This window comes from Elephas maximus, chromosome 7 (genome assembly GCF_024166365.1).
Source record: "Elephas maximus indicus isolate mEleMax1 chromosome 7, mEleMax1 primary haplotype, whole genome shotgun sequence".
NCBI lineage: Eukaryota > Metazoa > Chordata > Mammalia > Proboscidea > Elephantidae > Elephas > Elephas maximus.
The window spans coordinates 111358126-111430214 of NC_064825.1; the positions used below are offsets into that span (position 1 = coordinate 111358126).

General features: G+C 38.0%; 2 protein-coding genes and 1 pseudogene across 2 annotated transcripts; 2 read left to right on the plus strand and 1 right to left on the minus strand.

Moving 5' to 3' along the window:
• Nucleotides 1–20977: 20977 nt before the first annotated feature.
• LOC126080364 (olfactory receptor 10AG1-like) lies at nt 20978–21927 on the plus strand (annotated as a pseudogene).
• A 10976-nt stretch (nt 21928–32903) lies between these two features.
• LOC126080365 (olfactory receptor 5D13-like) lies at nt 32904–40052 on the minus strand. The gene is given in 5 exon segments (XM_049891605.1): nt 32904–32941; nt 32944–33781; nt 34639–34734; nt 39010–39035; nt 39902–40052. Coding segments are annotated over 5 exon segments (1149 nt in total).
• Nucleotides 40053–69865: 29813 nt separating this feature from the next.
• Nucleotides 69866–70309, plus strand: LOC126079633 (olfactory receptor 4P4-like). The gene has a single exon (XM_049890753.1). The coding sequence runs from the start codon at nt 69866–69868 to the stop codon at nt 70307–70309; it is 444 nt and encodes a 147-aa protein (XP_049746710.1).
• Nucleotides 70310–72089: the final 1780 nt, after the last annotated feature.

Here is a 72089-nt window from a genome sequence, read left to right on the forward strand (position 1 = left end):
AGACTGATTCTTGACCTAGGTAGAATAAAATTGCTGACTTCAATTTGTTCTCCATTTATCACGATGTGGTTTATTTGTCCAGTTATGAGAATTTTAGTTTTCTTCATGTGCAGATGTGATAAAGGGTTAACCTAACCACAGCAGGCAATAACTACAAAAGGCCAATTTGTTTGTCAGAATCTGCAGGACTTCAAACAATAAGAAACTACATCAAGAGGGTAGGCCAGAGTGCTCTAACCTGTTCAATAGACTATGGACATGCATACCAAAACTAAATAACAATTTACCCCAGGAAGCAAGTTAAAGATCTACCCAATATCACACATAGCCCTTGTAACAGAAAACAACCATCACATGACAGACTCAGGACCCCTGAACCAAAAGACCAAACTGTGAGAAAAGAAAAACAAGAAAAATTCACCCAATCTTGATGTTAGTTCCTTGTCTTTAAGAAATCATAGTCTATAAGTAATTTATTCATAGGTAATTTTCCAATAATTATAAAGACCATGGTGAAAGATGTTTACTCCTAATTAATCAGCCCGTCAGAATTGTGCAAAAAGCACTTACAGATTGTGCTTCTTTGGGTTTTGATCTGTTTATAGTCTGAATGCTTGCAGCCATCCCATTTTCATTTTCTGATTTGTTACAATAAACATTTCTTTGTTGCAGAAGGCTTTCATGAAAGTTGTTTCACTACAACAGATTGGCACAGTGAGAGCAGGGTCTTCAGGAGCAAATTCCTCACAGGATCTCCAGGAGACCTGGACTGCTTATTGGCATTCTGCTTCTTGTACTCCATGTCGTCTTCAGAGATCCTCCTACTGAAATAAGTGCTGTTGCAGTATGAAATTTATCGCCTTTCTGCATAATAGGAAATATCATTGTGACATATTTCTCTTAAAAAACAGGTTTGCTATCTTTTGTTTGAAGCTTCTTTTTGAGATTTTTGAGAGTCCCATCTGGAGGTCTTTTAGTAAAACTGCAGTTCTTGATTTTATGATTGTGTTTCTGTTTCTCCTTTTCTGTCTCCTGTTCTTTTTTGCATTAGCTACGAAAGAAAACAGGAAATAATAATAAGAAGAATGAAAAAAGACCTCCATCTGGAACCCCTTCTCCCTACATGGTTCAAAAGTCTGATGCCGCTGCTGGTCAATATTTAGAAAAATGGTACAATCTCACCAAGGATTGTGAGACTGAGCAGTGAATGCTATGAGAAAATTTTGATCTGGCTAATATTATATTTAAGATGAAAACCAGAAAGTCGAGATTCTCATGTAAAGCAAGACCAGTGGGAAATTTTTTATACTTGGTATTTTGAGATATCTCAATGTCATCATCACATACTTGACTCCCTACAAGAAGTAGTGTCTAAACAAGCCAAACAAATTCAAACATTGTAAAAAAGGGTTGGAAGGCAGTACAAAATTAGACTCAGTCAAATCATTACCTTCTAATCTCTATCCAGACTTAGAGAATTTGGCTTTATCTGAAATGCCATTTGCTAGGTCAGAAGATATTGAGCTTACCAGGCCCTTCATAATTAAACAAAGGGCCAAAAGCAGGAACTCTGAGATCTCCTTCCACCTATTGTCTAAAGCAGAACTTTGGGCCTTTGTAAACGAGTTTCCTGATCTAAGGGAAAATCCCAATAAGTTTATTCATGAGTTTAGGACATTAGTTGAAATATATGAGCCTGGTACCACTGATATCTGTAATTTAATACACATGTTGTCAGATCCTGGTGATAACGTATTGTTGAACAGAAGCAGTGAAATGGATAGATCCTGAAAACAATTTAAGTGTCCCTATTTTTTTTTATTGGGGCTTCAAGTAAAACTGTTAGAAAAGAAACCAAGAAATTAATAGGTGAACTTATAAACTATTTCTTCAAATTTTTCTCTTCAAAAATCAATAAGGCAAAATTTCAAGTTTGGAGCCAAGAAAAAGATGAATCTATCTATATATTTATAGACATAGGTTAATTAAAATGTTTATAGAATGTTCAGGGTTAAAAAACTACTGATTAAGAGGCTAAGGTCATCTTTAACTTGTTATTTATAGGAGGACTGATTAGTGAATTAGCCCAAATGGTAAGAAGACATCAGTTAAATTGGAAAAGTATTGATACTTCTGAATTAGCCACTTCAGCCTATAAATTAAACCAAACTATGTATCTTACATGGAAACTAGATTCTTTAGGAGAGAGAGGGAATTATATAAAGGAAATGGCTCACATGGTTATAGAGGTTGGAAAGTTCCAAGTCCATGGTCAGGCTGGATGGTTCTCCTGACTCATGTAGCTGCAGGGGCTGGTGAACCCAAGACAAGCAGGGCAGATAATAGGAATCTGGGTCACAGGCTGTGGAAGCCAAAATGTTCAAGACCTACAGAGAATCTGGTGGGACACTGACTCACAGAGTGTGGAAGTTAACAAATACCAGTATGTAAGCTGCTATCTCAAGTCCCATAAACTGGTGGTCAGAAGAAGAGGAGACAGGTGCAGAATCCAGAGCTAGCAAAGGCCCACGAGTCTCCAGAAAGCCCACCTATGTTGAATGCAGGCCACAGCCCCAAAGATACTCCCTTTTAACTGATTGCCTACTCACACCAGATCCCATCATGGAGGTGATCACATTATTATACAGTTGCCAGACTATGTCATAACTGCCAAACCACTGAGAATCATGTCCTAGCTAAGTTGACACACAATCTTAACTATCACAGTCTACCCCTTGTTAATCTGGCACCTGTACACATCTCCTTAAACCATACATAATCTCTTATTAAAGACAATTATAAGGTCATATTTGGGCGTAACATGGTACAAATAACACTCATACAACCAAAAATGCAACTAGCCTTGTTTGCATCTTATATTTTATAAGTGAAGAAAACAAAAATATTAGATGCACACTTCCAAGGAAGAAATACTCATAATAGTTACAGTTCTTGTTTCTGCAACTGGTCATGTAGTCGTAACTGAAATTTAAAACTACCTCCCCTTCTGTATTCCCTTTGCCCTCAGCATGCACCTCAGCTGGCCATGGTTCTTTGCCTGGAGGCGTAACCCAAATCTTCATTCTTGGAGGGTCCGGGCCATTAATAATCCTGTTGGAATTCAGTTGTAGTTTTCAATTGACTTTAATCACAGGGCATGGTAGTACTAAGAGACTCCCTAAGGTATCTCTTGCATTCCAGACACACTCTTCTTTACCTCCATTATGTAGTATCAATCCAATTTCCATGTTATGATGGATAACACCATCCAATATGATAACTCCCTTCTTTGCCTGTTGATCCAGAGGCATAAGGATCCCAAAGTGGCCAGGTGGCATTCTTCAGTTCCAGGTCTACGCAATCAGTGATGTATCTCCAGGTGGGAACATTCCTACTTTTGAATCTAAGACCTCTAGACCCACAGAGCATAGGGTCATGGGGACAGGAAGCAAAAATTTTACAAGTGACACACTAGTGGTAATAGTGAGTTGTGCCATCTCCATTTCTACCACCTGATTCCTGGATCCATAATTTCTGGTTATGTGAGAAACTGCACCATATATTAGATGCTGGTTTAGAGCATATCTGCCTCCTGGAGGACATTGCCCCAAGGCATTACCACATAGCTGGTGCCATAATTGTGTCTTTAGAAGGCCATTCCATTGTTCCATCAAGGCAGCTGCTTCAGGATGATGGGGAACATGTTAAGACTAGTGTATTCCATGAGCACAGACCCACTGCTGCTCTTCATTTGCTGTGAAGTGAGTCCATCGATCTGAGGCAATGCTGTGTAGGGTACTGTCTTAGTTATCTGGTGCTGCTATAATAGAAATACCACAAGTGGATGGCTTTAACAAACAAAAATTTATTCTCTCATAGTCTAGGGGAAACCCTCCTGGCGTAGTGGTTAAGTGCTATGGCTGCTAACAAAAGGGTTGACAGTTTGAATCCTCCAGGTGCTCCTTGGAAACTCTATGGGGCAGTTCTATTCTGTTCTATAGGGTCTCTATGAGTCGTAATCGACTCGACAGCACTTTTTTTTTTTTTTTCCGTAGTCTAGGAGGCTAGAAGTCCAAATTCAGGGTACCAGCTCCAGGGCAAGACTTTCTCTCTCTGTTGGTTCCGGAGAAAGGTCGTTGTCATCAATCTTCCCCTGGCCTAGAAACTTTTCAGAGCACAGACTCCAGGTCCAAAGGACACCCACTTCTGTCTCTTCTTGCTTGGTGGTAATGAGGTTCTTCTGTCTCTCTGCTTGCTTCTCTCTTTTACATCTCAAAAGACAGTGACTCAAGACACAACCTAATCTTGTAGATTGTGTCCTGACTTATTAACATAACTGCCCCTAAGCTTACTTATTAGCATAATAGATGTAGGATTTACAACACACAGGAAAATCACATCAGATGAAAAAAATGGTGGATAATCACACAATTCTGGAAATCACAGCCCAGCCAAGTTGACACATATTTTTAGGGAACACAATTCAATCCATAACAGGTACCATGATGGTAGATAAAGTGTTCTGTAAGTCCATGGATGGTACTTTTGGCAGAAGCATTGCATGCAAGGAAGGCAAATCTGTTGCCCCTTTCCATGATGGAAGCAGTCCAATGTAATAAACCTACCATCAGGTTGCTAGCTGATCACCTCAGGGAGTGACGCCCTATCGGGGACACAGTGTTGGTCTCTGTTGCTGGAAGACTGGGCACTCAGCAGTTGTTGTAGCCAAGTTGGCCTTGGTGAGTGGAAGCTCATGTTGCTGAGCCCATGCATAACCTCCAACCTCCCACCATGGTCACTTTGTTGATGGGCCATTGGGCAATAACAGGAGTAGCTGGGGAAAGAGGATGCCTGGTTTTCACAGAAGGCATCATCCTATTTACTTGATTGTTAAAATTCTCCTCTGCTGAGGTCATCCTCTGATGAGCATTCACATGAGACACAAATACTTTCACTTTTTGGGCCATTCAGAGAGGTCTATCCACATACTTCTTTCCTATACCTCCTTGTCTCCAATTTTCCAATCAAGTTCATTTTAAGTCCCTGATCATCCAGCCAAATCATTCACCACAGCTCATGAGTCAGTAAACAATTGCACATCTGGCCATTTCTCCTTTCAGGCAAAGTTAGCAACCAGTGCACAGCTCAGAGTCCTGCCCATTGGAAGGATTTCCCTTTCATTATTGTCCTTCAGGGAGGTCCCAGAAAGAGACTAGTTCTACCACTTCGAGTGGTGCCTGCATATTACACAGAACCATCTGGAAACCAGGCACCAGTTTTCACTTCCTCAGTCAAAAGATCATAAGGACTGTCCATGACGACATAGGTGCAGAATGGGAGACGGAAGGTAATGTGACGGCAGTTGACACCACAGGCTTTTGGGCAACTTCCTCACGGATCTTTCTTGTGTCTTCAGGTCCTGCTCAGGCCGGATCTTGTATATACCACTTCCATTTAATGATGGAGTATTTCTGTGCACATCTAACTTTATGGCTCTGTGAGTCAGACAATGCTCAGTTCATGGGAAGCTCTGGCCACATGGTGACTTGCTGGACTATGTTTAAGTATTCAGTCTCTAGTAAGGCCTAGCAGCAAATCAAAAGATGTTTCTCAAAAGGAATGCAGTTATCTGCAGAAAATGTCAGGGCTTTGCTCAAAAATCTTAAGGATATGTGCTATGATTCACAAATAGGGACCTGCCAAAGACTCCAAACAGCATCTCTATCTGCCACTGACACTTCAAGCACCATTGGATCAGCTGGATCATACAGCCTAACTGTCAGAGCCACTTATACCACAGCTGCAACCTGTTCCTGAGCCATCTTTTGGTCTGGGCAGCACTCAAAACTAACAGCTTTTCAAGTCACTTGATAAATAAACTGGAGAAGCACACCCAAATGAGGAATACATTGCCTCCAAAATTCAAAGAGGCCTACAAGGTATGATGTCACATTTTTAGTTGTGGGGAGGGAGAGGCAGATACAATAACTTATTTGCTTTAGAAGGAATACCTCGACATGCACCTCACCACTGAACCCCAAGATATTTCACTGAGGTGGAAGGTACCTGAATTTTTGTCACGTTAATTTTCTAACCTCTAGCATGCAAGTGTTTTAGCAGCAAGTCTAGAGTCATTGACACTTCTCCCTTACTAGGTCCAAGCAGCATAATGTCATCAGTGTAATGGACCAGTGTCTTAGTCATCTAGTGATGCCCTAACAGAAATACCATGAGTGGATGTCTTTAACAGAGAAAAATTTATTTTCTCACAGTCTGGTAGGCTAGATGTCCAAATTCAGGGCATCAGCTCTAGGGGAAGACTTTCTCTCTCTGTATGCTCTGGAAGAAGGTCTTTCACATCAATCTTCCCATGAACTAGTAGCTCCTCTGCATGGGAACCCTGGGTCTAAAGGACACACTCTGCTCCCAGTGTTTCTTTCTTGTTGTATGGGGTCCCCAGGTCTCTCTCCTCACTTCTCTTTTATATCTCAAAAGGGATTGGCTCAAGACACTACATAATTTTGTAGACCTCTTCAGTATAACTGCCACTCATCTGACTTATTAGATCATAGTGATAGGATTTACAACACATAGGGAAATCATATCAGAAGATAAAACTGTACACAATCATACAATCATATGAGGAAATCATGACCTACCCAAGTTGACAGATATTTTGGGGGAACACAGTTCAATCCATGACTTTCCACCCTTTGCCCCCCCAAAATTCATTTCCTTGCCACACATAAAACATATTCAACTCATCATATCATAACAAAGGCCTTAAATCAAGACCAAGTCCAAAATCCAAAAATTCCTCTTCATTTGTGAAATCCAGAATGTAAGTTATCTGCTTCCAAAGTACAATGGCAGAAAAAGCACAAGCTAGACATTTCTATTACAAATAGAAGAAATTGGAGAGAAAGAAGGCATAACAAGCACCAAGCAAGTTAGCAGAACACATTACATTAGCCCTCAAGGCTTGAAAATAATCCTTTGTTCTCTGAGGCAATTGACACAATAACCCTGCCCTCCAGACCCTAGGTACTGGCCACACTCTGGAATATGAGTGGAGACCCACTGGTTGTGGGCTTCAGCAATGCTTTCCAGGCCCGTTAGGATGGCAACTCTGCTCCCTTGGCTTTAAGTGTAACACCCTCTTAGTCCATCTGAGTGGCACCTCCACCCTTGGAAACACCAGAGGCCATGCCACCCTTTGAAACCCTTGAGGTCATGGCCATAGCTTTTGAGACTGAGGCAACTTGGCTTCTTGTGTTCCTGTCTCTGTAGCTCCTGTTTCCTGGATTCTTGGCCTCTTGGCTCCTCAGGCCTCACGCCTGCACCTGCTGTAATGGGGCAAGTGTTCCAAAGCTCTGTAGCTCCAAGAGTAAGCGCCTGGAGGCACCCTACTGCACCAAGAAGTCTCCTGTACACAGGCATTCAGCTCTCTCACTCCTTGAGTTGGCTCCAATGCTGTCTGGCACTGGTCTCCTTGCTCTGATGCTGCTGGTTCTCTGTGGCTGGCACTTCTCTGTGGCTGCAGGTTCTCTGCTGTTGCCAGTTCTCTGCTGCTGCTGGCCCTCTATTGCTGCTGCTCCTCTACGCATTCACTGTTTCAAAGCCTCTTCCACATTTAGGAATCTGTTAGAGCAGCACCCCACTCTCAGTACCAAGTTCTGTCTTAGTCATCTAGTGCTGCTGTCACAGAAATACTACAAGTGGATGGCTTTAACAAAGAGAAATTTATTTTCTCACAGTCTGGTAGGCTAGAAATCCAAATTCAGGGCATCAGCTCCAGGGGAAGGCTTTCTCTCTCTGTATGCTCTGGAGGAAGGTCTTTTTGCATCAGCCTTTCCCTGGACTGGGAGATTCTCTGTGCAGGAACCCCAGGTATAAAGGACACGCTCTGGTCCCTATGCTTCTTTCTTGCTGGTATGAGGTCTCCAAATATCTCTGCTCACTTCTGCCTTTTATATCTCAAAAGAGATTGGCTTAAGACACTACCTAATCTTTTAGGCCTCATCAATATAACTGCCACTAGTCCATCTTATTACATCATAGTGATAGGATTTACAACACATAGGGGAATCACACCAGAAGGGAAAATGGTAGACAATCATACAATCACACAAGGGAAGCATGATCTAGCCAAGATAATGGAGATTTTGGGGGAACACAATTCAATCCATGACAACCAGTGTGATATCTTGTGGAAGGGAAAGGCAATCAAGGTACCTGTGGACTAAATTATAACATAGGACTTGAGAGTTGATATATCACTGAGATAGGACACTGAAGGTATATTGCTGGCTTTGCCAGCTGAAGACACACTGCCTTTGGTAGTCCTTCAAAAACGGTATGAAGAAAAAGGCATTAGCCAGATCAATATCTGCATACCAGGTACCAGATGTATTAATTTGCTCAAGCAATGAAGCCACATCTGGAACTGCAGCTCCAAGTGAAGTCACCACCTGGTGAAGTTTTCAGTAATCCATTTTCATTCTCCAAGATCCATCTGGTTTTTGTTGTTGTTGTTTTGTTTTTTGCACAGTCCAAATAAGTGAGTTGGTTGGGGATGTGGTGGGAATCACCACCCTTTCATCTTTTAGGTCCTTGATGGTGGCAGTAATCTCTGCAATCCCTCCAGGAATGTGGTATCGTTTTTGGCTCACTATTTTACTAGGTAGGGGAGTTCTAATGGCTTCTACTTGGCTTTTTCTAATAATGCTCCTTATTCCACTAGTCAGGAATCCAATGTGAGTATTCTGCCAGTAGCTGAGTATATCTCTTTCAATTATGCATTCTAGAACTGGAGAAAGCAATACATGATGGATTCGTGGACCCACTGAACCTACTGTGAGACGGACATGAGCTAAGATTCCATTAATAACCTGACTTCCATATGCCCCTACTCTGACTGGTAAGCCACAGTGACATTTTGGGCCTCTTGGAATTAGTGTCAGTTCAGAACCAATATCCAGTAATTACAAAAAATTTGATTATTTCCTTTTCCCCAGTGAACAGTCTCTCTTGTGAAAGGTTGTAGATTCCTTTGGGGAGGCTGGTAGAAAGATTAACAGTGTAAATTTTACCAGTGTAATGGGGTACTTCCTCAAGGGAACGAGGCCTAGCCTTCCTTCATTCAAGGAGTTGTGGGTCCATTAACTCGCTCAAGAACGGGAATTGATTGATGTGCTGTGACTCTCAATTTTGAGGATTCAGGTTAGACTGCTGTTCACTTGACCTAAAATTCTTCTGCTTGTACAGGTCAAGTAAATGTCTATTCCACTCCTAGGGACATCATGACAAGTAGACAGCGCCACAAGTCCATACAAATCAGACTATTCTGATTACTGCTTTGACCCTGCTGTTCATTGCAGTAACTACATCTGCCTTGTCTTTGTTCATTCAATGCCACCACTTGGCTCCTACCACCACAGGGTCCATTCAGCCCCATTGTAGTTAGGTGTCTTAATTCAGTTAGGGCAGTTCCCACTGTGAAATCTGATTTACATAAAACAGCAATTACTTCAGGTTTCAAGGATGCTGGGTGTTATGCTTTGAACTGTGTCTCCCAACAATGTGTGTCAACTTGGCTAGGCTGTGATTCCCAGGGTAATGAATTGAACAGTGTCCCCTAAAAATATGTGTCAACTTGGTTAGGCCATGATTCCCAGTATTGTGTGATTTTCTTCCATTTTGTGCTTGTAATTTTATGTTAAATAAGATTAGGGTGGGATCATAACATCCTTACCCAGGTCATGTCCCTGATCCAATGTAAAGGGAGTTTCCCTGGGATGTGGTCTCCACTACCTTTTATCTCTCAAGGGATAAAAAGGAAATGGAAGCAAAGGGGGGGTGGGGAAGGGCCTCATACCACCAAGAAAGCAATGCAGGGAGCAGAGCTCATCCTTTGCACCTGGGATTCCTGCACAGAGAAGCTTCTAGTCCAGGGAAAGATTGATGACAAGGACCTTCCTCCAGAGCCAACAGAGACAAAAAGCCTTTCCCTGGAGCTGAAACCCTGAATTTGGACTTCTAGCTTACTGGACTATGGGAAAATTAATTTCTCTTTGTATTTCTGTTATAGCAACATTAGATGATTAAAAACAAACAACAACAACAAAAAAAACATTTGCTTTTGAGTCGATTCTAACTTGTAGTGACTCTATAGGACAGAGTAGAACTGCCACATAGAGTTTCCAATAAGCACCATATAGATTCAAACTGCCAACCTTTTGATTAGCAGCCATAGCACTTAACCACTATGCAACCAGGTTTTCCAAAACCAAACCCATTGCCTTTAAGTCGATTCTGACATAAAATGACCCTATAGGACAGAGTAGAACTGCCCCACAGGGTTTCCAAGGAGTGGCTGATGGACTTGAACTGCCGGCCTTGTGGTTAGAGCCCAATGCTTAACCACTGCGCCACAAGGGCTAAGACAGACCATATTGTGTTATTCTCCACCATTTTGTCATTTGATATGATTTTCAAATGTGTTGTGAATCCTACCTCTATGAAGTTAATGAGACAGGATTAGAGGCAGTTATGTTAATGAGGCAGGACTCAATCTACAAAACTAAGGTGTGCCTTCAGTCAATCTCTTTTGAGATATTAAAGACAGAAGTGAGCAGGAAGACAGGGGAGTCTCATACCACCAAGATACAAGAGCCAGGAGAACAGCACATCCTCTGGACCCGGGGTTCCTCTGCAGAGATGCTCCTTGACCAGTGAAGATTTATGACAAGGAACTTCCCCCAGAGCTGACACAAAGAGAAAGCTTTTCCCCTGGAGCTGCTGCCCTGAATTCGGACTTCTAGAGTACTAGACCGTGAAAGAATAAATTTATGTTTGTTAAAGCCATCCACTTGTGGTATTTCTGTTATAGCCACAGTAGATAACTAAGACACAATTTGGTACCAGGAGTGGGTTGTTGTCTAACAGATAACTGAAACATACAAGCTGTTTTGAAACTGTAAATGGTTAGAGGCTGGAAACTTTTTTAAGTGCTTAATACTGAAAGCCTAGATTGCTTTGAATGGAATACTGGTGGAATTATGGACATCAAAGAAAATTCTAGCCAGGTCTCAGAAGGAAATGAGGGGAACTATTACACTGGAGATGGTACAGAAGGTGAGAAGCAGCAGAGGTATGGTAGCTGCCGAGAGACAGAGGCTGCCAAGAGTCAGTAGCTGCTCCGAGACGGTGACAGCACCAGGAAACCAATGTGATACAGCACTAGTGTCGACCCACATATGGAGAGAAATGAGTGCCTTTGGCAGGAAGCTTCCTGGCAGAGTGGGGTGTCTCTGAGCACTTACAGGTGGAGGTAGGCTTGCTGACCAAGGATCAAGAGAGCTAAGTGCCTTCCAGTTGAAGTTTACAGGAGGGGTGGAGCACCTCCAGGAACTTATCAGTGTACCTAAACAGCTTTGGAGCACTTGCCCCAGCAGGGCGGATGTGGAGAGTGAGGCTGGAAGGACCAAGAGGCCAAGGAATCAGGAAGCAGAAGATGAAAAGACAAGAACACAGGAAGCACAGCTGCCTCAGTCTCTGCCACGACCTCTGGGGTCTCAAAGGGTGGAGTTGCCTCTCAGATGGGCTAGGAGAATGGGGCCGCCCAAATTTGAGGGAGCAGAGTTACTGTTTCACTGGCCCTAGAAGAAGAAACTGAAGCCTAGGGCTGAGGGGCCTCCACCCAAAACCTGAAAAGCGTGGCCAGTATCTAGGGTGTGGACAGCAAGAGCATTGTCTAAATGGTCTCAGAGAACAGAGGATTATTTTCACGTCTTGAGGGCTAATATAATGTGTTCTGTTGACCTGCTTGGTGCCTATTGTCTCTTATTTTGCTCCAATTTCTTCTATTTGTAATATAAATGTCTAGCTTGTCCTGTTCCACCATTGTACTTTGGAAGCAGAAAACTTGTATTCTAGATTTCACAGATGAAGAGGAATTTTTGGATTTTGGATTTGTAGTCGATTTAAGACATTTGCTGTTATATGATGGGTGAATGTGTTTTTTACTTGGCAAATACATCAGTTTTGGGGGGACTAAAGGGTAGAACCCCCACAGGTCTGTCAGTTTGTTGTACTGTGGGGCTTGTGTGTTGCTGCAATGCCAGAAGTTATACCACTGAAATTCAAATACCAGCAGGGTCCCCCGTGGTGGACACGTTTTGGCTGAGCTTCTAGACTAAGAATGAGAAGAAGGACCTGGTGATCTACTTCTGAAAAGAATTAACCAGTGAAAACCTTATGAATACCAGCAAAACATTGGTATAGTACCAGAAGATGAGCCAGCCCCTCGGGGGGAAGACACTCAAAAGAGGACTGGGGAAGAGCTGTCTCCTGAAAGTTGAGTTGGCCTTAATGACGTGGATGTTTATTCAATTCAAGACCTTCAATTGCTGATGTGGCAAGACTCAAATGAGAAGAAGCAGCTGCAAACATCCATTAGTCATCTGGATGTGGAATGTATGAAGTATGAATCTAGGAAAATTGGGAATCATCAAAAATGAAATGGAACACATAAACATCGATATCCTAGGCATTAATGAGCTGAAATGGACTGCCCATTTTGAATAGGACAATCATATGGTCTACTATGCCAGGAATGACATTGCATTCATTGTTACAAAGAACATTTCCAGACCTATCCTGAAGTACAATATTGTCAGTGATGGGATAATATATACACCTCTACAAGGAAGACCAGTTAATACTACTATTTTTCAAATTTATGCACCAACCACTAATCCCAAAGATGAAGAAATCGAAGATTTTTTCCAACTTCTGCAGTCTGAAATTGATGTAATTTGTAATCAACTGGGGTCACAATAGATGCTCCAGGATAGAATGGTCTTTGGTTATTAGTGTTCAACTCGTCAAATCTATTCTTGAGATTGTCTCTAAATTCAGATAGGATATACTCAAGGTCATACTTTGGCTTGTGTGGATTGTTCCAATTTTCTTCAGCTTCTACTTGAACTTGCATATGAGCAATTGATGGTCTGTTCCAAAGTTGACCCCTGGCCTCGTTCTGACTGATGATATTGAGCTTTTCCACAGATGTAGTCTATTTGATTCCTATGCATTCAATTTGGTGAGATCCAAGTGTATAGTCGCTGCTTATGTTGTTGCAAAAACGTACTTGCAATAAAGAAGTTGTTTTTCTTGTACAATTCTGTCATGTGATCTCTGGCATTTTTTCTATCATCAAGGCCATATTTTCCAACTACTGATGACATTTCTTTGTTTTCAACTTTCATATTCCAATCACCAGTAATTATCAATGCATCTTGATGGCATGTTTGATCTATTTCAGACTGCAGAAGGTGGCAAAAGTCTTAAGTTCCTCATCTTTGGCCTTAGTGGTTGGAGTGTAAATTTGAATAATGGTCTGATAAACTTGTCTCCCTTGTAGGCATACGGATGCTATCCTATCACTGACAGCATTGTACTTCAGGATAGATCTTGAGATGTTCTTTTTGATGATGAACGCAAAACCATTCCTCTTCAATTTGTCATTCCCGACATAGTAGACCATACAATTGTCTGATTCAAAGCAGCTAATACCAGTCAATTTCAGCCCACAAATGCACAATATAACCCTGTGCAAATTGTGAGACTTTAGAATTTCCTTTTAGCTTAGTGACTTTGGGATGTGCCCCTACCGTAGTTCAGGTCTGCCTGTCATTTCACCCTATTGCTGTGCTCTGCCACACTTGATTCCCATGGAAGGTCTTTCTCACCACCCACTCTTCACTCACCTTCCACGTTTTAAAGGTCATAGTTCCAGATACCTCTCAATTAACTTCTCTAATCAACCTCTGATATTGTAATATTATAGGATTTCTCTTTCTGGGAGATATATAGAAAAATATGCAGATAGATAGATAGATATAGACTTTATACAATCTTTAGTTTGGTGGTGAAATACATATATATTCCACCATAGATAGATACTTTATACAACCTGTAGATTAATCATGAAAATATATATACATTCCACTACTAACCTTGAAGTTGGAAGTAATTAAACACTTAGAAATCACTATTTACTAAGTTATAGGAAGTAACATATTTTCACAAGGGGAAATATGGTTTCAAACCAATATTCTTAAACTACCTGTCTCAGGCTCTGTTCTATAGAGAAGCAAAGCCAGAGAAGCATATATACTATATATATAATGTCCTTGAGATAAATTTCTCTATATATAATATATAGGAAATTTTTTACACAATTGTAGAAGCTAGCAAACCCCAAGTCCCTGGGACAGGAGTCAGGGGCTGATGAACCCAAGAACCACAGATCAGAGGGCAGGCTGATTGCTCACTGCTAGGAAGGCTGATGAATCCAAAATCAGCAGGTAAGTCGGCAGGCTGCTGACCCAAGTCAAAAGAACTGGAGGTTAGATTCTGATGAACTGAATGCTGGATCCGAGGCAGTACAAATCCAGGGAGCTTTGGCAGAATGTCCACAGATATTGGATGCAGGCCACACCTCCAAGGAAACTCCCGTTTAACTGATTGGTGACTCACAGCAGATCCCATCATGGAGGTGATCACATTATATCAGATCTGGTCATGAAAGAGATTACAACATTATACAACCGCCAAACTACATCATAACTGCCAAACCACTGAGAATCATGGCCCAGCCAAGCTGACTGACTTATGATCTTAAAGATCATACTACCTAAATGTCACTCATATTTGAAGACTTGAAAGGGAAGAGTTTTATAACAATAGACTGACTATTGTCCTGCAATCTTGCCTCTCATCTCAGCTGGAAGTACATCAGAAGCTTATTTTCTCCTAAGTGAAGTTAATATGATTCACACCTTAAAAGTGGGTTCACAGAAGGAATGAAGTTGGGGGAAGATAGTAGAATGCTGCAGGGAAAGAAAAAAGTCTCCCTGTTGAATTAATCTTGGGGAAAAAAAATACTTTTAAACTAGATTTAATATATCCAACAACCATTTCTCAGTTTGCCAGGAAGTCTTGAAGAAATAAATTATATATTATATGGTATTATATATATATATACATAGGTAAAAATACTCTTTGCTGTCAGGACATTTATTACAACACTTACAGAGGCTACGCTCTGAATTTTGATCAAGGCTTCCGTTTCAGAGGAGAAAATAGGCAAAATAACTTGAGGAAAATGTGACAGGAGCTCAGTTTAACAGGAACAGAGGGCCCATGAGAAGCAGTCATGAGATATGGTGAGAATTGGATTTGTGTCAATTTTGGATGGCCTCCAATGAATTGCTCAGTTAAGGGCACTCCAGGACCCTATTCAAGTCTATGAAATAAAACTTTCTGTACACTCTATTCCATTGAGAGGCTGCAGAGGAAGAGTATTCTGGTTAGAGTGAGAGCTATCTGAGAAAAATAAATACACTAAATCAGAGAGTGCCAAAGAGATTTGTTTAATTAGAAATTTAACTGTGTCAGGTAGAAGAGGTCCCAGAGGGCAGAGATAACTATTTTGTATTTAAAGAGCGTTGCAGGTTCAAACTGAAAGGACTGTTTTAAAGGGGGATTGAATACCACTGACAAAACAAGTTGTTTCAGCCAAAGTAATTTAAATACTTAAATACATAAACCCTCTTCAGTGAGGAAGGAACAAGATTATCACAAACAGACCAAAACTCAAACCCACTGCCACCAAGTTTGATTCCTACCCATATCAACCCTACAGGACAGGGGAGAATTGCCCCATAGGGTTTCCAAGGTTGTAACTCTTTACAGAAGCCAACTGCTACAACTTTCATCCATGAGCAGCAGGTGGGTTCTAACTCCAGATTTTTTGAATAGGAACTGAGAACTGTAACCACTGCACCACCAGGGCTGCTATAATCCCAAATAATAAAGGTAAATATGAACTTTTTATTAATACTCAACTTCAGTTTACAATATTATTAAAACTAATAATATAAACTAACAAATGTGCCATTTTGTTAAAGCAACTCCTTTATATTTCTGACTCTATAAAATATAATTGAACATAAACAATTATTTTAAATGGTGGTATTAAATTACTTTGAAACACTGAAAATTTGAAAAACTGCTATTTTTGATAGAATACTAGATAATATAATAGGAAAACTTCATTTCTTGCAAAGACTTTGTAGCAAAATACAATTATATTTATGTATTTTAGTTCTGTTGATATTTTAAAAAGCTATTTAAAGTAAAACAATTCATGGAATAAATTTATAATCATTGAAGAATCCAAGAAAATTTTATTTTAAAGAAAATGATATTTTTAAGTTAAAGAATTTACAAAATAATAAAGTTTTAAGATCATATTGCTTTTCAAATTAATTTCAGAGTTTAAGTTTCTTATTGATATCAAAAATACAAACATAGCTGAGATTTAGGTAGACTGGGGACATAGACAGTGACTAATATCTAACTGAGTCAGGATATTGTTAACCAAATCCAAATCCATTGCCTTTTTTTTTTTTTTTTTGAGTGGATTCCAACTCCTCAGGACTCTACAGGATAGAGTAGAACTGCCTCGCAGGGATTCTAAGGCTCTAAATCTTTATGAAAGCAGACTGCAACATCTTTCTCTCACAGAGTGGCTGGTGGGTTTGAATCACCGACCTTTTGGTTGGCAGCCAAGCACTTAGGCACTGTGCCACCACGACATAGTCAGAATATTGTTATGCATTCCTTAATCATTTTGGGTTTTTCCCAGGGAATGGATGCTTAGATTTCAAAAAAAAAAAATATTATAACATTGTTTTATTTCCTTTAAGTAATATGAACTTAAAAATTTTCAAGAAAGAAGAATAATATAGTTTTGGGAGAATACACAGGGTAAATCTCTGTTCTTTCTCCCCTGTTCTCTTGAGAATAACGTAGTCAAATCTTAAAGTACTTGATGTTATACATGTTCTCGGGGAACATCTAGCTCAATTGGCATAACATAATTTATAAAGTAAATGTTCTACATTCTACTTTAGTGAGTAGCATTTAGGGTCTTAAAAGCTTGTGAGCTGCCTTGTAGGATACTCCACTGGTCTCACCCTTTCTGGAGAAAGGGAGAATGAAGAAAACCAAAGACACAAGGGAAAAGTAGTCCAAGGACTAACAGACCACAACTACCACAGCCTCCACTAGACTAAGTCCAGAACAACTAGATGGTGCCTGGCTACCTCCACCAACTGCTCTGACTGGGATCACAATAGAGGGTCCTGGACAGAGCTGGAGAAAAATGTAGAACAAAATTCTAGCTCACAAAAAAAAAAAAAAAAAAGAGACCAGATTTACTGGTCTGACAGAACCTGGGGAAAACCTGAGAGTACGGCACCTGACACTCTTACAGCTCAGTAATGAAGTCACTCCTGAGGTTCACCCTTCAGCCAAAGATTAGACAGACCCATAAAACAAAACGAGGCTAAATGGACACACAAGCCCAGGGGCAAGGACGAGAAGGCAGAAGGGGACAGGGAAGCTTACAGTGAGGAATCCAAGGTCAAGAAGGGGAGAGTGCTGACATACCCTGGGGTTGGCAACCAATGTCAAAAAACGGTATGTGTATTAATTGTTCAATGAGAAACTAATTTGCTCTGTAAACATTCGTTTAAAGTACATTAAAAAAAAGAATTTACAAAATAATACAAAGTTTTAAGCTCATACTGTTTTTCAAATTTACTTTCAGGGTTTATGTTCTTCATTTATATCAAAACTACAAACATAGATGAGGTTTAGGTAGATTGAGGACATTGACAGTGACTAATATCTAAATGAATCAGCATACTGTTAAACAAAGCCAAACCCATTGCCTTTGAGTAAATTCCGACTCATAATGACCATATCAGATAGAGTAGAACTGCCTCATAGGGTTTCCAAGGCTGTAAATCTTTGTGGAAGCAGACTGCCACATCTTCCTCCCACAGAGCAGCTGGTGGTTTTGAATCACTGAAGTTTTGGTTCGCAGCTGAGCACTTAACCGCTGTACCACCAGGACTCCTTCAGAATATTTTTACACATTCCTTAATCATTTGGATTTTTTCCAGGGAATGGATGCTTAGATTTGAATTAAAAATATGATAACATTAAGTTTTATCTCCCGTTAAGTAATAAGAACTTAAACATTTTCAATAAAGAAGAGTAATATAGATAGTTTTGGGAGCATACACAGGGTAACTCTCCGCTCTTTCTACCCTGTTCTTTTAAGAAAAACACAGACAAATCTACATATCTAATGTTATACGTGGATAAGGTCATCACCAAAGAGTTGAGTTAGTATAATTAGAAATGCTATCTCACTTATCACTCAAAGTCATTTTATTCAATTAACATGGATTTAATTATTTTTTAGTAAATGCTATTGTTAGTAAAGTAATACATAAAGACTCGATTCTTTTGCGAGTCTTAATTCTTCTTTCCCTCTTAAAAGTGATGCTTTCATTTTGATAATGTGTATTCCTTTACTTCAGTTCAGAATCAAATCCTGAGCACCATATTAGGTGAACATCTATTTTCTAGGATCTATGTTGCTTTCGAGTAGGAAAATAGTCACAGCATTTACATTTAAGATCATTTGGTATCAGTAAAAGAAAATGCATACAAAAGCTATTAACCTGATTGCAATCCTAAGTGCTGTACAGTGATGGGTCCTACAGGTATCATAGTCCACAAAGTAGAGATAATGGTGTAAACTCTAATATTAGCAGAGAATTCATGGAGAAATTGCAACTTGAGACTTGAATGGTTTTGTTTTCTGGTCTCACTTCATGCCAACAATAATGCTGTGATATAAAAGGAAAATAAATTAGAGCGTATTCATGTTGTATAGCGTACTGAGTAACATTCTGAAGAATAAATTAAAATTAGTTTTAATGAAAATAATTATAAATGGATGGTCATAATAATAACTGTTAATAACAACAATAAACCCAGTGCCGTCTAAATAATTTTAGCCTTTTATAAATGCCAGGACTTCTTCAAGGTGCTTTACTTATATTAAAAGTTTTAATTCCCATAACAACACTAAATGTTGGTGTAGTTGCTAGCCATTTAACACCTGAGCAAACTGTGAGACAGGAAGATTAACTTGCACCAAGTCATCACACAGCTAGGTGTTGGAGCTATAATTCAATTCCAGTCCATCTGGAAAATCCTGTTATATAACCGTGGCACAGTAGTTAAGTGCTCAGCTGCTAGTCAAAAAGTCAATGGTTTGAAATCTCTAGCTGCTCCATGGAATAAAGGCATGGCAGCTGGTTTTCCTAAAGATTTACAGCCTTGAAAACCCTATGGGATAGATCTATTCTATCCTGTATTGTCACTATTAGTTGGAATCAACTCCTCAGCATTTTTTTTTTTTTTACCATGTTGCTATAATTCTACTATCCTTAGGGGACAAGGTGCAAACCCATTAGGATGGACAGATGAAAAACAGGGTGAGACAAGAGGCACTTTGCCTATTGCAAAATTTAAGGAGGCACTCCCTTTCAGGATTGTGCAAGTGCAAGGATGGCCCAGAATGCCTCTTTAATTTTGCACCTTAGGAGCTTCACTGACTAGTCCTTGTGCTGTCCCTGATGAAAGGGAATGGTGGGAAAAATACTTGCCCACAAAGGAAATCAAAACCACTTTATCAAATACCTACTTAACCAGGCAATTTATTAAATTCTAGGCTACAGACTTAAAGAACATACTATCATAATTATAGTTACAGAAACATAACCAAAAAGTCAACAATTTAAAATTGGTAGGTAGGTGTTGTATTTTACCAGTATTATCTCATTTAATTCTCAGAAAAAAAGACGTAAACTTTCGAAACTTCAAATATTTGCTTCATGTTACAAAGATAATAAATCACAAAAACAGATGTCAAATTCAGGCCCATTAAAAAAAAAAAAGTAGATGCTGAATTGCAATAAAAAGAAGTATGTGCAATTGGAAGAATGACCCACACTTAGTGAGTCTCAATATCCTATAGTTAAAGACAAGTGAGTTTAGAAACAGTTATCTCAAGTGTTGCTTTTTTGAAGAACAACAAAAATAATGGTGGGTGTACACAGTACAATGGGTATAACATAACAGCCCATATCTTTCCTTCTCCTGTCCCAAACACATACACACAGGTAACAAATATTCTCCATGCTGCCTTTGCTTTTCCAGGTTGACCACATTTATTATTCGTATCTGAATCAATGTTCCTAGGCCAATTTCGCTGAATAAAATCCTCATGTCCACTTAAAATCCTACCAAAAGATATTTGTTTTATTCACCTAAGAAAAATAAAATACTCTCAAAATTTTCGTTCTAAACTATCTAATATGAACTGTATTCTAAGAACCTATATGTTTAAAGGAGCCCTGGTGGCACAGTGGTTAAGAACTCGCTGCTATCCAAAATGTTGGTAGTTCAAATCTACCAGCTGCTACTTGGAAACCCTATAGTTCTACTAGACTCCATAGGGTTGCCGTGAGTTGAAATCGACTCCACGGCAATGGGTACAGGCACAGGCTTAAAATCATCAATGGATAGGAAAAGGAAACATGGAACTAGGCAGTTGAAAATATATGTTAGAAGACAGTTTATGATACAGTGTTAGACAAGTTTGACTGAGAAAGTGCATACAGAAGTACAATGGGATTGTCAAGGCGTGCAATTAATTTAAAGTGAGGTTAGGCGGCAAAGCTGAGGGTCCATCTCCAGCAGTTACCAATTCCTGCAGTGCTGTGTTAAGTAAGGTATAGAATATCTACCCGGGGCTGTGATCCAAAAGCATAGTGAAATGATCTTAAAATAAATGTGAGGGGGCAGTTTACTATGATTTAACAGGAGGACCTGGGACATACATAACTACTATCATTCTCAAAGTGCCAACAATTGCAGTGATCATGAAATCCAACCCGGACACCTGAATACAACTTAGAGGAGAGACAAAGAGATACAGGAAGATAAAGGAAACACCCATGTAAATTCACATTTTCCACAGATGAATCGTCAAGGAATGCCACCAGAAGATAATCTGACTGAAGTGGTGGAATTTGTTCTTTTGGGCTTTGCTGACATGCCCCATCTCCAGTGGTTCCTTTTTGGATTGTTTTTAATCATCTATATTTTTATATTATTATCCTGATGAGCAATGGCACCATACTCCTAATAACAAAAATGGATCCTGCTCTCCAGAGCCCTATGTATTTTTTCCTGGCAAATTTTTCCTTCTTGGAAATCTGCTATGTATCAGCTACTCTCCCCAGAATGTTGATGAATCTTGGGACTCAGAGAAGAAGAATTTCCTTAGGTACCTGTGCTGCACAGATGTGCTTTGTCCTTGTATTTGGAGCCACCGAGTGTTTCCTCCTGGCAGTGATGGCCTATGACCGCTACGTGGCCATTTGTAACCCTCTGCAGTATCCTCTAGTCATGAACCACAGGGTCTGTATCCAGTTGGTGACTGGCTCTTGGACCATTGGAATCCCAGTTCAGATAGGGCAGACATATCAGATTTTCTCTCTGCCTTTTTGTGGATCTAAGCAAATTAATCACTTCTTCTGTGACATTCCCCCAGTTCTCAATCTGGCCTGCGGGGACAGCTTTGTAAATGAGATGTTGGTGTACATAGTTGCTGTGTTATTTGCTATGGTTCCATTTCTGTTGATACTTGGCTCCTACAGTAAAATCATCTCCATCATCCTGAAGTTGCCATCAGCCACAAGTCAAGCCAAAGCCTTCTCTACCTGCTCGTCTCATCTTATGGTTGTGGTGTTATTCTTTGGATCAGCCATTACTGCATACTTAAGACCCAACACTAGGCACTCAGAGGGAACTGACAAAATGCTTTCTCTTTTTTACACTATCCTAACTCCTATGTTTAATCCCCTGATATATAGTTTAAGGAACAAAGATGTCATAACGGCATTGAGAAAATTGCTATGTAAATAATTCGCTTCAGTAAAAAATAAGTTAAATGTATAAGAATTGCTTTCTCACATACTTTTTAATCCAATTTAAATGGTGTATACCTTGTCTTTCTATAAAATGGCAATTATTTCCAAATTAAAAATTACATGTAATATTGTCAGACCTTTCCGTTCAACTTATGTAAGTAGTACATGTATCAGCTGATGGCAGATTGTTCCATTAGTAATTCTATAATTTCCTTGTACAATGTCTTCCCTCAATAAGAACTTTTGCAGGGGCTGATTTAATTTAATCTGTTATAATGTATAATTTGTTATATCACTTATTAGGAAGCATTTAATTCATTTCCAAGAATGTCCATATGGTTGTGACATCCATTTTAAATTATGATGGTATATCAATGCCATTGAACATTCGGCATGATTTATGTTTATATCAGATTAAACTTTTCTATATAGTACAATCCTATGGTTTGAGAAAAGATGTTAAAATATGTATATATAATTAGAAAAGCATGAGGTTAGTCACAAGTTTTTGATTTTGCTTTGTTTTGTTTTAGCTTTCTGGAGATGATAAGAGGGATGAGAAAATTATAAAGAAAGGAATTGATTTAAAAAAAAGTACCTGCTATAAAAACAATAGATATCACACACCTACCTTGTACACAGCATACACACACACACACACACACACAGATACACATTGAAAATGATGAATGGAAATATATCATCAAATGTCAATTACGAATATTCCAGAGTAAATTTTCTATTATTTTCCTTTAGTTTTTTTTTTTTTCCCCCTGAATATTTGGTCCTTATTGCAATTAACCTGTGTTTTCCATGAAATCAAGAAAATGGAACAATAAATCTGTGTTCACGTGGATAATAAAAATGATAGTAGTTAGTTGCTTGTGCTGTTTCCCTACTTCTGTTTTATAATTAGCCTTACTCCATTCCAGTATTTTAAACTTACCTAATGAATCTTTCATATATGAAGGCAACAGATCCCCCCCCCCAAAACTACGAACCTTCTCCATGAGTTAGTTTAAAAAGAATGTGCTGAAGATTTCATCTGCTTTGAAAGCTTTTACCCAGAAGTAAAAGAAGTCAGTTACATCCACATTTACACCGACACACCGAGCTCAAGTGGGGAGGGAAGTGCAGGACTACTCCTTACTCAGAACAAAATAGAGACGATATGTAACATCTCTGATGACAAGCCCAAGAGGAAAAAGTGTACCCTGATCAAGAGCAAGGAACAAGAAATAAATCACTAAGTTTCTCCTGTGACTATCAAATACTATAAAAAAAAATCTAAGGGACATTATTAGAGACAAGGGAAGTATAAAAGAAATGAGAATATAATAGCAAAAATAGTTTCATGAAAATTTCCAAGCAGAAAGTGGGTCACTCCTGAAGCTATTAAAAGCAGAATGCAGTGAGAGAGAAACTGTGAAGTCCTTTCGTTCTCACTGTCTCATGCAGGGGAAAGAAAGTTTGGGAGATGAAACCCTTTACCAAGTGTGATGTCCTTCTCCAGGGATTGGTCCCTCCTGATAGCATGCCCAAAGTAAGCAAGACAAAGTCTCGCAATCCTCATTTCTGAGGAGCGTTCTAGCTGTGCTTACTCCAAGACAAACTTACTTGTTCTTCTCGCAGTCCATGCTGTATTCAGTATTATTCACTTACACCACAACTCAAATGTGTCAATTCTTCTTCTGCCTTTCATTTTCATTGTCCAGCTTTCACATGCATATGACCCTATATGACAGAATAGAACTGCCCCATAGGGTTCTCTAGGCTGTAATCAGTATATGGACAAAAGTGCTTTTCTCCTAGGGAGACACTGGTGGGTTTGAATCCCCGACCTTTTGGTTAGCAGCCAAGTATTAAGAGTTGTGCTAACAGGGCCCCTTAGAATATATATGTAGAACTTCCAAAACTCAATAATAAGAACAAAAAAAAAAAGCAATTTTTAATATTGGCAAAAAGTTTGAACAGGCACTTCTCGAAGAAAATATACGGGTGGAAAATAAGGCCATGAACAATGATCACATCAATTTTGATTATGGGTTAGAAAATGATACCAGTAGACACTTACTAAGGTCCCTAAAAAAAAAAAAAAAACTAGTGGGTGGTGCAAATGATTCATGTTTGACTACTAACCCAAAGATTGGTGGTTTAAAACCCACTCATCAGGGTCAGGAAAGAAAGGCCTGACAACCTGCTCCTGTAAAAAGCACAGCCAAGAAAACCCTCTAGACTGGCATTTCTACTCTGTAATATATGGGGTTGCCATAAATTGGAATCAACTTGACAGCAACTTTTTTTTAGACTTTTATTAGAATAACATATGTACATAAACAAAGCTGATAATATAAAATGATGGCAAGAATTCAGAGCAATTAGAACACTCATGTTTCTGGTGTGAATGCAATTTTGGAAATTTCTATTTTGGAAAATTTGTTGTTAGTTTCCTATAAAGTTAATTGTATACTTACTATATGATCCAAAAGTCTCACTGTGGCTAGTCACCATAGAGAAATGAAAACCTATATACACAAAATCCTCTAAAGAAATATTCATAGCAACTTTATTTGTTAAAGGTGGCTAACCTCTGTTTCAATAACCATTACAAAAACTTATATTTTTTATTTTGTATCTGACTTTTAACTCAGTCAATAAAGATAAACAAGAAATTAATCTTAATCAAAAGTAAGTGTGAACTATTTCTGTCCAATATCAAATTTATTTTTATAGAATCTTTATGTCTTAAATATCATCACAGAACCGTCACATTCAGAAAATGACAAAAAAAAGGAATTCTTTTTTTTTTTCAATTTCAAACACTGTTTCAGATAAAAAATAAACATACAAAAAAAAAAAATAAGTCTCTGTAGTGTTGATTTACAGCTCATGGCGGCCCAGTAGGACCGAGTAGAGATGCCTCCCGGGGTTCCCAAGGAGCGGCTGGTGGATTTGAACTGCCAGGCTTTTGGTTAGCGGCTGAGTTCTTAACCACTGTGCTACCAGGGCTCCACTGTTTCAGATCGTCTTTGCATTTTTTTGTGTTTCGTGATTATAAGATAAAACATCGTTTTTTGTTGATGTTGTTTTTTCAATTGTCTTTGGACACCTTTGTTTCCGATTTCTGTTTTAGATGGCCCACCCTGCTTTGAGAGCGGGGATAAGTGCAGAGTGAGGAGGTAAGAACGAGAGCTTACGGAAAGGTCAGACCCGATAAAGAGGATGCGGTTTCTGAGGACGAGTGTCAGGTCAATCGTGGAGTGAACGACACGTGGTAGGTGGCAGGTAAGAAAATGTACTGATTTATTCAACAAGAATCTTGATCATCTTCCATGTATTAGGTTCTAGACTGAGTTGTGTAGGTGAATAAAACGTAGTTACGGTTTTGTGGAATGATGAGGTGAAAGAAAGCCTGCATTGTGCAGTCTTAGAGAATTAAAATCACGTCTTAGCAATATTGCGTGGTTAGCTACTCGTTCCTGACTGTCCTTGAGACTCAGAGCATTTTTATCATTCTCCATGATCAGATTTTAATTAGAAGCAATTTGTCAGATAATGACTGTGGAAATACCAGTAGTGCTTTAATATTTAGTCTAGAACTTTATAGGCACTGCGGTAAGTAGTTATTTGACTTTACTCAGTTACAGAAAATCCACGGGATGTGTAAAAATGGACTAGATTGTTGCTTCTGACACAATTGTGTCACCTCTAGGACACTGTCCACGATTAACACTCTTAAAGTATGATAAAAAATGAGTCTCCTCTTTTCAGTGAGTTAATATCTATTGACTTTAAAATTGTTGTTGTTAGGTGCTATTGAGTGGGGTTCCCACTCATACGGACCCTATGTACAACACAGTGAACCACTGACCAGTCCTGCACAATTCTCACAATCATCGCTATGTTTGAGCCCATTGTTGCAGTCATTGAGTGTCAATTCCTCTAGTCGAGGATCTTCTTCTTTCTTGTTGACTCGCATGATGTCCCTCTCCAGGCAATGGTCTTTCCTGATCTCATGTCCAAAGTACATAAGACAAAGTCTCTCCATCCTCACTTCTAGGGGGCATTCTGGCTGTACTTCTTCCAAGACAGATTTGTTCATTCTTCTGGTGTATTTATGGTATATCCAATATTCTTCACCAACACCATAATTCAAAGGCATCGATTCTTCTGCTGTCTTCATTATTCATTGGCTAGGTTTCTCATTCATGAGATGACTGAAAATACCATGACTTGGATCAGGCACACCTTAGTCCTCAAAGTGACATCTTTACTTTTTAATCAGGTCTTTTGCAGTAGATTTGCCCAATGAAATACATTGATTTATTGACTGCTGCTTCCATGGATGTTGATTGTGGATCCAAGTAAAATGACATCCTTGGCAACTTCAATATTTTTTCTGCTTGTTGTAGTGTTGCTTATCGGCCCAGTTGTGAGGATTTTTGTTATCTTTATGTTATAGCGAAATCCATACTGAAGGCTGTGGTCTTTGATCTTCATCAGTAAGTACTAGTACTTCAAGTCCTCTTCTCTTTCTTCAGGCAAAGTAGTGTCGTCTGCTTATTACAGGTTGTTAATGAGTCTTCCTTCAAACCTGATGCCCAGTTATTCTTCATATTTTCCAATTTCTTGGATTATTTGCTCAGCATACAGATTGAATAAGTATGGTGAAATGATACAGCCCTGACCCACACATTTCCTGATTTTAAACCATGCAATATCCCCTTGTTCTGTTCAAACAACTGCCTTCTGGTCTATGTACAGGTTTCCACATGAGTACAATTAAGTGCTCTGGAAGTCTCATTCTTTGAAAAATAATTCATAATTTGTTATGATCCACACATTCAAATGCCTTTGTATAATCAACAAAATACAGGTAAATATCTTTCTGGTCTCCTCTGTGTTCAGCCAATATCCATCTGACATCAGCAATTAATTCATTTATTTCAATTATTTCATGGTTCCCTAAGTCCACACCATTGTGTTTACATTAGTGTGCCTGATCTTTGCCACCTTTAGCTCTTTCTAAACTGAAATTAACCCTTTGAACTGATATTATCAAGAAAAGTGAGCTTCAGTCAACACAACCATTAATGCCTAACCCCCCAATTCCAGATTCCCAAATCGATGACTCACATACAGAGATTATTTACTTCATTTCTCCCTAAAAACTTCTGTTGGCAGTTCTTTTGATATTTACGTCATTGTATAGTTTTAGTTACAACCATACCCATGTGTAAAAACAATTTTAGTTCCTTTTTTGTGTTTGTATTTCTATATCATAAAGTCATTTACATCTATTATCTGACATGATGTTCTACATTCATCAATTTACATTTTTGTTTATGGAAGCAAATTTGTGTATATCACTTCTCATTTAATATTTTATATGCTACAAGAATTTGATACACACTTCATAATGATTATGAAAGTAATGATAAAGGTGAAGATTATGATAGTGATGGTGGCGGTGGTGGCATTTTTCTTTTCTGAAATTTATCAAAGCAAGAATCAGAATGTCATGGGACAGTCATGTCTTAAAAGTTCAGATACCTGGTTTTTAATCTTCCCTTTACCAAAATCTTGAGAAAGTCAATTCACTGTCTTTCTCATCACACTCACAATCAGTAAAATGGTAATAATGATAATATATCCTAATAACTCACAGGATTATTATAAGCCTCAAATATCTACCTAGGATGGAAAAGCATTTGGAAAAAATTAAAGCATCACAAAACTGAGACTTTGCTGTATTTACATACAAGTCATGGTGAAATCACTAGCTTTCTTATGTTTTATATTCAACTTCTCAGAGGTAATCATTCCAATTTTTTTTTTTTTTTTTTTTGAGGGATGAAACGTTGCATAATATCAATTACCTGGAGGAAAACCTACTTGCTTGAACATGGGAATTATTGTTTCTTCAAAAATGTAATAAATTATTTTTTCCTGAAAAGTGTTGCTCATATATTAGCCCACTGAACAGATAATATAAAAGATAGTTAAACCTTCCTTAATATTCAAAGAAGATATTAAATAACCATTAAATTATTTATTCAGGACCAATCAGTAAGTATTGAATAATATAGTATAGGCTTCTTTTATACTTTTTCAAAATTTGTTCAAAGCTTTGCATTTTTTTTCTTATATTTCTCTACTCCCTATATTTCCCAATGTGTTAATTCTTACTAAGGTAACCTTTAGAACTTATTCTTTTGACCCGATTATTTATATGATACCTATTATCAGCTAGGAGCCATGGTAGAGTAGCAGTTAAGAGCTCAGGCTGCTAACCAAAACGTGGCAGTTTGAATCAACCAATCACTCCTTGGAATCTCTATGGGGCAGTTCTACTCTGTCCTACAGGGTTGCTATGAGTTGGAATTGACTCAACGGCAATGGGTTTGGTTGTTTTTTGGTTTATTATCAATAATTGAGACTGACTGGAAAAAAAAAATCTGATGACATACTTTACAACAGTAGGCATCTGATTATATATATAATTCATTGACTATACATGAATACCAGAAAGAGCTCCATGCGTTTCTTGAGGTAAAGACCAATTATTTATTCTAGTTTTTTTTTTTTTTTTTTATATTGCTCTGATTTTCTGGGTGGTGGCATTTACTGAGCCCTAGCCAACAAATAACCACCCCCCCACCAGAAAAAAGTACATAAGGGGGATCTAAAAGATGATTTGGTGGACCATTTGCTAAAGGTTTAGACTGTCTCTTTTATCATAGTGGTTGTTTTAATTCATACACCCTCAGGAACATTTATTTAATAACAAATGTGTGTGCATTCCTATCTAAACTATTTTGAATGATTTTATGTGTGTGTGTGTATTTAGATTGTGACAAGAATGCACTTTCAGTAAGCTGTGGTGAGTTGGTGGGAAATAGACCCGGCCCGTTTCAGTCACACCTTTGCCTCTGGGCAGTAACTGGTACCAGCCCCGTTTCCTGGTTGACACAGGGAAAAGGCACTGGGAAAAGGACCTGAAGTTCAGCAGGGCAGGATTATCCAATAAGCAATAATCTAGGATGTGATGAAACCCATATGAAATTGTTTACTACAAATTAGTAAGTAAACACAAGTAAGCCCATGCATACCTTGCTTAATGTAAGTGGTACATACCTTTATTACCGGTTAATCCATCCCTGCTCAGTTAGCACGGAGGATGGAGGACTGAAAGCCTTTCTGCTTATGGTAGCTGAAAACTCATCTGTTGAACATGCCCTGTGCACCCATGAGCCTGGCCCAGATGAGGAAGTGGGTCCATTCTGGGGACCAAGACTTCTTCCACAAACTGTCTCTGTGAGGCTGGTTGAAAGGCTGGAAAAACGAAGATAGGGCAGGCTGTAGGCTAGGCCTGTCACTGCTAAGAGACAGGTATCCAGGCCCTGAGGAAAAGAAAAAGTGAGCCTCCTGGCCTCTAGAACTTCCTGTTGGATGAGTAGTATGGTGAAGAGAAGCTGAGAACAGATGTAACTGAAGTCCTGTTAGTAAGAGAAGTTATCACTCTCAGGGACCATGGGGAACCATTTCTGACGTGTGCACAGACTTTACAGTGTGTTGTTTGTGATAATGGTGGTTTCTGTTCACCGCGCCCCAGACAGAGACTCCTCAGACAGTGTCCTTGCTCCCCATTGCAACTCTCGGAGGCCAGGGTTATAATCCCAATCTCACTCAACATTTTTTACATATAAAATTCAGTGAAATTAATTTTGTTCATCATGTTGTACAACCATCACCATTATCCACTGCCAGGGTTTTTCTTCACCTTTAACAGAAGCTAAGTGAAGTGCCATCTAAGCAATTTTAGCAATTCACTTAGTGTGAATTGATGTTCCATTTACTTTTTCATTAAGACATATGATGTTGGCACATTTTTTGTGAGTTATTCTCTACCTATATTAAAAAAAAAAATCCTTTGTCGTCCGGTCGATTTCAATTCATAGCACCCTATAGGGCAGACTAGAACTGCCCACAGGGTTTCCAAAGAGCAGATAATGATGGATTTGAACTGCTGACCTTTTGGTTAGCAGCCAGGCTCTTAACTGCTGTGCCACAAGGTCTCCAAGTTCTTGTGAAATGACTATACATTAACCAATTTTAATTTGGTTGATTGTCTTGTTATTAATGATTTCATGGGCTCCTTTATATATTCTGTGTAATTAACAGCGTATGTATTGTAAATATTACTCCCAGTCTGCAGATATTTACTTCTAATCTGTGGACTTCTGATTCCTGTTCTTGACGATATCTTTTGGTGATAGGAAGTTTTTATTTTTGATGAAGTCACATTTATCAGTTGTCACAAGGATAGTCTTCTATACTTTCTTCCAGTAGCTGGAGATGTTTGTTGAAGTATGTAACACATTTACACTTTTTTTTTAATGGGGTGACTAAAGAGCAAGATTATTTTCTTCCATTCAATTACCCTGTTTTTCATGGCATGTTTTAAAAATCAGTTATTTACTGTTTTATATCTGAATTCTATTTTATTTACACTTTTCTCTCTTTTTGCTAAAACCACACAACCTCGTTTACTGTTGTTTTCAATAAATCTTCAAATCCTCCAACCATGTTCTTCCTTTTTAAAATACTTTTGGGTATTTTGGACATTTTTCATTTTTATACATAACTCAAACCCTGGTGGCACAGTGGTTAAGAGTTCACCTGCTAACCAGAAAGGTCGGCAGTTTGAATCCACCAAGCACTCCTTTGAAAACCAATAGGATAGTTCTACTGTGTCCTACAGGGTCACTATAAGTCAGAATCAATTGGATGGCACTGGGTTTGGTTTTGATTTATGTCAGTTGTTTCAAATAACTTTCGATTTTGATTGGGGTTGTATTAAATGAGTAATTTGGGGAGAATTTTCATCTTAGTAATATTGAATTTTGATCACTGCGTATGCTACATCTCTCCACTTAGTTTGTCTTAAATTTTTCTCAGTGATATTTTGAAGTTTCCACTCCAAGGTCTTAAAAAAGTTGGTAATTTTATTCTTTATATTTAGTTTTTATGTTTTACAACTGGCTTTTTTTTTTATATTTGATATTTCTATTAAAGTGATATTTTAATTTAAAAGTTTTCTGTTTGTGAAGCTGAGTTGGGATGAATTCAAACTAGGTTGCTGTAAATTGAGGATATTTATTTTAATCCCTAAGGTAATCACTAATAAAATAATTTAAAAAAATACAGAAAAATAATGACGATGAAATCAAAATGGTACACTAGAAAAAAATCAATAAACACAAAAGGAAAGAGATTGTAAGAATGGAAAAAAAATGATCCAACTATATGCTATCTTTATGATACTTCAGACCCAAAGATAAAAATGGGTTGAATATGAATGGATGGAAAAAGATATTCTATGCAAATTATAATCAAGAGAGCTATGGTGTTTATAGTAATGCTGGACAAAGTATTAAAATATTCCCCTGGAACATTTTGTTGAGTATGTATGGCACATGATGACAATTCAAAATTAACTAAAAAACATAATACTATATTTATAGATTATAGCATGTTGAAAACAGTATTATATATTGCTAAGCAATCAGAATAGAATACAGAAATTGCTTCCTGTTGCTGTTGAGTCAATTCTGACTCATATCAATCCAGTAGGACTGAATAGAGCTGCCCCATAAGTTTCTAAGAAGCTAGCAGCTGGTGGATTCAAACTATCAATCTATTGGTTAGTAGCCAAGCTCTTAACCACTATTGCTAGTAACAATTTCTATAAAGAGAAAATACAAATTTTTAAGTAGAAAAAAAATGCTCAAGCTTTAGACAAAGCAAGCAACATTTCGGTTTGCAGATAGATTATGATCATGAAACCTGGAAATTTACCAAGACATCATCTATCTTCAATCCTGATACAGTATCACTCACCAAAGACAGTCATTTCAATAAGTGAATCAAATGATTCATAAAGACTGTGTCAAACCAATTACAGTTATGTCATGTTTATCTGGAATATCAAAGAAGGATATTTTCCATGAGATAATATTTACCATAAACTTAAGTAGATTGAGATATTGGATCCTATTTTTCATTCCTCTCTGTATCTGTGCTCCTTGCCATGTAACTTTTAAGCTCTGCAAGAGGCAGATATCCTTCCTCAAACCTTTGACTTTGGTCTCAGCTCTGTGATTCACATTGACTATAGAATATAACAAAAACAGTTGCTTGAAAAGCTTTTGTTAATGCATGTTTCCTTTTGTGACTCAGGCACTGACATTGGAAGAATATACTCTAGCTACCCCAGTGGTCCAAGAAGGATCATAGATACATGAAACAGCTGCCAAATGAACGTATACACTTATTGTCCTGAGTCGAATTCATCAGCCAAGATCAGGCTAGATCAGATGACCTCAGATATTAGCAGATCATAACATGTTTTACTGTCTTAGTATACAGAGATAAAATAAAATTTACATGACCAAATAAAATTTAAACAATCCATATTTTGGACTGTTCAGGCAGAGATATGTCTTATGTGCACTTTAAAGAGTGAAATGGAATTCATATTTTCAATATATTTTGTGCCTAAGGGTTGAACAGACCTTTGTTTATTATGTTTACTCTATTATGCTATGATATATCCTCTCTCCTGCTAAGCTATTCATTTTCAGAACATCTCTATAAATCCATATTCAGAAAGACTTCGTTTACATGGGTAACCACATTGCCATTTATACTAACTCAGAAATCTTCATTTGCCTAACTCTGATTCAGAAACCTTAATTTAAATAGATTGAGCTTTAATAACTGTGTTGCTAATTATTTTTCAACTAATTTACTTATCTTTAAAGAACATTGGTATTGGATGATCAATCAAATGGGGAGTTACATTAGACACGTGCACTGCTTTGCTATTTGAAAAGGAATGTGAATAAATAAATCAGCTAGAATATTTGGACAATTTTCTACATTCTCTGAAAATGAACAAATAAATCTTTACAGACTTTGCAGTTTGTGACAGGGTAACTTTGTACTAACTTTCTTACTGCCTCCTTCACATCTTTGTTCCTGAGGCTGTAGATCAGGGGGTTCAGTATGGGGATGACCACTGTGTAAAACACAGAGGCCACCTTGATCATGAGCCATGAACCCTTGGAATTAGGCACACAGTAGAGAAAAAGGATGGTTCCATGGAAGATGGTAATGGTAGTTAGGTGGTAGGCACAGGTGGAAATGGCTTTGTGGCGCCTCCCAGTTGAAGGCATCTTCATGATAGTGATAAAAATGAAAATATAAGATGTAAGAATGATCATGAGGCTGCTTATTTCATTGAATGTGGCTGACACTAAAATGATCTTCTGACTAATGTAGGGGTCAGAGCAGGACACAGCAACAATGGCAGCATGCTCACAGAGAAAGTTGTTTATGAAGTTGGTCTCACAAAAGGATAATGTCAACAGAAAGTAGGTGAATGTCAAGGAACAGAGTATACCCCAAGCATATGAGGCAGTCACCAACAGGAAACAAAACTTCGGGGACATTGCAACCTTATAGAGCAAAGGGTTACAAACTGCTACAAATCGATCATAAGCCATTGCTGCCAACATGAATGTTTCGGTCACCACAAATATGCAAGCCAAGAAGAATTGGGTGAGGCACCCTGTGAAGGAGATTGTTCTGTCTTCCACAACCAAGTTTTCTAATAGTTTGGGTGTAACTACTGAAGAGTAACAGAAATCAACAAAGGACAAGTGGCTGAGGAAAAAGTACATGGGGGTGTGGAGTTTGGGGTTGATCCTGATGATCACAATCATGCCCAGGTTCCCGATGACAGTGACTGTGTAGATGGTCAGGAAGACCATGAAAAGGGGCACCTGGTGAAGGGAAAGACAGGACACAGTACAGAAGGGGTCAGCATAACTGGACTAAAACAAAAGCAAAGATGTTTCCTGAATAAACTGAATGCTTCGAAGGCCAGCATAGCAGGAATGGAGATTTGGGGACCATGGTCTCAGGGGACATCTAAGTCAATTGGCGTAGAAAATCTATTAAGAAAGCATTCTGCATCCCACTTTGGAGAGTGGCATCTTGGTCTTAAACTCTAGTAAGCAGCCATCTAAGATTCATCAATTGGTCTCAACCCACCTGGAGCAAAGGAGAATGAAGAACACCAAAGACACAAGGTAATTACGAGCCCAAAAGACAGAAAGGGCCACATAAACCAGAGACTACATCAGCCTGAGACCAAAAGAACTAGATGGTGCCCAGCTACAACCGATGACTGCCCTGACAGGGACCACAACAGAGAACCCCTGCAGGAGCAGGAGAGCAGTGGGATGCAGACCCCAAATTCTCGTAATAAGACCAGACTTATTGGTCTGACTGAGACTAGAAGGACCCCGGTTTTCATGGTCCCCAGAGGTTCTGTTAGCCCAAGACAGGAACCATTCCCAAAGCCAACTCTTCAGATAGGGATTGGACTGGATAATGTAGTAGAAAAAGATGCTGGTGAAGAAGGAGCTTCTTGGATCAAGTAGACACATGGGACTATGCTGGCATCTCCTGTCTGGAGGGGGGATGAGAGGGGGTCAGAAGCTGGTGGATGGACATGAAAAGAGAGAGTGGAGGGAAGGAGTTTGCTAACTCATTACAGGGAGAGCTATTAAGAGTATATAGCAAACTTTCACATAAAGCACAATAAAAATTAAAAAAAAAAAAAAAAGAGTTGTACCTGGAGGTCCGGATATTCTGAGAAGCCCAAGAGCATGAATATGGCTCTAGCGCTCTGATTTTCTTGGTTCCTGTTGAGAAAATAGGATAGTTGATTCTCAAAAGCAAAATGTGAATTAGACAGAACACAATGAAGAAACACTGAGAAACTTATTGTCAACAAAGACAGTTATTAAAAATGCTTAACATCTACTGTTCCATTATTTCAAGTTAGGACTTACTAATATCCCAGTTGTACACTGAACGTTCATTTTTTAGAGTAATAATTTAAAGAAGAAAGTTGAGAGAGAAAGAACAAAAATAGAGTTGACCCATTTATATTTCAAATGACCATATTCAGTATCATCAGAAGGAGCTGGCTTTCAGAGAGGGCCATCCTGGCTTTTCCCATGAACCTGAGTTTAGTGAAAATGTTTGTGTTGAAGAAAATGCACATCATGAGGTTCAGCAGTATCTTTTCTGGCTCACCTGTTCAACTACGGGAACCTAGAACTCAACTGTCAACATAAATACAACACATGCAACATGGTATGCATTCTACGTATTTTTAGCACATATTTTATCATTTTCTGTTTCACAATAAAGGTCACTAGACCAAGAATTATTGTTTGTTTTGTTTGCTTCTGCATCCCAAATGGGACACTAAGACATAATATATACTCACTAATATTTATTCAATAAAGGAATGTATGAGTATATGAGTCAATAAGGTCTGGACATCATTTCTACCTGGTTTCCTTTTTCCTCAGTGTTGTTTATGCTTTCTTATCACTCTCTAGTTTTCTCAGGTTCATTACTGTAAGAAAGATGCCTTCCAAAGACTAATTCCTCAGCAGTCTCTCTGCTACCATTCTAAACTATCTTGATTGCTACTTAGGTAAACTATGACCACTTATTCACAGGCTGAGAGAGCCTTGGTGTCACAGTGGCTAAGTACTTGGCTGCTATCTGGAAAGTCAGTGGTTTGAAGTCACAGCCACTTCACAGGAGAAAGGTGTGGAAGTCTGTTACTGTAAAGATTTACAGCCTTGGGTCCTATGGGGTAGTTGTACTCTGCCCTGTGGGGTCACTATGAGTTGGAATTGGCTCCACAGCAACGTTTTTGGATTTGGATTCACAGTCCGAGTCCTCCACTTTAAAATATTCTGCACAACATTTCCAGAATAATTTTCCATTGTGATTTTTTCCTGATAGTAAATGGCTTTTAATTTTCCAACTGTTTCTTATTAACGAATTCACGAAATCTACATTGTTCAGCCTACCTTTTCCAGAGCTTTCCCTGGTCTATATATGCATCCTCGTTACCACTAAATCATTCTTCTCCAGCAATGTAGAATTTATCCAGCTCTGTTCAACAGCACGTGCTCATTTATATAAAGTTGAAATATCCAAATTATTCCCTCTTGTGTAATGCTTTATTTTCCCACTTACAACTGAAAACATTAGGCATTGTTTCTGTCACAAACCTGTAATACTAGGAAACACGTTATTCATTTTATTATAAAATTTCTCTCCGCTTTATAGATACAAGCTTTAATTTTAATAACAGACAGGAATTGAATGCTGTATTGCATCATTTCCAATTATGTATGTTACTGCCAAATTCTTCCTAAAATTGATTTTTTTTTAAGGACAATGCCCATACTTTATAATTTTCTAGATTCTAAAATGCCCATTAAGGTGCTGAGTACACCATGGATGTACAGTTAGAAAACCAGGATGAATGTCACTGGAAAGGAAGGATGATCTATACACAACCTCTAAAGCCCTCAACCATCTGCATTAAGGAACAAAGCGCACATCATCCAGCTGGATTTATACATGTTTTTGCCTCCTGCAAAACTTACTTGGAATGCATTATTATCCTTCTAAAGTGAAATACAACAAAAATTGAATCAACTTACCTAAGTGGAGTATTTAACTTATTCATTTATTGAAGCTTCTATGTTATGATTAATGGACTTCAGGAAAGTTCCTGCAGAGAATTCAACTAATCTTGTTGAGAATAGTATCAAACCTGAATAAAGTAGCAAGAGTTTACAGTATATTTAAAACAATATTTTGTGTAAAGGGCTACTACCGTTCAATCTATTAAGTATACTCAGAGATAGCAGGGAGAAAGGCAGACCTAAGAACTGAATCCTGGCACCATGCTGTGCCACCAGGGCTGTGGGGATATGGACCCTAGAGAATATCATTGATGTTTTGCATTGGAGGCCACAAATGGGGCAATTAGGTGACACAACACTCCCATGTGATTTTTTGGTTGCATACAATTACTTCTAAAGATTGAGAAATAACTTCATCACCAAGTTTAACCCATAGATCTTTATTTATTTTTTTTTTTAGTTAAACCAGATTAATATATGTTTGTTTTTGATACCAGCCAAATAACAGAAACACAAAGGAAAGAAAAAATCAGCTGTTGTGCAAAAATACAGAGATAACTACTATCAATTATTATTTTTTTTTCCCAATCCAGAGATAACTACTACCAATCTTAGTTGTATTTTTGTTTTCTCATCTCCTATATGGGAATAGGAAACCCTGGTGGTGTAGTGGTTAAGAGCTATGGTTGCTAACCGAAAGGTCGGCAGTTTGAATCTACCAGGTGTTCCTTGGAAACTCTATGCAGCAGTTATACTCTGTCCTATAGGATCGCTATGAATTGGAATCGACTCGACGGCAATGGGTTTGGTTTTAGTTTTATACGGGCATAGGAGCCCTGGTAATGCAGTGGTTAAGAGCTTGGCTGCTAACCAAATGACTGGGAGTTCGAATTCACCAGTGACTTCTTGGAAACTCTGTGGGCAGTTCTACCCTGTGCTACAGGCTCTCTCTGAGTTGAAATCAACTTGACTGCAACAGGTTTTTTTGTTTTTGTTTTTCTTTTTTTTTTTTTGTATATGTGCATATATTTATGAGCATATGTTCACACAATAAGTATTGTAGTTTATATGGTTTATTATCCTCCCTTTTCATTTAACATTATATTGTGAGTTCATTTTCTACTCGTACCATTCTTTAGAGAATACCATTTACATTTCTCTTCCAAATATGGGCACAATGCTATCCAATGCTCATATTTATCGTTGAATTTGAGAATATTCTTGAGGTTATATTTTTCATGTCTATAATACAGGTTTATAGGAAAGATAGTACATTTATTATTTAATTTTTCATCATGCATTAAGACACAAACTTCACAATCTCAGTGGCTTGATGAAGTAGAACAAATGTTAGCAATTTTTTTTTTTCTTTTTTCTGTCAAGAGCCATGTAGTAACTATTTTAGGCTTTGTGGACCATACAGTTTGATCACACAGTCAACTCAGTTGTTGTAGTATGAAAGCTGCCACAGGCAATATGTAAATCAATAGGCTTAACTCTGTTCCAATAAAACTTTACAAGAACAAGCCATAGGCTAGACTTGCTTTGCAGATGGTAGTTTGCCAGCCTCTGTGATAGAAGTTTATTTCTTCACTGTTTGAAGTCCACATTTTTTTCTACATCAGTGGGTAGACACCATCTAAGTAGTGGTACAGGGGTCCTGGCTCTTTCCAGAATGTGACTTCACTATCATCCCAAGGTTTCTAAGGTTTTGCTTCTCTTCTGCAAGATACCTGAAATTGATATCTTGGATTCTGAAGATTTCAAGAGGCTGCAGAAGAGGAAAGCTTAGAATGCATATTGAAAGTTTTATGGGCCAGACCTGCAGGTGTCACACATCTATCGCCCTCATATTCCATTGGCTAGAAATCAAACAAGACTAACTGCAGGGAGTCTAAGAAATGTAGTCTAGCTTGACTGGAAGAAGAGGAAATGGGTTTGGTAAGCAAATATCCAGTCCTTTCTCATGCTTTGGGCATCACATTCAATCTTTTGATACCCCTCTCCCTAAAATATCTCCGTTTCAGCACAACTTACATCTTCTTTTTGCTTGTGACAATTCAACCACCCTTAGCAGTAATTCCTTAAGACTTAATGTTTTCCTGCCCCAGATATCCCTGGGTCAGACTCTGATCATTCTCCAAAATTGAAGGCCCAACAAGAAGGAGAAGGATGCCATTTTACCTTACTTCTGTTAAAATAACTATCTGAAAATTATTTTTTTCCAGACTTTTCAAATTTGAATCCTTTTAGAGTCAAACTGGATTGCCTTAGATATCTACAGTAGGATGAAATGAGTCAAGCGAAGACAATGTATTCAACATTTATTTTCAGTTCAGAGATCATCACTGATATCTCTGGGTAACTGAACTTCCTCCTTTCTTTCAGGACTTCTCCCATGGCTTTTACCCCTTCAGCAACGGTACACCTCTGAGATTCTAACATTAAGTGAAAAATCATGTTCTGTGTTTATAATGTCTTACCTCATGAAAGCTATATCTACATTTATCTATTTCAAGAATAAAAATCCCAAAGATTAAAATATTTTTCACATTGTTTTTTATCTCTACTTTCATAAATTTGATGTGCTGGAGTCTGCTAATTATTTTGTCCTCAGTTTCCCTTAAGTGCTATGTGAGGTCATCTTCAATGGGATTTACTGTTGTAAGGGCTTATTTATGGAATCATTTCATGATTACTTTTTGATTCAGGTTGGTATGTGGTTTTTCATCTGTAGAGAAATTTTTACCCTGGTTTTTCAGACTTAAGATTTTCAGTTTATTAAAACATTGTGGATATTTCTGTCTTCCACTCAAGCAAGAGTTTCTGATTCCAAGAGGTTGGTTCTGTTTATGTTCCAGTTCACTTACATAAACACTGGAGTTTAGCAATATGCTTGGAACCAAATTCCAGCACACAGCTTCAGACAGGGATACAGGCCCTTAGACAACTCCCACCTATTAAACGAAATTAGGTGAAAGTTCTCACTACCACTTTTACTCATCTGTAAGCCATACATGAATAACAAGGTTCTTTAATATCATATTTCAAGATCAGTAACTAATTTCACAGTTGCCGTTTTAAGTTCTGGAAGATTAGATGTTTAGGAAGACAAGGAGATGTAAGAAATCTGAGAACCAGTAATGGCTCTGATGTCTTCCAATTTTACGGCATAAAAGCCAAAGTCCTTATGACAGCATGCAAGACCACTACATGACATAGTCCATTTCCTCTCAGGCTTCATTTAATAATATCTGTTCCTTATTGTACTTGGTTCAACAACACTGGCCAATTTGCTGTTCCTAGAATTCTCCAGGCTTACTCTTGCCTCAATAACTTTGGGATGGTTGTTCTCTATGCCTCAGATGTTCTTGCCCTTAATATTTGCATGGTTCATTCTCTCATTTCCAGCGTGTCTTAGCTGAAATATCAGCTCAGTGAGGCCTATTCTGGCCACCCAATATAAAGATGGAGTTCCATCCCTCATCCACCAATCATTCTTGTGGTGGTGGTTGTTAGATGCCATGGTGTCGGTTCTGACTCATAGAGGCCCTGTGTTCAACATTACAAAACACTGCCTGGTTCAGCACCAAATCATTCTTACCCTACTGTAAATATTGTCCATAGTACTTATTACTGTCTCACATATACCACATATTTTAACCTTAATTTTTATTGTACAATATCATCTCATTAGAATTCATGAGAAGAGGTATTTTGTTTTGTTTTATTTTGTTCACTGAAGTATCCACAGTGGTTGGAATAAAACCTAAAAAACAGAAAGCGGGTAATAAATATCTAGTCAATGAATGTTTAATTTTTAGTGGTACAAATCCAAATATGATTTCTGTAGAGATTATTCTTTTATAAATCATGTGTGCAACCAGAGAAAAACCTAGAATGACACATAGTACATTAAATGTAATCATTGCTGTGATGTTGGAATAATTTCCTTCAATGAGTTTTTTCATGTTTTCAATAATAAGCATGATTGACTTGACAGTAACTAACAACAAAAATCCTTTAATGAGGTTAGTTATTATTCTGTTAAAGGTCTGAAGAACAACAGGATACATAGAATGCCCATACTTTCCTAGTGAGTTAGTGAGCATTACCAAAATGACACAGAGAAAAGGGACTTTTCTTGTTTCCTTTAGTTGCTTGTTTGATCCCATGAATAAGAAGTACAGTAGGAATTCTCTAAAGTCTGTGTCCTCAAAGCCATAAAACTATGTATAAAACATAATTCCAGCTATTTAAAATTCATATCTGGCTTTTCTCTCAAAGTTAATGGATAAAGTAGACTTATTCAAAATTAAAAACCTTTGCTCTGCAAAAAACACTGATATGAGAATGAAAAGACAAATTATAGGCTGAGGGAAAATATTTTCAAATTTCGTATCCAACAAAGGATTTCTACCTAGAATATGTAACAACTCTCAAACTTTAACAATAAGAAAAAAATTTATATTCTTAAAAAATGGACAAAAACTTGACCAGACACCAAAAAGAACAAAGCATATAGAAAAAAAAAAAAAAAAAATTCAAGATCATTAGACTTTGGAAAATGCAAATTAGAATAATGATGAGGTAACACTACACACCTAATTATTGTTGTTAGTTGCCTTTAAGTTGGTTTTCAACTTATAACAACCTCATATGACAAAGTAGAACTGCCCCATAGGATTTTCTAGGCTGTAATATTTATGGGAGCACATTATTAAGTCTTTCTTCAGTATGTTGAGAATACAAGTACTAACACAGATGCAGAACGACTGGAATTGTTATACATTGCTGGTGGAAATGTAAAACAGCATAACTAATCTAGAAAATAGTTTGTCAGTTTTTTATAAAGTTAAACACACGCCTACCATATGACCAAGTAATCCGACTTTAGAGATATGAAGACTTATGGTCACACTAAAACCTATACATGAATGTTTATAATGGATCAGTTTATAATTATCTTTCAATAGTTGTCTTTGGACACTATTTATTCTTTGTTTCTTCTTGCTATTGTTGCCCTCGAGTTGATTCTGACTCATGGAGTACAACAGCTCCATAGGGTTTCCAAGGCTGTAACCTTTCAGTAGCAGGTCTCCAGGCTTGTCTTCCAAGGGTCCTCTTGTGGGTTTGAACTATCAACCTTTTGTCTAATAGTTGAGCGCTTAACCATTTGCACCACCCAGGGACTCTGTTTCTTGTTTAGATTTTTGGGTGCAATTATCTTTGGACTGGGAACACCTCACATGTTCTTCAGAGGTGGATGAACAACTTATGGTACAATGGAATACTATTCTAGAGTGCTATTCTAGAGTAAAAAGTAAAAATTTCATCTCAGATTTCATTTAATAATATCCATTCCTGGTTGTATTTGGTTCAACAGCACTGGTCAACTTGCAACATTTCAGATGAACCTCTAGAGTATTATCTTTATAAGTGAAAAAAAAAAAAAAAAACTAGTCTCAAAAGGTTACCTACTGTATGATTCCATTAATATGGCCCTCTTGAAAAGAGCCCTGGTGGCACAGTGGTTAAGTGCTGGGCTCCTAAACGAAAGGTTGGCAATTTGAACCCACCAATCGCTTCCAGGGAGAAAGATGTAGCAGTGTGCTTCCATGAAGAATGCAGTCCTAGAAAACTTATGGGGTGGATCTATTCTGTTCTATAGTCGGGATCGACTCCATGGCAATGTGTTCGGTCTTGGTTTTGATTTTATAATGATGTAAAATGGATCAGTGATTACCAGGATTAAGAATGGTGGAGAATGTGATTATAAAGTTACAACCGGAGGGGTTTATTTGAGTGGTGAAGCTGTACCCTAATTATGGTGGTGGTTTTGGTGTCTGTACCAAAAATGGTCAGTTTTACAGGATGATAATTTTAAAAACAAAATTTTAAAAAATGAAAAGGCCAGATTAATATATACATATGTACATGTGTGCATGTGTGTGACAAAATATTTGTATCAAGAATATGTAATGAAATTTCATAACTCTATGTTGTTGTTGTTAGGTGCCCTCAAGTCGTTTCCAACTCATAGCGACGCTATGCACAACAGAACGAAACACTCCCCGGTCCTGAGCCATCATTACAATCGTTGTTATGCTTGAGCTCATTGTTGCAGCCACTGTGTCAATTCACCTCCTTGAGGGTCTTTCTCTTTTCCGCTGACCCTGTACTCTGCCAAGCATGATGTCCCTCTCCAGGGACTGATCCCTTCTGACAACATGTTCAAAGTATGTAAGACGCAGTCTCGCCATGCTTGCCTCTAAGGAGCATTCTGGCTGTACTTCTTCTAAGACAGATTTGTTCATTCTTTTGGCAGTCCGTGGTATATTCAATATTTTTCACCAACACCACAATTCAAAGGCATCAATTCTTCTCCGGTCTTCCTTATTCATTGTCCAGCTTTCACAAGCATGTGATGCGATTGAAAATACCATGGCTTGGGTCAGGCACACCTTAGTCTTCAGGGTGACATCTTTGCTCTTCAACACTTCGAAGAGGTCCTTTGCAGCAGATTTACCTAATGTAATCCGTCTTTTAATTTCTTGACTGCTGCTTCCATGGTTGTTGACTGTGGAACCAAGTAAAATGAAATCCTTGACAACTTCAATTTTATCTCTGTTTATCATGATGTTGCTCATTGGTCCATTTGTGAGGATTTTTTTGTTTTCTTTATGTTGAGGTGCAATCCATAATAAAAGCTGTGGTCTTTGATCTTCATTAGTAAGTGCTTCAAGTCCTCTTCACTTTCAGCAAGTAAGGTTGTGTCATCTGCATAATGCAGATTGTTAATGAGCCTCCCTCCAATCCTGATGCCTCATTATTCTTCATATAGTCCAGCTTCTCTGATTATTTGCTCAGCATACAGATTAAGTAAGTATGGTGAAAGAATACAACCCTGACGCACACCCTTCCTGACTTTAAACCAATCAGTATCCCCTTGTTCTGCCTGGACAATTGCCTCTTGATCTATGTAAAGTTTCCTCATGCACACAATTAACTGTTCTGAAATTCCCATTCTTCACAATGTTATCCATAATTGTTATGATCTACACAGTCGAATGCCTTTGCATAGTCAATAAAACACAGTTAACATCCTTCTGGTATTCTCTGCTTTCAGCCAGGATCTGTCTGACATCAGCAGTGATATCCCTGGTTCCACGTCCTCTTCTGAAGCCGGCCTGAATTTCGGGCAGTTCCCTTTCTATATACTGCTGCAGCCGGTTTTGAATGATCTTCAGCAAATTTTGCTTGGGTGTGATATTAATGATATTGTTCTATAATTTCCACATTTGGTTGCATCACCTTTCTTGGGAATAGGCATAAATATGGATCTCTTCCTGTCAGTTGGCCAGGAAGCTGTCTTTCATATTTCTTGGCATAGACAAGTGAGCACCTCCAGCACTACATCTGTTTGTTGGAACATCTCAATTGATATTCCATCAATTCCTGGAGACTTGTTTTTCTCCAATGCCTTCAGAGTAGCTTGGACTTCTTCCTTCAGTACCATCGGTTCCTGATCATATGCCACCTCATGAAATGGTTGAACATCGACTAATTCCTTTTGGTATAATGACTCTGTGTATTCCTTCCATCTTCTTTTGAGGCTTCCTGCGTCATTTAATATTTTCCCCATGGAATCCTTCACTATTGCAACTCGAGGCTTGAATTTTTCTTCAGTTCTTTCAGCTTGAGAAACACCGAACGTGTTCCTCCCTTTTGGTTTTCCATCTCCAGCTCTTTGCACATGTCACTATAATACTTTACTTTGTCTTCTCGAGAGGCCCTTTGAAATCTTCTGTTCAGTTCTTTTACTTCATCAATTCTTCCTTTTGCTCTAGCTGCTCAACCCTCAAGAGCAAGTTTCAGAGTCTCCTCTGACATCCATCTTGGTCTTTTCTTTCTTTTCTGTCTTTTCAATGACCTCTTGCTTTCTTCATGGATGATGTCCTTGATATCAATTCACAACTTATCTGGTCTTCTGTCACTAATGTTTAATGCACCGAATCTATACTTCGGATGGTCTCTAAATTCAGGTGGAATGTACTTAAGGTCATGTTTTGGCTCTCACGGACTTGCTCTGATTTTCTTCAGTTTCAGCTTGAACTTGCATATGAGCAATTGATAGTCTGTTCCACAGCCGTCCCCTGGCCTTGTTCTGACTGATGATATTGAGCTTTTCCATCATCTGTTTCCACAGGTGTAGTCAATTCAGTTTTTATGTGTTCCATCTGGTGAGGCCCATATGTATATTCGCGGTTTATGTTGGTTAAAGAAGGTATTTGCAACAAAGAAGTCGTTGGTCTTGCAAAATTCTATCATTCGATCTCCAGCATTGTTTCTACCACCAAAGCCACATTTTCCAGTTACTGATCCTTCTTCTTTGTTTCTAACTTTTAAATTCCAATCACCAGTAATTATCAATGCATCTTGATTGCATGTTCGATCAATTTCAGACTGCAGCAGCTGATAAAAATCTTCTATTTCTTCACCTTTGGCCCTAGTGGTTGGTGCATAAATTTGAATAATAGTCGTATTAACTGGTCTTCCTTGTAGGTGTATGGATATTACCCCGTCACTGACAACGTTGTACTTCAGGATACATCTTGAAACATTCTTTTTGACAATGAATGCAACACCACTCCTCTTCGAGTTGTCATTCCCAGCGTAGTATACTATATGATTGTCTGATTCAAAATGACCAATACCAGTCCATTTCAGCTCACTAATGCCTAGGATATTGATGTTTATGCATTCCATTTCATTTTTGGTGATTTCTGATTTTCCTAGATTCATACTTCGTACATTCCAGGTTCTGATTATTAATGGATGTTTGCAGCTGTTTCTTCTCATTTTGAGTCGTGCCACATCAGCAAATGAAGGTACTGAAAACATTACTCCATCCACGTCATTAAGGTCAACTCTACTTTGAGGAGGCAGCTCTTCCCCAGTCATCTTCTGAGTGCCTTCCAACCTGGGGGGCTCATCTTCCAGCACTATATTAGGCAATGTTCTGCTGCTATTCATAAGGTTTTCACTGGCTAATGCTTTTCAGAAGTAGAGTTCCAGGTCCTTCTTCCTAGTCTGCCTGAGTCTGGAAGCTCAGCTGAAACCTGTCATCCATGGGTGACCCTACTGGTATCTGAATACCAGTGGCATAGCTTCCAGCATCAGAGCAACACGCAAACCCTCACAGTATGACAAACTGACAGACAAGTTCATAACTCTATACTACTATTAAAAAAAAAAGGTAAAAAGACACATGGGCAGACACTTCACCAACAAAAACCCAGTAAGGAAATAAAAAGATACTGGACACCATCAATTCATCAGGAAAATCAAATTAAAACAAAAATTTTACACTACCACACTCCCACTATAATGACTAAAATTACAAAGATTGGCCATACATGTTTTTGCAAGAATATGAAGCATTTAGAACCTTCAAATGCTGCTACTCTGAATGTAAAATTGTAAAATAATTTTGGAAAACTATTTGGCAGTCTGTTACATACCCACTATGTGCCCTAACCATTCCATTCCTCTAGAAATGAAAATACATGTCCACACAAAATCTTGTATATGAATATTCATAACAACTTTATACACAATTGCCAAACATTGGAAACAAAACAAATGCCCACCAACAAGTGAACTGATAATCAGAAATGTGAAATATAAATAGAATAGTAATAACCAGTGTAAATAAGGAACTACTGATGTACACAATAATATGAAAAATTTCAAAATTTTTATCCTAAGGGAAAGAAATCAGCCACGATAGAGCACATATTCTATGATTCAATTCATAAAAAAATTCTAAAAAGCAAAATTGATTTGTAAGGATGGAAAGCAGAAATGAGGTTTCCTGAACCTCAGAGTAAAAATAAAATAAACTTTGCCATCAAGTCAATTCTGACTCATAGCTACTCTGTAGGACAGAATAAAATTGCCCTGTAGGAACAGATGGTGGATTTGAACTGCCAAACTTTTGGTTAGCTGCCGAGCTCTTAACTACTGTGTCACCAGGGCTACAAGGCTCAGGGTACAGAGAAGGATATACTGAAAAGAATAGTAAAAGAATTTTTTCCCCAGAAAACAATGGGAATGCTTTGTATCATAGTTGTGGAGGTGGTTTCATTAGCTTACAAGTTTGTGGTTGTTATAGTTGTCCTAGTCGATTCCAACTCATGGTAACTAATGTGTGCAGAGTAGAACTGCTCCATGGGTTTTTAAGGCTGTGACCTTTCAGAACCAGTTTGCCAGGCCTGTCTTCCCAGGTCCCTCCTGATAGATTTGAACCACCAATCTTTTGGCTAATAGTTGAGTATTTAAGCTTTGTGCCACCTGAATACCTTAAGTTTGTCAAAGCTCATTGTCTTAGTCATCTAGTGCTGCTATAACAGAAATACCACAAGTGGATGGCTTTAACAAAGAGAAATTTATTTCCTTACAGTCTAGTAGGCTAGAAGTCCAAATTCAGGGTGTCAGCCCCAGGGGGAAGGCTTTCTCTGTCAGCTCTGGAGAAAAGTCCTTGTCATCAATCTTCCCCTGGACTAGGAGCTTCTCTGTGCAGGAGCCCCAGGTCCAAAGGACGAGATCTGCTCCTGGCACTGCTTTCTTGGTTCTATGAGGTCTCCACTCTCTGCTTGCTTCCTTTTCCTTTTAACTCTTTTTAGATAAAATGTGGTGCAGGCCACATTCCAGGGAAACTCCTGTTATATTGGATCAGGGATGTGACCTTAGTAAGGGTGCTATAATCCTACCCTAATCCTCTTTAACATAAAATTGCAATCACTAAATGGAGGACAACCATACAATGCTGGGAATCAGGGCCTAACCAATTTGACACACATTTTTGGAGGACACCCCCCAATCCATGACATCTTCTAAGAGTGATTTGTTCATTCTTCAGGCAGTCCACATTATATTAAATATTCTTTAACAACACAATTAAAATGTATCAATTCTTCTGCCTTCTTTTAGTCTTCTTATATTTAATTTAGAGCATTCGAGTGAAAGGGGAGCATTGCATCTCGAGCTCTCTCTTAATTATTGTTGATATAGAAAGGATATCTGGAATAGTGGCACCTAAGTCTTAGTGCAGAGAAATCCTTTTTATCTCTAATATTTGAACTAAAAGGTTAATGAAAATATGGCTGTAGGCCCAGATAGATGATATAGATTAGATAAAAAAAAAGATATAGATAAATAGAAGAGAGAGAAACATGGTAAAAGATTGAGAGAGATCAAAAAATACAAAGACACACACATATGTACATTTTACATAGATATGTAAATCACACTATGCTTAAATTTTGTGTTTTCTTTTAGATTTTTCAAAACCTTGTGCTATTTACGGTCAATTGTAAATTATTTTTAGGTTGAATTCTTAAGCATGTCTGAATGCATTTTAAAAAATTACCAAAAATTTTGCAAATAAATAAACCAAGGCTGATATGTTTATGATTTTCTCGGGGAAATATAACTAATTATATTGGAAGTAGAAAAATAAAGTCCAGATATTTTAAATCTTAGTCCAATATTCATTCTTGCTACCCACGAGTTATTTTTTGTTTATTTATTTATTTATTGTTCAGTTCGACAAAATTAAATAGAAATGTTGGTTTTACTTTCTGCTAATATTGCCAAATTAGCCGACATCTATTAGAGGTCCTGTTCTCATCCAAACTGCATGATAATTGCTAGGCTTTTTAAAAGATAATCCAGGAGTACAAAAACCCTCCCCAGAATTGAAATCAGAGTATAAATTTTTCTCCTACAGGTGAGAGAAATATAGTGGCCACTAGATGGCAGAGTTACATCATTATTTAAATCAAGGCACTTGACCATTTCAGTTTATTAAATGCATTGGAGAGTGACAGATTTACAGTTTGGATTTACTTGGAGGATAAGGGAGCAAACGTTCAAAGATGACAAATAACTTGACCACATTCTTGCAGAAACTCATTTATTACTTTCTGCCCCACCCCCCCATCTATTAATACTGAACTGGAGTCCTTGGGTGGCCAAAATTGTTAAGTCCTTGACTACTCACCTAAAAGTTGGCAGTTCAAACCCTTCCAGCAGTGCCTTAGATGAAAGACCTGTCCATCTGCTTCAGAAAGGCCACAGCCTTAAAAATCCTATGAAGCAATTCTGCTCTTCACACACAGTATTGCCATGGGTTGTAATTGACGTGATGGCAGCTAACCACAACAATTTTGAACTGGGACTAATGTATTTGCTTTTGGTCCCTTCTACAACTGTCAATTTAAAAAAAGAAAATACAAAAAAAAAAAAAAAAGAAGAAGAAGAAGAAAAAATTACAGAGTTTCTTGTCAAACACCTAAAAAAACAAACTCTTGTGCCTTGCTGGTGGGAATGTAAAATGGTGCAGCTACTTTGGAAAAACAGTGTGGCAGTTCCTCAAAAAGTTAAACATAAAATTACCATATGACTCAGCAATTACATTCCTACATACATACTCAAAAAGAATTGAAAGCAGGTGCTCAGATACTTGCCCACCAAATTTCATATTAGCATTATTCACTACAGCAAAACGTGGAAACAACCCAGGTGTCTATCAATAGTTGAGTAGATTAACAAAATGTACGTACATACACTGGGATATTATTCATACATAAATGAAATTGAGTTGTAATACATGTTACACATGGATAAATCCTGAAAATTTTGTGCTAAGATATAAAGTAAGCCAGATATGAAAGGACAAACATTGTATGATTTCTCTCATATGAAATGTCTAAAACAGGAAAATTCTAGAGAGACTAGGTTAGAGGTTTTGGAGGGCAGGGAGAATGGGGGATCATTACTTAATAGGTACATAGTTTTGTCTGGGGTGATGAAAATTTTTTGGAAGTAGTAGTGATGGTTGCCCAACATAGTGGATGTAATCAATGCCGCTGAATTGTACACTTAAAAAATGGCTAAAATGGCAAATTGTATGTTATATATAGATTACTACCACGTTTGGCATATAGTTTTATTGTCAATCTATTTTAAGAGCTATAATTGATCTACTTGAAGGCATTTTTCCTGTGGACTAATCAGTAATTTATTGGTTTTCATCACAGCAACCCTATAGGGTCACTATGAGTTGGAATCAACTCGACGGCAGTGGGTTTGGTTTTTGGTTTCTATTGGGTTTAATCTTATTTCTTAACATGTACAATTTAGCAACTATCTTTTTGTTTTGCTGTCTGATGTAATTTCATTGGAGTGTGAGACAATAGTTACATAAGTATTGTTACTGTGGTTCTCAGGTGTCTTCAAGTCAGTTCAGACTCACAGCAACTATGTGTGACAGAATGAAATATTGCCCGGTCCTACGCCACTCTCACAATCTTTACTATTCTTGAGCCCATTGTTGTGGCCACTGTGTCAATCCATCTTCTTGAGGGTCTTCCTGTTTTTCATTGACCCTCCACTTTACCAAGCATGATGTCCTTCTCCTGGGACAGGACCTTCCTGATAACGTATCCAAAGTATGTAAGAGGAAGTCTCACCATCTTGGCTTTGAAAGAGCATTCTGGCTGTACTTCTTCCGAGAGAGAGATTTGTTTGTTCTTCTGGCAGTCCATGGTGTATTCTATATTCTTTGCCAACATCATAATTCAAAGCTGTCAATTTTTCTTCAGTCTTTCTTAATCATTGTCTAGCTTCTGTATGCATACAAGACAATTGAAATTACCAAGGCTTGGTTCAGGCAGACCTTAGTTCTCACAGTGACATCCTTGCTTTGCAACATTTTAAAGAGGTCTTTTGCAGCAGATTTGCCCAACGAAATACACCCTCTGCTTTTTAACTGCTGCTTCCATGGGTGTTGATTGTGGATCCAAGTAAAAGGAAATCTTTGATAACTTCAATATTTTCTCCATTTACCAAGATCTTGCTTTTTGGTCCAGTTGTGAGGATTTTTGTTTTATGCTGAAGTGTAATCCATACTGAAGGCTGTGGTCTTTGATCTTCATCAGGAAGCACTTCAAGTCCTCTTCACTTTCAGCAAACAATGTTGTATCATCTGCATAACACAGGTTGTTACTGAGTCCTCCTCTCATCCTGATGCTGCATTCTTCTCCACAGAGCCCAGCTTTGGGATTATTTGCTCAGTACACAGACTGAATAACTATGGTGAAAGGATATAACCTTGACAGACACCTTTCCTGACTTTAAACCATGCAATATCCCCTTGCTCTGCTTGAACGACTGCCTCTTGGTCTATGTAGAGGTTACTCATGAGCGCAATTAAGATCTTTAGAATTCCTATTATTTGCAATATTGTTCATAATTTATTATGACTCATACAGTCGAATGCCTTTGCATAGTCAATAGAACACAGGTAAACATGTTTCTGGGATTCTCTGCTTTAAGCCGAGATTGACCTGACATCAGCAGTGATACCCTCCTTCCACATCCTTTTCTGAATCCAGCTTGACTTTCTGGCAGTTCCCTGTCAAAGCACTCCTGCATCTGCCTCTGAATGATTTTCAGCAAAATTTCACTTATGTGTAATATTAATAATATTGTTCCATAATTTCACATTCTCCTAAATCACCTGTCTTTGGAATAGACACAAACATGGATCTCTTCGTCAGTTAACCAGGGAGCTGTCTTCCAAATTTCTTGGCCTAGACCAGTGAGCACCTCCAGTGCTGCATCTGTTTGCTGAAAAACCTCAATCGGTATTCTATCAATTCCTGGAGGCTTGTTTTTCACATTCCCTTCAGTGAAGCTTGAACTTCTTCCTTCAGTATCATTGGTTCTTTCTTTCTTTCTTTTTTAATTGTGATTTAGGTGAAAGTTTACAGCTCATATTAGTTTCTCATAGAAAATTTATACACACATTGTTATGTGACCCTAGTTGCAATCCCTATAATGTGACAGCACACTCTGCTTCACTCCGGATTTCCCGTGTCCATTCAATCAGCTACTAGCCCTTTCTGCCTTCTCATCCTGCCTTTGGACAGGAGATGCCCATTTAGTCTCGTGTGCACACTCTTCATGAGTGTCATTTTATGTCTCATAGTCCAGTCTGTTCTTTGTCTGAAGAGTTGGCTTCAGGGGTGGTTTTAGTTCTGGGTTAACAGAGAGTCCAGGGGCCATGTTTTCTGGGTTTCCTCCATGCTCACTCAGACCATTAACACTAGAATTTCAGTTCTGCACCCATCTCCTACTCCATCAAGGACTCTCTGTTGTGTTCCCTACCAGGGCAGTCATTTGTAGTAGCTGGCAACCATCTAGTCCTTCTGGTCTCAGGCTGATGGAGTCTCTGGTTTATGTGGCCCTTTTTGTCTCTTGGGCTAATATTTTCATTGTGCCTTTGGTGTTCTTCATTCACCTTTGCTCCAGGTGGGTTGGAACCAACTGATGCATCTTAAGTGGCCTCTTGCTAGCTTTTAAGACCCCAGACAACACTCGTTAAAGTGGGATGCAGAACATTTTCTTAATAAATTTGGTTATGACAATTGACTTAGATGTCCCCCAAAACCATAGCCCCAAGAGCCCTGCTGCTGCTACTGTGCCCCACAAAAAGTTTGGTAGTGTTCAGGAAACTTCTTAGCTTTTGGTTTAATCCAGTTGTGCTGACTATCTCTGTATTGTGTGTTGTCCTTCCTTTCACCTAAGATAATTCTTGTCTACTATCTAGTAGGAAATCCTGGTGGCATAGCAGTTAAGTGCTATGGCTGCTAACAGAAGGGTCAGCAGTTTGAATCCACAAGGTCCTCCTTAGAAACTCTATGGGGCGGTTCTACTTTGTCCTATAGGGTCACTATGAGTCAGAATCGACTTGATGGAAGTGGATTTTTTTTTTTATTTAGTTAGTGAATTCCCCTCTCTCTCCCTCCCCAACCTCGTAACCATCAAAGAATGTTTTCTTCTGTGTTTAAAACTTTTCTTATTTCTTGATATCACCTGACTAATTTCACTAAGCTTAATGCCTTCAAGAGTCATCCATGTTATGAGATGTTTCCAGGAATTGTTATTGTTTTTTTATGGTTGCATAGCAGTCCATTGTGTGAATATACCATAACTTGTTTATCCATTCATCCATTGATGGGCATCTAGGTTGTTTCCATTTTTTTTTTACTGTTGTGAATAGTGCTACAGTGAGCACCAGTGTGCGTATATCTATTCCTGTGAAGGCTGTTATTTCTCTAGGATATATTCCAAGGAGTGGACTTGCTAGGTTGTACAAACAGAAGATTTCAAAGGTGGCTTAAGAAGACAAAGAATTATAATGACATTTAGCTGGAGATAGAAAACCATAAGGGAAGAACATGCTCAGTGTTTCTCAAGCTGAAGGAACCGAGAAAAAATTCAAGCCTCGAGTTGCAAAGGTTTAAGATTCTGTGGTGAAAATATTAAATGACGCAGGAAGAATCAAATGCAGATGGAAAGAATAAACAGAGTCATTATACCAAAAAGAATTAGTCAACATTCAAACGTTTCAGGAGGTAACATATGATCAGGAACTGATAGCACTGAAAGAAGAAACCCAAGCTGCTCTGAAGTCATTGGTGAAACACAAGGCTCCAGGAATGGATAGAATATCAACTGAGATGTTTCAACAAACAGATGCAGTGCTGGAGGTGCTCGCTCATCTTGGCCAAGAAATATGGAAGACAGCTTCCTGGCCAATTGGCTGGAAAAGATCCATTTTATGCCTATTCCTAAGAAAGGTGATCCAACTGGATGCAGAAATTACAGAACAATATCAATATCACAAGCAAGCAAAATTTTGATGAAGAGCATTCAAAAACGGCTGCAGCAGTTTATCAACAGGGAACTGCCAGTAATCAGGCTGATTTCAGAAGAGGACATAGAATCAGGAATATCATTGCTGATGTCACATAGATCCTGGCTGAAAGCAGAGAATACCAAAAGGATGTTTACCTGTGTTGTATTGACTATGCTAAGGCATTCTACTGTCATAACAATTATGGATGACATTGTGAAGACTGGGAATTCCAGAACACTTAATTGTGCTCATGAGGAAACTTTACATAGATCAAGAGGCAGTTGTTCAGGGGGATACTGATTGGTTTAAAGCCAGGAAAGGCATGTGTCACGGTTGTATCCTTTCACCATACCTATTCAATCTGTATCCTGAGGAAATAATCCGAGAAGCTGGACTATATGAAGAAGAATGGGGCATCAGCGTTGGAGGAAGACTCATTAACAACCTGTGTTATGCAGGTGACACAAACTTGCTTGCTGAAAATGAAAAGGATTTGAAGCACTTACTAATGAAGATCAAAGACCACAGCCTTCAGTATGGATTGCACCTCAACATAAAGAAAACAAAAATCCTCACAACTGGACCAATGAGCAACATCATGATAAATGGAGAAAAGATTGAAGTTGTCAAGGATTTCATTTTACGTGGATCCACAATCAACAGCCATGGAAGCAGCAGCCAAGAAATCAAAAGATGAATTGCATTGGGCAAATCTGCTGCAAAGGACCTCTTAAAAGTATTGAAAAGCAAAGATGTCACCTTGAAGGCTAAGGTGGGCCTGACCCAAGCCATGGTATTTTCAATTGCATCATATGCATGCGAAAGCTAGACAATGAATAAGAGGACCGAAAAAGAATTGACCCCTTTGAACTGTGGTGTTGGTGAAGGATATTGAATATACCATGGACTGCCAAAAGAACCAACAAATCTGTTTTGGCAGAAGTACAACCAGAATGCTCCTTACAAGCAAGGATACCGAGACTGAGCCTTACATACTTTGGACATGTAGTCAGGAGGGATCAGTCCCTGGAGAAGGACATCATGCTTGGCAAAGTACAGGGTCAGCAGAAAAGAGGAAGACCCTCAACAAAGTGGCTTGACATAGTGGCTTCAACAATAAGCTCAAGCTTAACAACGATTGTAAGGGTGGTGCAGGACCAGGCAGTGTTTTGTTCTCTTGTACATAGGGTTGCTATGCGTCAGAACTGACTCAATGGCACCTAAAAACAACAACATGGTAGTTCTATTTCCAGCTTTTTAAGAAAGTGCCAAATCAATTTCCAAAGTGGTTATACCATCTTGCATTCCCACCAGCAGTGTGTAAGTGTTCTCGTCTCTCCACAACCTCTCCAACATTTATTATTTTGTGTTTTTCTTGATTAATGCTAACCTCGTAGAGGTGAGATTGTATCTCATTGTGGTTTTGATTTGCGTTTCTCTAATGGCTAATGACAACATGTTTGGTTTTTGGTTTGAATGGCTAATGATTGTGAGCATTTCCTCATCTATCTGTTAGTCACCTGAATGTCTTCTTTGGTGACATGCCTGTTCATATAATTTGCCCATTTTTTGATCGGGTTATTTGTATTTTTGTGGTTGAAGCTTTGCAGTATCTTGTAGAATTGAGAGATTAGACCCTGATCAGATATGCGGTAATCAAATTTTTTTTTTTCCAGTCTGTAGGTTGTCTTTTTACTCTTTTGGTGAGGTCTTTTGATGAGCATAAGCGCTTGATTTTTAGGAGCTCCCAGTTATGTTTCTCTTCTGGCGTTTGTGCATTGTAAGTAATGGTACGTATTCTGTTTATGCCATGTATTAGGGCTCCTATTTTTTCTTCTATGATCTTTATCATTTTAGATTTTATATTTAGGTCTTTGATCCATTTTGAGCTAGTTTTTTTTTTGCATGGTGTCAGATGCATCTTGTTTCATTTTTTTGCAGATGGATATCCAGTTATGCCAGCACCATTTCTTAAAGAGACTCTCTTTCCCCAATTTAATGGATTTTGGGCCTTTGTCAAATATCAGGTGCTCAAAGGTGAATGAATTTACATCTGGAGTCTCAATTTTGTTCAGTTGGTCTATATATCTGTTGTTGTTCCAGCACCAGGCCGTTTTGACTACTGATATATTGACCCTCTAATCATTATCTAGTACCCTTCCTTATCCTTTTGGTGGATTTAGCTTTAAAGTCTATTTTGTCAGAGATTAATTTTTGCCACTTCTGCTCTTTTTTGATTGTTGTTTGCTTATTTTTTCAATCCTTTGAGTTTTAGTTTGTTTTTGTCTTTGAGTCTAAGGTGTGTCTCTTGTAGGCCACATAGAGACAGATCATGTTTGTTTATCCATTCTCCCCCTCTCTGTCTCTTTATTCATGCATTTAGCCCATTTACATTCAGTGTAATTACTGACAGGTATGAGTTTAGTGCTATTATTTTGATGTATTTTTTTGTGTGTTGTTGATAGTTTCTTTGCTCCACTTATTTTTCTGTGCTGATTTGTTTTTCTTTATGTATTGTCTTTTTCATCTTTTTTTTGTTGTTGATTTTATATTTGCTCAAACTTCATGTTTTCTCTTGTTTTTTATTTTGTTGTGTAGGACTGTTAGTTTACTTTATGGTTACCTTAATATTTACCCCTATTTTTCTAAGTTTACTCCAATATTTTATTTCTTGATATCACCTTGACTTCCTCTCCATATGAATGTTTTATGACCACTTTATTTTGTCCCTCTTTTTTGTTTTAATATTGTCATCTTGTACATATTGATGTCTCTGTTTCCCTCTTTTCAGTGTTTTAGCTTTGATTTATTTTGTGACTTCTCTATCTGGGTTGATATCTGGTTGTTCTGTCCTGTGCTCTAGTCTCAGGTTGTTATCTGATATTATTGATTTTCTAACTGGAGGACTCCCTTTAGTATTTCATATAGTTTTGCATTGGTTCCTACAAAATCACTAGACTTCTGTTTATATGGAAATGCCCTGTTTCACCATCATATTTGAAACACGTTTTTACTGGATATATAGTTCTTGGCTGGTATTTTTTTTTCCCCCCCTTGGGGCTTTATATATGTCATCCCATTGCCTTCTTGCCTGCATGATTTTTTCTGAGTAGTCAGAGCTTAGTGTTATTGACTGTCTTTTGTAGATGACTTTTCAATTATCCTTAGCCACTCTTAAAAGTCCCTCTTTATCTTTGGTTTTTGAAAGTTTGATTGTAATATGTCTTGGTGACTTTCTTTTGGGATCTAACCTGTGTGGAGTTCGATGAGCTTCTTGGATAGATATCTTCTCATCTTTCATGATATCAGGGAAATTTTATGCCAACAAATCATGAACTGTTCTCCCTATAGGTTCTGTTATCCACCTCCCTGCCTCCCATTTTGGTACTCCAATCACTGATACGTTTTTCCTCTTGACAGAGTCCCACATAATTCTTAGGTTTTCTTCATTTTTTTTTTAAGTTCTTCTATCTGATTTGTCCTTAAATAAGTTCAAGTCAAGTGCTGTATCTTCAATCTCACTAATTCTGACTTCCGTTGCCTTAATTCTGCCCCCATGACTTTCTATTGAGTTGTCTAATTCTAAAATTTTATAGTTAATCTTTTGGATTTCTGTTTGCTGTCTCTCTGTGGATTCTTACAACCTATTAAATTTGTCATTATGCTCTTGTATAACCTTCTTAAGTTCCTCTGTTGCTTTGCCTGTGTATTCCTTGGATTGTTCACTGTTTTGCCTGATCTCCTTCCCGATTTTTGAAGAGCTCTGTGTATTAATCTTTTGAATTCTACCTCTAGTAATTCCAAGAAATTATCTTCCCCTGGGAGGTTTCTTGGTAATTTGTTTTGGTCATTTGCAGAAGCCATCATGGCCTGCTTCTTTGTATGATTTGATATTGACTATTCTCTCCAAGCCATCAATAAGTTATTATATTTATTTATCTTATGTTTGTTTATTTTCTTGTTTTGTTTTGTTTGATATGTCCAAATAGGATGGCCACATGAGCTAGTTTGATTACTGGAGTCTTTAAAGCCCTCATGTCCTGTCACTAGGTATGTGAGCCCAGTAGTCTGTTTATTTTTCTTGTGTGGATTCAGCTCAGGCATCCAAGTAGTCAGTCACTGAGTGTGTGGTACAGGGTCTCACCTATAGTTCTAGCTGGGCAGAGGTGATTGGAGTAGGCACAAGTATCTGGCTGCAGTAGGGGGTTATGCGCTGAGCAATGCAGGGGGTTGAGGGCTGGTCCTGAGTGTCTCAGTGGAAGGCCTATCCCTGTTCCCTGGAACACATAAGTGGGTGGGTTTTGCAGCCGGATTTTGGGCATCCAGTGCTGTTGGCTGTAAGGATTGAGAGGCAGCACTTATTCTTAGACCCCTGTCATGGGTAGCTAGGTAGAGTGGGTGGAGCCACCAGCTCTCAGGCCCCTGATGTGGGTACATGAGGACCCTGCCTAATGGGCACAGCAGCGTCAAATATTACAAATATATCACTCCCCATTACAGCTGTTGCAGTGGAAAATAAGCTTCAGGTATATCCCTGTTGTGTTGTGCTAATGATGGCCTATTCTATTGATATGGTCTCACACAGGTTTATACAGGGGTGAAAGGCATTCAAAGTCTGAGTTCCCCTTATGCCTGTGCCTAGGCAAAGGGGCCGTTCCTGCCCTGAGTTTCCAGATTAGGGCATCTGGCAGATTATTTTTTCCTGTTTGTTAATTTGTTCCCTATCCAAAGCTGGAAGAATGGCTCAGGACACACAACAGGTCCTACTTCCAGTCCAGGGGCTGAAACAATCACTGAAGCTGCACTGGGATGCAGAGCAGAGTGGGAAGGGTGCAGATAAATGGGAGAGAGGTACTTCCTAAAGCAGGGATTTTTTAAATCCGCGTGGTAGGTTAGATGCTTGTACTTATCTTTCACTGATTCAGAGCCACTTCTCCCTGGTTCTGGAGGCTTGAGGATACTCTCTGCCTTTTGGTTTCTCCTGATGTGGAAAACGCATACTGAGCGCTCCAGCTTGCCTTAGCCTGTGTGCAGCAGCTGATTCAGGCTGCAGCATGCTGGCCAGGTCAGGTTTGGCAAAACTTTGCTGCTTCTGAAGTTACTCCTTCCCCCTGCCACTCAGTCTGACTCCTTGACTTTGTTTTCTATGTTCAGGCCTCCTAGATTGTCATACATAACCAATTCACTTTTTTTTTTTTTTTTTTGGTCTTTGTTGTAAGAGGGACCACACAAAGTGGTTGACTACTCTACCATCTTGGCCCCACCTCCAGTATCATGGTGTCTTGATCATACTCTATCTCCTTAAATGGTTGAACATTGACCAACCTGTTTTTGTACAGTGAGTCTGTGTATTCCTTCTATCTTCTTTTCATGCTTCCTGAATCAGTCAGTATTTTCCCCATAGAATCCTTCAGTATCACAACTTGAGGCTTGAATTTTTTCTTCAGTTCTTTCAGCTTGGGAGATGCTGACTGTGTTCTTCCCTTTTGATTTTCTAACTTCAGGTCTCTGCACATTTCATTATAATACTTTGTCTTCTCCAGCCTTCCTTTGAAATCTTCTGTTCAGCTCTTTTGGTTCATCATTTCTTCTGTTCCCTTTAGCTACTCTACATTCAAGAACAAGTTGGAGAGTCTCTTCTGACATCCATTTTTGTTTTTGTTTTACTTTTTTTCCTGTATTTTTAATGACGTTTTGTTTTCTTCATTTTGTTGTCCTTCCCCAAATTATCTGGTCTTCAGTCATTAGTATTAAATATGTCAAATCTATTCTGGAGACATTCTCTAAATTCAGGTGGAAATAATCAAGGTTGTATTTTGACTCTCATGGACTTGATTTAATTTTCTTCAGCTTCAACTTGAAATTGCATATGAGAAATTGATGGTCTGTTCCACAGCCAGCCCCTGTCTTTGTTCTGATTGATGATATTAAGCTTTTTCAATTTGATTCCTGTGCATTCCATCTGGCAAGATCCATGTGTATAGTTGCCGTTTCTGTTGTTGAAAAAAGGTATTTGCAATGAATAGGTCATTGGTCTTACAAAATTTTATCATGTGCTCTCCAGAGTCCTTTCTATCATGAAGGCCTTATTTTCCAACTATACATCCTTCTTTGTTTTCAGTTTTCACATTCCAAACACCAGTAATTTTCAATGCATTTTATTTGTATGTTTGATCAATTTTGGACTGCAGAAATTGGTAAAAATCTTCAAATTCCTCATCTTTGGCATTAGTGGTTTGTGCGTAAATTTGAATAATAGTCGTATTAACTGGTCTTCCTTGTAAGCATAGGGATATTATTCTATCACTGACAGCATTGTACTTCAGGGCAGATGTTGAAATATTCTTTTTTGACAATGAATACAATGTCATTCCTCTTCATTTTGTCATTCCCAGCATAATAGGCCATATGATTGACCAATTCAAAATGGCCAATATCAGTCCATTTCAGCTCACTAATGCCTAGTATGTTCATCTTTATGGAATTCATTTGACTTTTGATGACTTCTAATTTTCATAGATTCATGCTTCATACATTCCATGTTCCAATTATTAATGGATATTCGCAGCTCTTTCTTCTCATTTTGAGTTGTGTCACATCACCAAATGAAGGTTCTGAAGGTTTTGTTCCATCCATGTGATTAAGGTCGACTCTACTTTGTGTAGGCAGCTTTTCCCCAGTCATATTTTGAGTGACTTCCAACAGGAATGGAGGAGTCCTTGAGGCGAGGTGATTGAGAGTTACACCTGCTAAACAAAAGTTCAGATCTACCAACAACTTCTTGGGAACCCTGTGGGGGCAGTTCTACTCTGTCCCATGGGTCTCTAAGAGCCAGAATTGACTCGACAGCAATGAGTTTGGTTTTTTGATGCCCTAGTGGCTCAAGGATTAATGGCTTGTCTGCTAACCAAAAGATTGGCGATTTGAATCTACCAGCTGCTCCTTGGAAGCCTGATGGGCTAGTTTTACTCTGTCCTACAGGGTTGCTGTGAGTCAGCAGTGACTTAAAGTCAATAGGTTTGGTTTGGTTGGCTTCCAACCTGAGGGAGTCATCTTCTAGCACTGTACCAGACAATATTCCATTGCTTTCCAAGGTATTCACTGGCCAATTTTTTTCAGAAGCAGGCTGCCAGGCCTTTTTTCCTAGTCTGTCTTAATTTGGAAGCTCCACTGAAACCCATCAACCAAGGGTGAGCCTGCTGGTATTTGAAATACCAGTGGCATAGCTTCCAGCATCACAGCAGCACACAAACCACCACAGTGTGAGAAACTGACAAGTGCAATGCCAATAAGGTGTTTATTCTATTGTATTTCTTGAGTTTTCACTTGAGATGTGTAACCTTGATATGGGTGAGTATTCTATGTGTACTCACACTGAATAGTCAATATGTGTTGGGCACATATTAGATCAAGTTCTTAATTCTATTGTTTAAATCAGTGTATTTCTTGTATACAACCTAAACCAATGCCTGGTATATTTATTTAATCTAATCAATAGTTTAACCCACTTATATTTACAGTGGGCTTTATATTTATTGTGGAAACCCTGGTGATGTAGTGGTTAAGAGCTACGGCTGCTAACCAAAAGTTCAGCAGTTTGAATCCACCAGGCACTCCTTGGCAACCCTCTGGGGCAGTTCTACTCTGTCCTGCAGGGTCTCTATGTGTCGGAATTGACTAGATGGCAACAGGTTTGGTTTTTGGTTTTATATTGATTGTAATTAAAATTCTGTAGATTCCAATTTCCCCAAGTTTTAGTACTTTCATGCTTCATAGCTTTCACTGCATAAAACAGGATTTTTTTCTGTATAAAAAATTCCAGATTAGTTTTATTTATTTTTTAGCAACTTTCTCCAGATTAAAAGACTTATATCTTAACACAGCTAATTTTTCTTCCTTTTAGCAGCGTGCATCCGCCTGAATCTTCTGCTCAGAGATGACCCACAAAAAGTAAACTAACCGAAGAAAGAATTATAATGTTAGCCTCACATTCTGAGGTTCCCTTTTCTCTCTGATCTTGGTCATTTGAATCCTGTTAATTTCAACAGTTGTTGATTGCCTTTAAAGAGGTTTTTTTAAATAAATATTTTAAGTAGCTTTTTTTCTAGTTGTTTTATGCACAAACATTGATCTATTATAAGCTTCCCCTTTATAGTTGGTTAAGTTTTGTATTTTTTTCATATCTAAAGTCACTTTATGCATTGACTTATTTTTATAAATCCTTTCATTCTTTTCTCTTATCCTTCACATTCTTATATAGCTTCATTGCAACATGTTTTCAATTTGTCGCCTGATTTGCATTGCTAGCATTCAAAACTTGGTCTTATTTCATGCATATTTCCAGTTCAGGTAGGTTTAAAAATTTACAGAATGGCCTCCATAAGTGATAGAATTTCTCACCTCCTTGTGTACTCCATCTTACAATAATAAAGTTCTCCAAGTGTGACTTTGTTTTTTTTCCTACAAAAGCCATGCTGAATTTCAATTGTTATTGTCTAAATCGCAATAGGACATGATGAAGCATGAAGGAAATCACTAGATTTATCCTACAAATGAGAAATGTTTCAGAACCTTTGGAAACATTGTATATCCACTGTTTTTTCCTACATGTTGTCATTCCATTTATTAGCTGCACATATTTCTCAAGTCAATAGCTTAGTTTTCATTAAGAGAATGGGAAAAGCCAAAAAATACCCTGCTTAGTTCCACAAGATATGAACCTGATTTTTAAGCTTGGTTCTCAGCCATTCTACTATTTAGAGCAACAAACAAACAAAATATGTTGCAGTTGAGTCAATTCTGACTCACAGTAACGCTATAGGGTGGAGTAGAACTGCCCCATAAGGTTTCCAAGGAGATGCTGGTGGATTCAAACTGCTGACCTTTTGGTTAGCAGCCAAGCCACTGTGCCACCAGGGCTCCTACTAGTAATAAGAGATTCTTCCAGCATTGTTTCTTATACTTAATATTTATGAATGCTTCATTGAAATTTTAAAATAAAGATTGGATTATACACACCCAATTATCTATCTAATTATGGGTTTGTGCAGATATTCCATGTAAAAATTTAAAATGTTTTTGTAGCACAAACTAAAATTTAAACAGACTAAGAGAAAACACCTACATACACAAGAGAGGACAAAAGAAAGTATTCTTGAGGATTGTGAATTCTGGCAAGTGGTTTTATTTTACAACATTTTTATGAATGTTATTTTAAGTAAAAAATAAGAATACACAAGTGTCTATGAGCATATAACAGTTTTCTTAAATAATATACATATAAAGTCTCATTCCTGGTTTTCAGATTTAATGTAGTTTTAATTTATAAATTATTTTTCTTTTAGTTTCTAAAATCTCTATGATAAATATGAACTATATCCATAAGAAGAATAATAAATGTTATTTTCCAAATAACTGAGATAGAGTAGGAAAAAATGAGATGATGTAGTTTGTGGAGTTTGAAGAAAATATCATCAGAGAAGACAAGGTTACTGAGAAAGCAGATCTAAGATGCAAGGAAATAATCTGGGGAAAAAATGTAAGAATATCGTCCATCACAGGGATGAGGTAAAAGGATTCCTTGGATGAAATGTTGAAGGAAAAATGAAGAGCCAAGAACATCGAGAAGGGAAGGGTAATAGATTCTGTTAACTTTTCATATAGATTTTATTAGACTACAGGAATGTATACAGGAGTAATTAGCATTCTTTACAAGCTGTAAATTGAGGCAGCACTGGTGTTTTCCATTTACCTACAACCCAAGACTTAACTACTCTATTTCTGCTCTCTCCTGAGGTGTGGGCATTATACCCTTTCTTTCCAAGGGATTAAAGTTTTCCATAACTTTTCCCATAGCAAAATGGAATCTGGTCTTATCTTAGTTTCCAAATACATATAGGTAAACAGATGACTTGAATGATGTAAGTATTATTAGAATTTTCAACAAAGTTAAAAAAAAAAAGTTCAAATTATTCCTATGGGGAGTTCCAGACTCACAGAGATACTGGAATAAATGTCTCCAAGTTAAATATCTCTCAGGCAAAGCCATGAAAAATCAGACAAGAATCATATATTTTATTTGTTTTCATTTTTTCCAGAGACTGCAATACATATACTATCTGAGAAGAGTAAAAAATAGTTTACAAAATAAATGCTGAAGGTACTGGTTTCTCCTGTTAAACACCGTAATAAAATTACAAAAAGACCCTTTATTTGCTTTAGAAACAAGCAAATTTCAGATTTCCGTATACAGCAGGTAAGCTTTCTCTTCAGGACTCTTCGGAATTGTTTGCTTAGTGAATTTATGAGTACATATTTATCAAATTTAATGGTTGATTCTGATTCTATGGTAGATATAGCTCATTGCATGTACCGTAGATTTAAACCAAGTACCTGGCAAGTTGTACACTTGTTAAGTTGTATTTAAGCAACCCACAATGAATCACTGTCCTTAGATAAATAAGAAATATAATTTTAGAATTAATTATTAAAATAGTAATTTAATGATTATGTGTGCCTTCACTAATATTTATTGGAAAATCTTAGCCATAATTCAGTGATATAAATACAGTAAATAATTTGAAAGTGCTGTTCATCATACTTGGTAATATAGAGCATATTTTGTGACTTTTTTTTATGTAATTCACATATGGTAATTTACCTTTTCTGTGAGAGTTACATAAGTGAATTCTGAAAGAAGCAATTATTTTTTTAAATCTTTTTTTCGTGATGTGGGGAAAGCTGACATTAAATATATAAAGCAGGAAATGAGTGATTTGCATCTCAGTGAAGGGTGTAGGGAAAATGGGAGAAGAAAAAGTCAGGGAAATGCTAAGTGTGTCAAATAACCATTCCTGCATGTTCCTGTCTGAATGTGTCTGTCATATTTGGAGTTTGGGTTTCCTATTTGTTTTTAAACACCCCTCTTTCTATGACAGTTCATCAAAATCTGGGCTATCTTTTAAATCTGGAAATTATTGGCTATGATCTGGATATGTCTCCTGGGTGGTGATAAGGGTAGAAAAGAAAGCACTGTCAGGTTTAGGTCTGTACATTTTGTGGTTGCAGATCACCAAGCGGGGAGACCACCAGGACTTCAGTGAAAGTTACCTGAGTTTTAACATATAAAACTATACCAAAGAGTAAACCAGTGGGCTAAAAAACGGGGGAAAGTGAAGGAAATGGGGGCTTTGTGTGGCCACCAAAGATTCACGGTAAGGACCAGGACACTGGTGGAAATCAACAGGACCGTTTTAAATGGCAGATTCTGCTTCTCTGCCATTCTGAAGTAACTTTGATTATAAACATTGTATTTCTTCCATTCATGACAAAACCATTATGATGATAATAATATGTTAAAGTGAACTTCCATTTTATTTTTTTGCCGATTTTGAAAATAAATTAATTCATTAATTGTTCAGATACATATTGATTATGTACAATGATTGCCTCCTGTTGATTTTGGGAAAATTCACGTAATGAATTGATAAAGTTTCTATTATGTTAGGTAGAAATTTTAGGGAAGCCCCAGTCAATTCAAGATTTTGCCCTCCAAGTACAATACCTGGCACATTTAAATAAAGAAAAAAGTTGGTGTTTAGTCGACTCTGACTCATGGAAACCCCATGTATGTCAGAGTAGAACTGTGCTCCACAAGGTTTTCAATGACTAATTTTTCAGAAGTAGATCGCAAAGGTTTCTTCCGAGGTCCTTCTGGGTGGACTAGAACCTCCAACCTTTACATAGCAGCTGAGCACAATAAATGTTGGCATCACCCAGGGACCGCACCTGGCACACAGTAGGCACTAATTAATTCATTAAATACATTTCGCCAAAATCAACAGGAGGCAACTTTTATTTTCCTTACTGTATGGGTAAGAAACAAGGTTAAGTGAATTCACATTAAGTTGTCATCCAAGACTCAACACAGATCTCAAGGGCATGACTTTTTTTTTTCTTTCCATCGTATCCAGAGCAGTAGGAATACTAGGCACTGGCCTTAACATTCATCAATTTAAGATTTCCTTAGAAAGATAAGCTGAAGCATTTAACAATTCAACAAAAATAATCTGTAGCAATGTACTTAATTCTAAGTGCTAAAAGAGACTTGAGTGGACAATTCACGACGAGCTGCAATAGTAAGTGAAATCTCTCTGGAGACTGGGAATTGAATTGACTCTGCCAGGATTGAGATAGTGAAGCAGGTTAATGGGAATGAGGAAACGAGAAATGTTACAGGGCTTTGATTAAACAAGGCCTGATTAGGAATGGTGCAGTGTCCAGCTCCAAAGTAGCAGAAAGCCACGTTGTTGTTGTCAGGTGCCGTTGAGTGAGTTCCAACTCAGAGCGACCCTATGCACAACAGAAGGAAACACTGCCCGGTCCTGCGCCATCCTTACAATCTTTATTATGCTTGAACTCATTGTTGCAGCCACTGTGTCAATCCACCTCTTTGAGGGTCTTCCTCTTTTCCGCTGACCCTGTACTCTGCCAAGCGTGATGTCCTTCTGCAGGGACTGATCCCTCCTGACAACATGTCCAAAGTATGTAAGACTCAATACTTTTTGGGCTAAGTGAGGAGGACATGAATGCCTGACAAGATTCATGACTTTAAACTCCGCTCAAATCACTAGAGATTTCTGAGTACATAGATTGCATAGGCATCAATGTTGAAGGAGTTCAAGTAGCATGCTATCAAAGGTCCATGGAAAGGAGAGCCTGGTGGTTCTGTTAGCTTCAGAGAGAAGGGCTCTATTTTTGTGATTGTGTGATTAGAAGACCTCAGCATGAGGTATTCTGGCAGATATAGGAGGTAACAGCATGAGGCTATAGCTTTGAATTTTCACTGACCTCCACCATCCTTACATCCAACTGGACCCCCACCTAACTTAATTCAAAATCTTAAATAGGGTCAGGCCCAGAAAACAAACAAACATTGCAACAAGTTGATTCCTGACTCGTAGACACCAAGTGCTTAACCATTTCAGGCCCTGAAGAGGCCCTAAAACATCATCTAGTTGAACTCTTTGAATTTACTTGTGTTTAATCTGAAGTACAAGGAGCCTTGGTGGTTCAGTGGTTAAGCACTTAACTGCTAAAGGGAAGATCAGCAGTTGGAACCCACCAGTTGCTCTGCGGGAGAAAGATGTGGCAGTCAGCTTCAGTAGAGATTACAGCCTAGGAAACCCTATGAGGCAGTTCTACTCAGTCTTATAGGGCAGCTATGAGTCAGACTTGACTTCACAGCACAGGGTAATCTGAAGTACAAAGAGGGCAGAAGATGTATTAAAAATCATTGATATAGGAAGTAGTATTTTATGGCCAGATGAGGGAAATATTTTGTCAAATAGTTCACTGTTTTAAAGGATGGTTGTTGATAAGGCAATAGTACTATGTATGTTTTAAAAATATGAAGATATTCAATGATTCTAGTAGAAAGATAGGGGTCATACCTTCTTGGTTTCTATAACAACACTTGAAAATAAGGACGATAATATTGGTTAGTGATTGAGGAAAGTATATTTTTTGAGTAGTGTATGTGGAGTCTGTATCGATTCAAAAAGTAAATTAAATGGTAAAGTTTCTTTTAACACATCTTTTTTGCATCTTTCTAGCACACTGTATTGGGCGCATTCATTTGATTATAATTCTTTAAAATTTTTTTATGCTTTGTTTGAAATAGATAAGTTTTGCGAAAAAAATTTATCTGCATTCTTTAAAACACTCTTTATTATTTTTCTGATAAATTTTGATTATTCCTTTTATTTTCTACTTTTGGTCTGAAAGGACAGTCTTAACGGCATTTATGTTATCTTTTTCAAAAGATGATTTGATGTGTTACCTGATGTAGAAGCACACAGAAGCCCAATGAGTTCTATCAGGCAGTATCATAGGCTATCAGTGAAGAAATAAAGGTGGAGAAATCTTACATTAATTTATCAAGCTCATGCAGCAAGCTGAATGTGAAGTAAAGGCTAGACTGGAATTAAAAATTCTATTTACATTCTTTACACTAAATCACAAGAATATAATTTTGGGGATAAATTACAACACAGCAGCAAATTCTTTTAAACTATTAGTAATAACTTAAAAAGCCTAAAATGTAGTTATTAATTAGATTAGAGGGTTTATTTAACCACTTAGGATATCCTGTCTTCATATTCAGTACAAAGGATACCAAAGGCCATGGTGTGGCAATTGATGGTGTGGTGAACTCTCATACTCTGTGTAGATTGATACATTTTTTTTTTCCTTCTAAAAACCCTGCTTGATCTTAAGAGATTTAGACCACTGAAAGGAAAAAGCGGAGGGAGGGGGGTTGGAGGGGATGGGGGAAAACTTATAGTTTTGAAAATAATTGATATTTTTCATAAGTTATTAATTATAAATATCTTGGTACTTAAATTATAAGTAATTGACATAAAATATTTTAAATATTATGGTGCAGTGTTTTATGTAGTTGAAGTAGAATGTAATTTTATGGTGTGATTCAATGGAATGATTAAAAGCTTATTCCCCAGTGTCTCATCCTTAGTTTATCACTGATGCTTGAAATTCTCTAAGTAGAGAGTTATTTATTTGCCTTAAGGTTTAAAATGTATCACTGTAGAAACAACGGAGTCAGCAGTGTATTACTTTATAATAGTGACACAGAGGAAGAAAAGGTAAAAATAATGAGATTGAAAGAGGGAAAAGTCAGCCTGAGATTCTAAGACTGACAACACAGGCGCTAAAGAGAATACATGTTCAGAATGGCTTGTTAGTAAGAGTTGGACAAGTTTTGCACACTAATCAAAGAGAAGCCAAGTTGTCCAGATGGGTATGGCATTGGGTGGACAAGGTTTGTATGCTAATCAAAGAGAAGCCAATTTGTCCAGATGGGTATGGCATTGGGTAAAACTTGAACAATCCATGTTAAACCTATTATTGCTATTTTCAAATGCCTTGCTGAATGTCAAATACACCAATATTTAGCTTCTAAGTTTGAGATTATCATGCTTTGAAAATAAGGATAACCAAAACAATATTATCCCTTGGATTGACTTTGAAATACAATCCTTCATTTTAAATTAAAGAGGTTGAACTTTAATTATCATTTCTACCAACTTGAAATATCTTTATGAATTTACTATCTAAGATTTTCCACTGGAAGCCAGTATTCTAGATAGGTGTTCTAGGAAGTAGCACAACAATGAATTGTTCACTCAAGACAAGTTTTCTCATTTTATAGGTGAGGCAATTGTGGCAATAGTTAGGACTTTGAATACACTGTTTCATTTAGGGTTGAAAATCTAACTTGAATAAGAAGGAAAATAGCAAAGGATATAGGTAAAATTTATTACACCAAGTAAAATAATATAAAAAGTTAATAGGACCAGAGGTATGCAAATAATTTTATATCTATTGACTTAGTAAATCTCCATGATCATGCTTTGGGATAATGCATTCTGGTGCTTAGAACTGAAGATTTAAGCACATATATTTTTTTATACCACATACACATGATGTTTGTGTGATTTTTTGGCTAAAAATGATATTTTCACTCTTACTATTTCATTTGTATTTGTATTTTCTCAATAAAAATGATAAGACTAGAAAAAGATCTGATTTTTCTTTTCTCTAGAAGGGTGAATTTTATAAAGTTATTGAGGCATAACACCCAGGTGGTGTTTGATAATACATGTTGTTAGAATGGTTGAATAAATGTACCATATTCTATGTTATAAATTTATCGACAACATGCAACAACATATACCTAAGAATCAGACGGTGCAATAGTTAAGTTCTCAGCTGCCAACCCAAAGATTGGTTGTTTGAACCCACCAGCAGCTACATGGGAGAAAAGACTTGGTGATCTGCTCCCATAAAGATTACAGCCTAGGAAATGATATGGGACAGTTCTACTCTGTCACATAGAGTTGCTATAAGTCGGAATCAACTTGAGGGCACACTGCAACAAGTGTGTGTATATGTGTATATATATGTAAATTTCGTCTCAGAAATCTAATACATTGCCAGTAATTAATGTTTTCAAGAAAAGGACAAGGCGGTCTGCAGAAAAGTGTTCCTAAATAAAAAATCAAACTTCTATTTTCTTCTATCCTTGAGCCATTTTCATTATAGCCTCCCCCATGCAACAAATGATGTGTATCACCACATTTAAATAGATCTCATAAGAATTCATAATTTGTCTGAATTGCAGGTGGCTAAAATTGCTCTGGATCATGGAAAATGGAAATAATATCACAGAATTTATTCTCTTAGGACTTTCTCAGCAAAAGGAAGTAGAAATTCTCTGTTTTTTTCTATTTTTTCTTTGTTACATTGCAATTTTGGCAGGAAACCTGCTTATCATGATTTCTATCACCTGCAGCCAACTTATCAACCAGCCCATGTATTTCTTCCTGAGTTTCCTCTCACTCTCAGACCTTTGCTACACCTCAACCGTGACACCCAAGCTAATCATTGACTTACTGGCAGAAAAGAAAACCATTTCCTACAATGGCTGCATGATACAACTCTTTATCATGCACTTCTTTGGGGGGATCGAGGTCTTCATTCTCACAGGGATGGCCTATGATCGCTATGTGGCCATCTGCAAGCCCTTGCACTACACTGTCATCATGAGCAGATGGAAGTGTGATGCCATAGTTGCTGCTTCTTGTGCTGGGGGTTTCCTGCATTCCTTTGGTCAGTTTGTGCTTGCCATCTTGCTCCCCTACTGTGGCCCCAATGAGATAGATCACTACTTCTGTGATGTCTATCCTTTGCTGAAACTGGCCTGCACTGATACCAGCAGAATTGGCCTTTTGGTCATCGCCAATTCCGGTGTGATGGGTCTAGTGACATTTGTGGTCTTGCTGATATCTTATGCTGTGATCTTATACACAATCAAGTCCTACTCCAAGGAGAATCGTAACAAAGCTCTTTCCACATGCAGTTCCCATATCACTGTGGTGGCCCTTTTTTTTGCTCCTTTACTCTTCATTTACATTCGACCAGCAACTACTTGACCAGAAGACAAAGTGTTTGCTCTTTTTTATACTATCATTGCTCCCATGCTCAACCCTCTGATATACACATTAAGGAACATGGAGATGAAGAATGCCATAAAGAAACTATGTTCCCATATTATAGGAAGGAGAGGGAATAGACTGAAAAACATTCCTGCTTCTCAGCACAGAGCTTGTTGAATATACATCTTCTCTACCCTAAGAACTTTAAAATGCATAAAGCTCGTCTATGTCTCTTGTATCTAGCGACATGTATAGGCTCAAATATGAAAAAAAATTAATATTTCTTGGATTTACACAGACTTTCTCTCTGCTGTGCTTTGTTTTTTATGGTCTCATCTTCTGCATTACTGATTCTTTGGTTCTACCAATAATTTAGATGTTTAGCAGCAGGCCACTCAGAGAAGTATGCAACCCAAATCAGAAGAGAGCCCACACATAGCTCATTCTTGTGTTTAGCTCATCATGTTTAGTGAAGACAATTCCAGCCATCAAAAAATAATGTAAAAAGCAATTCTAATCTTTTACATGCATCACTCAGAGAATATTTTAAAAGATCTCATCTGTACCACACAACAACACTTCTCAAAATTTTCACGTTCTCTGATAATCATGTAACTAGTGCCATTCTGGAGTTTCTTATATGCCTAACATCAACATGCTGTCTATGTCTTTTCTTCTAACTTACTTTGTTTCCTAACTGTGGTCATATGCAAATCAACTGCACATCTCTGGTGAATCCTAGCACCACTTAAAAAAAAAATCTGCTGCTGTTGAGTTGATTCCGACTCATAGAAACCCTACAAGACATAGTAGAACTACCACATAGGCTGTCCAAAGAGCGGCTAGGGGATTAGAACTGCCAACCTTTTGGTTACAGCCTGAGCTCTTAACCACTGCACCACCAGGGCTCCAGCACCATATATTGTATTGGTTAAGGGTATGGACTCTGGAGCCAGAATCTCTTGGTTCAGTGTCACACTTGGTAGCTTACTAAATGTGTTCCCTAACTCTGTTGGGGGCAACTCTATGTCCCAACAAAGCATCTGTGGTACAGAGGTAATAAGAATGGTCCACCACTCACAGGTTTGTGAGGATTACATGTGAGGAATTACACCAGTAATTGTCACATAATGAGTACTCAATATGTATAAGGTATTTTTATTACTTGTAATGGATTGAATTGTGTCCCCAAAATATATGTGTCTACTTGGTTAGGCCATGTGTGGCTGTCCTCCATTTTGTGATTTTCCTATGTGTTATACATCGTAATCTCTTCCTGTGGTTAAAGATGATTAGGGTGGAATTTAACACCCTTGCCCAGGCCATATCCCTGATCCCATGTAAAGGGAGTTTCCTTGGGCTGTGATCTGTTCCCCCTTTTATCTCTCAAGAGATAAAAGGAAAGGGAAGCAAGTAGAGAGTTGGGGACCTCATACCACCAAGAAAGCAGCACCAGGAGAAAAGTGTGTCCTTTGGACTTGAGGTATTTGAGCTGAGATGCTCCCAGACCAAGAGAAGACTGATGACAAGGACCTTCCTCCAGAGCCAAGAGAGAAAGAAAAACTTTAGGAGGAGCTGACACCATGAATTCTGACTGCTAATCTACTGGACTGTAAGAGAATAAACTTCTCTTTGTTAAAGCCATCCACTTGTATTTCTGTTATAGCAGCACAAGATAACTAAGACATTACCAAATCTTCTGTTATTTACCATTCTCATAATGACTTTCCTCTGGAGCAGTGGAGGGTGTGAGGATGGAAAAAATAGAGGGAACTCT

What these genes read in the sequence shown, in the direction of transcription:
- LOC126079633 (XM_049890753.1), top strand. Translation starts at nt 69,866, where the DNA reads ATGGCCTATGATCGCTATGTGGCCATCTGCAAGCCCTTGCACTACACT.